At 43.5% G+C, this 71580-nt stretch overlaps 1 protein-coding gene and 1 long non-coding RNA gene across 2 annotated transcripts; both read right to left on the reverse strand.

Annotated features, from left to right (window-relative positions):
- Positions 1-2737: 2737 nt before the first annotated feature.
- On the reverse strand, positions 2738-38415 carry AKR1D1 (aldo-keto reductase family 1 member D1). The gene is made up of 9 exons (XM_061444943.1): positions 38125-38415; positions 21612-21779; positions 17112-17228; positions 12922-12999; positions 10674-10796; positions 8823-8932; positions 8188-8353; positions 7361-7443; positions 2738-2907 (listed from the first exon to the last, which is right to left on the reverse strand). The coding sequence occupies exons 1-9, from the start codon at positions 38215-38217 to the stop codon at positions 2865-2867; spliced, it is 981 nt and encodes a 326-aa protein (XP_061300927.1). The 5' UTR covers positions 38218-38415; the 3' UTR covers positions 2738-2864.
- On the reverse strand, positions 37103-38095 carry LOC133264874 (uncharacterized). The gene is made up of 2 exons (XR_009741791.1): positions 37910-38095; positions 37103-37675 (listed from the first exon to the last, which is right to left on the reverse strand). It is a non-coding gene; the product is annotated as an uncharacterized LOC133264874 (long non-coding RNA).
- Positions 38416-71580: the final 33165 nt, after the last annotated feature.

Raw genomic sequence — 71580 nt, forward strand, 5'->3', positions numbered from 1 at the left:
AGGGCTGTATGGGGTGCTTCCAAGCAACATGTTTTGCACCAGGCAGTGAATTCAATACGCCTCTGAAATTTGCGAGTTGTAAGCAGATTTTATGTGGGGCTGAGGTTTGGGGGTTTTGTGTCTGTTTGTGCAGTTGGTGGGGGAATGTTTTTCCCAAGTCCCCATCAGCAGGCCTGCTTATTTTCTCTCCTCTAAACCTTTTCTTTGTTGGGCAAGATGGAGAACAATGGAAAGCAACGGTCTGAAACTGAGCGAAGCAGAGGGAAAAACTAGGCTAGACGTCAGTAGCAGTTTCATAACCGATGGAAAGGAGCATGGGAGCATTTGCCCCTGGGAAGAGGCTGAATCTTTTTTTTTTTTTTTTCCATCAGATTTAAATGAGGCAATTCAAAGGAGGATTCTATTAGCATGGAGCAGGGAGGAATTTGCTGGCATGACTTGGGCTGGAGGAACTCGCAATCCATCCTGCCTGTTAACTCAGTATGGTTTGAAGACTGAGAGCCTCAGGTGCTGCCTAACCTCAGGGAGGAGGGGGGGAATGTCTGGAAAGAGCTCATAGCTGTGAAGGGGCTGGTGTGAGCATTTAAGCTGAGAGTTAGTTGACATTTGCAGTGTAGAAAACAAGAGCTTTGCCAACCCCAGCTTGAACGTTGGCCACGGCCAGACTTGCACCTGGTCAAGTTACAGTGCAGAAATTTATACAGTGCTACCGTTAAGCAGTTGAGCACTGATTGCTCTATTTAAGGCTTATACTTGTGAAGCAACTGGAATAACACACTGGGTATGCTGGTAAGTGTCCTTTTCTATGGCATTTGAGTTTAGACTTGGATTTTGTTCAGGCTTTTGGCCAGGACTTCAGCTGTTTGCAGAGGGGCAAAGCAGGGCTGTGATAGTGGTTCTGACCACCCCTGGGAGCAAAGCTCCACCTGACCTTGAGATGGTCCTTGGGGCTACACAGCAGATATATAATGTGTTGTCGTCCTCCTCAGTTATACCTCCCCGTTTTTATTTCCCCCTCTGGTCCAAGTGGGTAATAGAATAAAACGGGAACTGCCCTTGAGTAACCTTCAGCAAGCAGAAAGCTCCTTTGTTGGCATAGTTTTATAAATGCATTTATAAATGCATTTATAAATGCTGTGTGAAGGCCACCCCTGTTGGAAGGGGCCTGACTTGTCTAGTGGTGCCCACTGAGCTTGTCCATGGGTGTGTTTGTGCTAGACCATTTGGAGCATTGTCTATTCCTCCTGTGAAATGGTCACCCCTATACCTTTTGCCTCAGCTCTGAGGAGCACATCCTGACCTAACAAAAGTGCCTCCATGAACTGTATACTGTGGCATTTTCTCATTGCGGTCACTCCAGGGATAATAAATAGCAATAGTAATGAATAGAAGCAAATGCTATAGACGAAAGCTTGTGTATGACCCATTTTCCACCCGTGACAGTATGTATGTTTTAATGCATGAAGTAATCTGTGTATGGTTTAGTTTCTTCTCCAGTACTTCTAGCATCTCCCTGGCAGGAAACTGAAGTGTTTGGGCACAGGAGGGAGGGAAAGAAGCCTTCTGCAGATGTGGGTATAGGCTGACGCACCTATAGGCTGCAAAACTTGTTGAGCGAACAAGTGGTCTGAAGAAGAAATTAATTTTGAAGGAATTAGTCTTTCTTACCCTGGTGCTCATGCTTTTGTGCCCATGTTTCAGAGGGCTAAGCACAGATTGAGGGAAATGTCCAGGTTCTAACCTGGATGCTTCTGTCCAATTCTTATCCTTTCTTGGGCCTACTAGTGTTCTGCAGTCTCAAAGTACAGTAGGAAGTGGTATCTAACAAAATATGATTTCCTCCTCTTTTAGCACTTATTTTCCAAATTCATTATTGTCTTGGTCAGGAGTTCATACAAGAGACTTCAAGAATCTTAACTTGCAATTTAATTTAACACCTGTAAGATTTGGCCAGACAGGGTACTGGCTCACTCTAGGTCATGCCTTGTCTAGAAGGATTGGACCAGATGCTCCTTGAGGTGGTTTTCAACCTGATATTCTATGAATTTAGAAGTGAACTGAATAACTGAATATTTTTTTGGTGAATATCAGTTTGTGGAGCAGGAAAGAAGTTTAAGGGCTTTTTAACTTCATGAGATGAAGCTCTCTTACTGTTAACTCCAGGATGGCACCAGGTTGCTTAAGGAATGCTATGCAATATCATCCTCCTATAACAGCTCAAATATTAATGAAATAGTCATACACTCTCCTGTGTTTCACTGAGGTCATCAGCTGAGATGGAGGAGATATGAACATGCTTATAATGCATTACAGCTTGAACTAGTTGCATGTGAATCCATCTGGTGTGTAGCTGCAAAATGCAGCCCATGTATGCAGCTGAAGAATTCTCTGGTCAGAGTGAAACAGGCTTCACTGCATGAAGCAGTGGATATAATTTTATGTATATTGTTATATCATCCAATTAGTTCCCTGCTCCTAACTTTCACTTGAGCTGTGAAACAAAATGGTACTGCTTCACATCTACTGAAGCAGAACTTCTTGTTTCAAATTCAGCAAAGAATGCGCCATTGAGTGAAAATGACTTGGTTTGAGCTAGTAAGTCTGTTTTTCAAGAGAAATCTTCAATTTTATCAGCTGACAGTTTTTGAAGCTTCAATCTCCTAAGCCAAAACCAGAGATTCAATAGGTTAAATAGATACGCTCTTCAGTAGCAATAAGAGACTGACAAGACAGGAGAAAGTAAATGTCATGTTTTTAATGCTGATTTTAACAGTCTCCAATGAAGTCAAAGCACCAAACGCTGGGTCCCTTTCAGCAATGCCCAGTGGCACCAAGTTTGGAAACTGCCCAGATGCACCTTGTTTTCAGTATTCATCGCTGAAGGGGTACTCTGGATGGTCACGCCACCTGTGGATAAGTGAGATGAAACAAGTGAGCTGCTTGGCTGAAGAGGGATATCACATCGCTTATATCACCGTCATATTTGTGATATCACAGGATATCACTGTCCTGTGCCTGGCAAACCTCTTCCTTGCCATATATAGGTGGCCTTCATGGAAGGCTTTTCTGCTTATTCAGAAGCTGTCTGCTCTGAATGATCTTCCCTGCAGGGAAGCAAACCTGTGCATTTAAGGAGAAGACAGTGAAGGACCGTTCTTAAGGCTTACAGACCTTAAGGACAGATGGGAAAAACCAACAAATGTTTTTTATCAGCTGTTCTTGCTGGTTAACTCAGTGGATTTAACTTGGCTTAGTAGAAGTGTTTTAGCTTCACTGTGTGTGCATTGTTGAAGCAGAAGATATTTTGATCAGATATCTAGAAAGATCCTCAGAAATAAGGCCTATATTTGAAGGGAAGGTGGAGACACCAGACTGTGCTACTTCGGCTTATGCACTTAGAGCTGATATGAACAAGTCTGGGTCTGATATGATGCATTTCTCCAAGTGGCTGCCATATCTTGACTAGGTCTGGCAGTACTCTAGCTCAGGCTAGAAGCAGGGGCTCTGCAAGGTTAATAGCAGCAGTGGCAGAGAATCTATGAAACAACTTTGGGGTGACCCAGTTCAGGGGAGAATGGTACCATGCAGCCATGAACAACCCTAAGGTGGAGACACTTCAGGCTTCACTCTATGAACTGCATGCCCAGGGAAGATGCATGATCTAGGATCTCTATAAAAGGCAAAAATAAAATTCGCAGGGTCCCAGGTGGAAAAAAACCCAACAGGGTTTGCCCATCATTGGCAGGTTTGAGAGAGAGGTGGTTGTGTTTTGTTGTGCGTTTTCTTGTTTGTTTGAGAAGATGATGCTAAACCACAAACTCTGGCTTGACAAACACTTTCCATTAGCAAAAGTAAAAATTTCTGAAGAGCATTCTCAGGTGTACCATGGCAGCTGGCTGCTTTGCCTTACAGCAGAGCACAACAAATACTGGCATTTATCCCAGCTGTGGATCGTTGGAGTTTGGGAAGGATATATTTCACAATATTGAAGTTAACTAACTGGAAGGCATCAAACATTTTGAATTGGTTGTGTCAAAACATTTCATTCCAATATTCAGCCAAGCTGAAGTGTTTACACATTAACAGATTGAGCTGGTTCAAAAAACAAGCCACAACACTTTGGCTTGTTTGGTTTCAGTGTGAGTTGCCAATGTCGTATCTCTACTTTCCATCTATCAAGCACACTTGCTAATCAGATCGCACATGTTCAAAGGTCTGAGTCCTTTGAGTGAAAATGATGCACTCAGAGGAGTCAATGCAGCTTGGAATAACTGGTAAGGAAGAATATCCATAGCAGAGACCAGAAGCACAAGATAGGCTGATGGATTAATGTAAAAATTGCCCAGCACAATGCTTCTAGATTGCTCCAAGGGGAGAAGAAACCACTTCAGACTGGCACTTCCTGAAATACTCATATTTTTTTACAAAACCTTCATTTTCTATTCAATACTTAACTTGCTAACTTTTTCCTTATGACTGCAATATCCTGTTCATATGGGCTTACTCACACCATCAAACAACCGATTTGCACACAGTACCCATGGTAGTTGATAACTGGAAGAGCCAGAGGAAAAAGCTAGATTTTTCCATTCCTGCTGGCATTTGCATCACAGCAGCTGAAGGTTTTGCACAAAGTTGACTAACCAGAATTCCTTCTGTATGATGGTTTGACTTTTCAGATACATATTGCTGGATGAAACAAGAAATCTTCTTAGGTTGGTAACTCATCTGTTGCAGTGTCAATTCCAGACACTGTAGTGTGAGAAGACAGAGTGGGCAGATGTATGTTTAGCTGCTCCTTGCATGGCAACATCACTTTTCTAAGAAGCCATTTTTCACAGTTGAAGTCACACTGTATTAAAGCATTTTCCCCAAACATGGCACTCCTGTGGAAAAATAGAGCTGGCAGTAACCATCCTATGCCTTTTGTTTTCCTTGTCCTAAGTGGCCTCCCATGACCAAATTAAGTCTAATAAAGTAAAGCATTTATTAGTCATTTATTAGGCTTAGAAAGTTCTTCTCTTGTGGGCATTTACATCTTTAGTTTTGCTTCTGAAAAAAAGGCTCTTGGATTTGCACCAAGGTTACATTTTGTGTGTATACACACTAAAAGTTTAAATGGTGTTTATAGCTTAATTTAGCTATGAAAAAACAAACCATTTCAAATACCAAAACACACATAGCAATCTGCTAGCCCATTTGTAAGAAGCCTTCTGGAACCAAAGTGGTGCTAATTGATGGAAGGCTATTTTGAATTTTAAGAAACTAAAGCTTCAGAGCACCTGGCCCAGCTTAAATATGAAAGACAAACTCCATTATGATGCTTTTAAATTAGTTCATATTTCCTATCATACGTAACAGCACAGTAAGTGGTTTATTTGTCCCTTTGCAACATTTCCCTCCTCTTTTGAGCAATTGTGTGCTCTGTTGTTCCCTCCTCTTTTGAGCAAGAGTGCTATTGATGCTGCTATTCTGCTTTGCATTAATTTTAGTGCTTGAGCACACTACAGTTTGTCAAGACACTGATAATCCAGGAGAAATGCATGGAAATGAATCTCTAGCATTTGCTACACATTGAGTGCCCTGAAAAGGGGAAAGCATAAAATTTGGCCATAAACTGTAGATGTTGTTGAACTGAAGGAAAAACAAATGGCCTCATTCTCTGAAAGAGAAAGTTGGGTCAGACTGAGCCTTCTGGAGTGGTGAAGCAAAACCACATTGGGTAGTAAGCTTTAGATCATAAGCAGCAAGAGATCAAGCCGTGTTAGTTCTTGGATAACTGGGAAGTCATCTAGCAGTCAAACAAGCTGCATGGCTTTCTGCTTTCCATATAAGAACGTACAACTCAACATGACAGCAGGAGAGGGAGGTTGCTGAAGAAGATGGTGTCAGAGGAAAGGCTGAAACAAAGTTTTTGACCACTTGTGGTCACTAAAGGTGTATTGTCTTTAATGAGAAAGTTGTCCAGGCAAATTCTGATGCTCTAACCAAAGTATTAGGTAATAAGAAGGAACATAGAGTCATAGAATCGTCAGGGTTGGAAAGGACCTTAAGATCATCTAGTTCCAAACCCCCTGCCATAGGCAGGGACATCTTATGCTAAATCATATCACCCAAGGCCTCATCCAACCTGGCCTTGAACATTGCCAGGGATGGAGCATTCACAACCTCCCTGGGCAACCTATTCCAGTGCCTCACCACCCTAACAGGAAAGAATTTCCTTCTTATATCCAACCTAAACTTCCCCTGTTTAAGTTTTAACCCTTGTCCTGTCACTACAGTCCCTAATGAAGAGTCCCTCCCCAGCATCCCTATAGGCCCCCTTCAGATACTGGATGGCTGCTATGAGGTCTCCACGCAGCCTTCTCTTCTCCAGGCTGAACAGCCCCAACTTTCTCAGCCTGTCTTCATATGGGAGGTGCTCCAGTCCCCTGATCATCCTCGAGGCCCTTCTCTGGACTTATTCCAACAATTCCATGTCCTTTTTATGTTGAGGACACCAGAACTGCACACAATACTCCAGTTGAGGTCTCACAAGAGCAGAGTAGAGGGGCAGGATCACCTCCTTCGACCTGCTGGTCATGCTCCTTTTGATGCAGCCCAGGATATGGTTGGCTTTTCTGGGCTGCAAGCACACACTGCCTGCTCTTGTTCATTTTCTCATCAACCAGCACCCCCAAGTCCTTCTCCACAGGGCTGCTTTGAATCTCTTCTCTGCCCAACCTGTAGCCGTGCCTGGGATTGCTCCAACCCAGGTGTAGGACCTTGCACTTGGCATGGTTAAACTTCATGAGGTTGGCATCAGCCCACCTCACAAGCGTGTCAAGGTCCCTCTGGATGGCATAGCTCTCCCTAAATTAGCCCTGTGGCTATCTATAGCAGTGGTCTTCAATTTTAGATTTTCACATGGTAACACTAGGCTTAAAATCTATAAACAATTGTACTTGAGCAGCATTATGGCTTGCCGAGCACTGGAGTGAAGGAGTAGAAAGACAAGAAAATGCTCCTATTTGAATTTCAACTCTGATTCCCACACTGCTAGACAGGGGTAATGCTACACTTTGTCAGTGACTGAGACTGTCATTCCAACATAAAGCAGCAAGTGTTTAAGGAGGTGGATCAGGGATAGAATAGCCAGATACAGTCACTCTCTACTAGGTGGGCTTTTGACGTATGAGCTGTAAGCAAGTATTGCACGCTTATTTTTGCAATGGCCCCAGGAGCATATTAAGGCTGCATTAAGCCTTACCTTAAAATGAGGTTGTTTATGTAAAAAAAAAAAAAGGAAGTTATTTTTATTTTTAATCCTTTGAAAAAAAGGGAATGTTCTGTGAGGATCTAGGATTCCTTCTGGACTTACATTAGCAGTTCCACGTAACGAACGTTTTTGTTCAGGGCTTCAATTTCTTTCATCTCTTTTTCAGTGAGGGAGAAATCAAAGATCTAATGGAAAGAGATGTTAGGCATAGGTTTACACTTCTTGTTGTAATTAACATTCATATATTCCAGATTTCAGACGTACAATGCCCCATCCTCCCTCTCTCCCCCAGAATCTGTACTTGCATTTATAGGAAAGTCTTGAGGACATGATTAAGTCAGCCCCATTTGCTTGCACTCTTGCAAGCACTGGGCCACCAGCTTTGAAAGCAATACATTGGTAGGAAAACTAGGGAGCAGTGCGGGTGCTGAATGCTGCAAGGGTCATGGGAATTAATTCGTCATCTTTTTTGAGTGTAGTGGTAAAGCCAGATGCTTTCTGGTGGTGTGGTTATAAACCTTTCTGGCACACCTCTATGCAGCAACCCTTCCCTAACATAGCTGCCCAACACCTGAAGATTGAGCAGAACAAGTCAGTCATTACTGACTACCTGCAGCTAGAAACCTTGGTCTGCTGATCTACTGAATTACTGCATCTCACCCGTGCTGCTCATTGCAGTAACTGGTGCTCTGGGATATGGCACCAGCTGGAACTTTAGCTACTCCACAGGGTTAAAAGACATGAGAATATCCTTTATTTTGCTCAGTCACTGCTTTAGCATGGTACCATTAAGTGATGGGGACAAAAAGCATCAAATGTGGCAAAGCTTGACGTTGGTCAAGCCTACAGAAAAAAATGCGGAAATCACCTTCTGTAAGGGCTAAGTGAGTGTAAATGGATTCATCCATGCACCATCGAAATACATTTACCTGGAAATTCTCTTTGATGCGCTGTGGATTGAAGCTTTTGGGGATTACCACCACCCCTCTCTGGATGCTGAAACGCAAAGCAACCTGCGCCGCTGTCTTGTTGTACTTTTTACCAATGGCATTCAGCACAGGATCCTTCAGTAAAGGAGGGGAGGACACATTTACCCTAGAAGAAAGTTGGAAAAAAAAGAAAATAAAAAAACTGTAATGCCAAAATATAGAGGCATTTACTTGTTTATGGATAAAATGCTGCCCCTATTTTGACAAGTAATGTGAAAGACGGATGAAAAGCTCTGGCATTTAAATTGGAGGGCTGTCAAAGGTGACTTCTTGTGTGATATCCTAACATTGACTTAGTTTCCACTTCCTCACTTAAGCCTCAGCCCCAGTTAGACCCTTGTTTTCTGTCAGAGAACTAAGGTAACCTCCTGTACAGACACCTGGCATATTTTAGTGACAGCATGCAGCAGATGGTTTGCAAGTTTACATTCACAACAGTAATATTTAAACATTAAAATCTGAAACTACTTTGAAAAATGGGGACAAAGATATTATGCATGGAGTCCCAGCAGTGGAGAACCATTATTCTTTCCCTGGATATTGCCCTTCTATTAGAAAGTAACATGGGGACTCACCATGATTCATCCCTGGATGTTCCCAGTGGACTATACCCAACAATAACAATGTCATGCTGTCTGCAAAATTCTAAGAGTTTGGGTTGGGTGAAATAGGGATGGCATTCAACCTACAAGAATAATGTAGAAAGAATGATTAATCAACAGGACAAGATACAGAAGCAAATGGTGTCCCAGTATTTGTGAGAGATACAGACCAGGTGATCCTTTCAGGAAAGGATGTATGCTAAGGAATAGGGAAACTCAGTCTGTGGTTACTGTTTTAATTGAATGCTGCTGGGTGATTTTTTTTTTGGGTTTTGGTAGACAGCAGATCAACACCTGTGATTATGATTTGGCTGCAAGGAATTTTTATTGGCCCCTAGTTGAAAGGTTGCAATAGCTGTGGGGGATGGAGGCGAGGGAAGCTCACTAGAGAAGTAGGCTGAGAAAACAACGCATCTCATGTGGGTCAGTTCTTTGTTTCTCTGCCTCTTGCATTCAGGATGACTAATCTAATGTTGATTTTAGGGGAAGTGTTGGCATAAGCTGTTCCAGATATAAAGGTATTTCATAGAGATATTTCGTAGTGTTTATGACCTTGTTACAAGCTTTGCCCTACCACATTGCAAATACTGTTCCCTTACAGGCAGGGATTTTTCTGGCTGTGCTCTCACAGTCTCTGGGAAAGGGATGTCTACAAGGTGACAGAGCAACCACTGTTTGCAGGCTGTCTGAAGCTAGTTGGCACATCTATGCTTGCTTGCTGGCTAGCTGCCCTAAGCTGTGTTTAATCTTTTGCCTGGTTTTCCTTGACCCAGGAAGCACCAGCAATGCTCAGTGCAGTCTTAGGGGCACGCCAGAAACGGCAATTACATTTTGCACCCCCCGGGCATGTTAATACCAGTGAAGGGTTCTGGAATTTCCTCCTTTCACAGGCTGCCTTTCCCTGCAAGCTAAAGACAGAAATGAAGGCCACGGCCAATGCCCCTGCCCTGCTTCAAGTCAATCCTAGCTCTTCAGGCCACGTGCTGAGGATGGGAATTTGGTCCCAGTTGGTCTCTGGCCTCTTCTCTGATACTACTAATGTGGATATTCGTTTGTGCCAGATGAGTCAGAAGGGCTACCCTGTGATTCTAGGAAATGCAATGACCTGCCAAATGCCAGAGCCAAAGGTATTGGGCATTCAGATGGGTCACTGCCACTTACAGCCTCCTCTGAGCCCCACTGCTGTAATTTAACTTGGACATGCCCGTCATCTTCATGGGCTTGTTCAGCTCACATGTGGTTGCTTAATGAAGTCTCTTTTTTAACTTCATTTTTTCTCTAATTCTTAATGATGTCTTATAGAAAAGGCACAAGAGAGCAAGTACGGGGAATTTAGGAGTTACTTCTAATGGCTTTGAAGCTTGAGAATCTTAGAGTGACTCAGGATCCCTGATACTTAAGGTTGTTTTGGTTTGGTGTCAGCTGAGGTAGACATGGCTTCATCGAGGACTGGTTAGCTCTGAATGGTTTGTCTGGGGAATTTTTTGAACTTGAAACAAGATACATAGAAGTGATTTAAGGTCTGCATTGACTCAGAATTCAACCTTATTATGGAGCTTTGGCACAAAGGCAATAGTTTAATAGTCCTGGAGCAGGAACAGAGAAAGCGATTGTTTCGGCACCTTCCTATATTTATCTTTAACCTAGGTAGGATGAGTAATACTTTTCAAGCTAGCAATGGAAGTGTGACAGTATGGAGGGCAGCATCTGTGGCAAAGCATATGTCACCTTTCTGCCCATGGTGGTTTTAGGCTGTGCATACCGCTGCATTCCCTACAGGGCAGAGGCACCATGGTAGGCACTGCCCTTGGCTTGCAGTCATACCTGGTTGCTGACAGGTTTGTACTTAAGTCCTGGCTTGTTCAGGATCATCTCCAGCTGCCTGCGATTGAAATTAGATACTCCAATAGACTTTGCCAAGCCTGCATCTTTACATGCTTCCATAGCCTGCAAAGAAAGCAAAAGACCAGTGTAGTCCTATGTGTTGGCTTGACTCCTTGGAGCATGTGTTTGAGAGATAGGTGGAATATAGACCATCCTTGAGTTTGCAGACAAACCTTTGCTGCAGCAGAACTCGTAAGGGCTGTTACCTTCCTACTATTCTAAACTCCGTTCCCATGTAGGCTTGTTTCCAGGCCCCTAGTATTTCGTACCTCCTGTAAAGGTAAAATTTGTCTGGAGAGCAGAAAGATTAATCTGAGATACAGATAGGGAGTCTTTTTAGTTTATGCTGCTTTAGCATTGCCTCAAAGCTGAAGAAGTGAGAGTGAACAGAACAGATTGCTTTTGTGATAAGTCTATTCCTTTTGATTGTACAGCAGTTTTTCATATGAAATCTCTATTCCGTGAAATCCCCTAAATATCTGGCAAGGCACATCACAAAACCAGCACAGAAAATTTCAGTACAGTACAGAGAGGGGGGGGAAATACAGAGAGTGAATTCTAAATATTCTGCACTTCAGGCAAATTGTAATAACCTTGAGAATACTGGATATGAGCACATGCCCTGGTCTTCATTAGCCTCATCTGCTGGGATGTTGAGGGGAAAGAGGTTCCTTTCCTATGGTCTCCCACTTTGCTCCCAGAAAGTCTACATACAAATAATTCAGTGACTGCTTGAGACAGAGCAGACCCCACTGTGGAGCTGCATGCCCCTCCTGCTGGTTTTGTTATTTCTTTCTGTCTCACGGGAGCTGAAAGCAGGGAGGTAAGAAGCACTATGTATTTGATGACCTCTACTTGGCCTCATATGCTTTGTATCACTCAGTGACAAGTCAGCAAATACAGTCATCTGGAGCCATTTTTGCCTGCCAGCACCATATTGAGAGAGTGAAATTATTTGGATTGAGTTTAGCCAGTTTTATTTAGATTGACACTGTTACAGGCACTCACTGCCACCTATTTTTCTCTTAGCTTATTAGCTGAAGAGAGCAGCCTACTACATTCTTTATAGTAAGCACTAGCTTGAAGATAAAAACATAACAGTGACCAAACAACTGTTGCTTTCAACACTTGAGCAATTAGCCTGTGAATAAAAGGAATGAACTGCATCAGCCAAAGACAAGCGTAAATAAACAGCTAATGTGGAAGTCCCCATTCCCCCCGAGATGAAGCTTGGGTATCTCAGCTGCCAGGGGAAAGCCCAAGCCTGCTCCTGGCACTCTTCCACTTTGAACTTGCACTCAGAATTTCACCATTTTCCATCTTTATCTGCTCTACCTCAAGTACAGCTAAACTGCGACAAACTGTCCAGCTCTGGATGGTGCAAGCTGAAGTGAAATGTGCCCATGTTATCTCCCTTGGTGCGAACTGCGCTGAATTAGGGATGTTTCTGCAACAGGCCTATTGCAGATGGAGAACTGACCAGCTTTGGCCATGGATTAAAGTGAGTCAAAGGCTTGGAAAGGCAGGAATGTGAGGAAGTTGCTAATCTCACTTCCTGTCTCACCTGAGATTGTGAAGCCAAGTGGCAGTAAGCTTAAGGAAACATCTGGTTGAAGAACTAGAGTGCAGCAGAAATAAATTTAGGATGTAATCTTTCAGGCAAATGCTACTCCCCTCCAAGTTTTCTTAGCAGAAAAACCTTGTGTTCTCATTTGATAATTGAATTTAGAAGTTTAGGTTTTGTTGTTGGATTTTTTTGTGCATTTTGTGTTGGTTTGTTGTTTTTTTTTCATGGTGAGCTTTAGGGCAAATTCTGTTTTTTCTTGACGGTGAAAAGCTTCCTTTTTTGAGGAGGATGCAGTCACTTCTTAGTGACTTTCTCCTTCTGTAAAGATCTGATAGAGGAGACAGGGACCACAACTAGCGTATGTAGAGTGCACTCTGTTGAAGCACCTGACATTTACATTCCTTCTTTCAATGCTTTATTTTGTTATAAAAATGATTAAGTGATGGCAAGAAGCAGCACCCATACTTTTACAAGCATAAAAATTTATCCATGGAGCTAGTAGATTTTGATCCATTTGCCTTGTCAATATGCCTCAGCATTAGTGATGAAGGCCACAAGGAAAACTGAGAATGAAGATCTGTGATTTTAAAGCATGTCTGTATGGATGCTGTGTTTGCTTACCTCCCAAGTGGCACATAAGTCTGTCTCATGGTAGATAATTTTTCCATTTTCATCTTTTGGGTAGATTGCATCTCCAGGCTGAAAAGTAAAACCACATTTGTGTGCTTTAAAGAAAAAAATTCACTCCTCAAAACAAAGATTTTTCCAGAGGCTGTTTCTACTAGCAAACAACAACAACAAAAAAATCACAAATTTTCTGAAACACCAAAAGTTCAACAGGTCATTTGTGCTGGGCTTACCACATGCCCAACTGCTAGATCATCCTTGGATACACTTCACATGAGTGCACACTCAGAAGTTCCTGGATGGCCTTGTTTTCCAATAAACTTTATGTTGTGGCATCCAAAGGACCGGACTCCTTCCAAAGGACTGGGTTAGAGTACCAGCCTGTATTCTCTTACACTCTTTTTCTCCTTTCTTCCCAGTCCTTCCCCTGATCCTGCTTAGCCACCTGGGAAGAGTACCAGCTTAGTACACCTCCCAGTTGTTGGAGGGACCGTTTCCAACAGCCCTTTTCTACTAGTACATGTGTAGCTATAGTAAAGGCTGTGAACCTTTTAAGTTCACTCACCACCTTTCTTTGGGCACTAGGAACTCTTTCTTCCTATCTCTATACCCCTCAAACACGGCTTCAGAGCTCATAAGCATAGCTTTCTCTTGCTTGCTGGTCACTTCACTGTTGTTGCAGGAATGCATTAACATCTCCCCCCTCTTTTGTCTGATCACAGTTTCACCTTTTTCCCATGAAAACCTCTTCAGTGATGTTTGACATTTGATCTGACGGCAAACTGCTACACTTCAAAGGCCTGGGTACAAGATGTTGACGTGGTAACTCCTTGGGAATATGCATCTGTGACTAATATGATCCGTAACTGGCGCCTCCAAATTCAGTCAAGTTCAAACTCAATGCATTTCATGGGAAAAGTGAGCCTAAGAAAAACACAGCCTCAGATTTCAGAGGCCAATGTCTAAGTTACAGGCATAAGCCTGTCTTCTCCAAGTGTGCTGTTTTTTCTCAATGAATTTCACAAAGACAACTTGTTGCCTTTGTTTCTATGTCTTGCTGGAAAAAAAAAAGTCTTTATTAGAAGGAGGTAGATGGCTGTTGGGTCATTTTTTTTCCATTAGAAGACAAATTGACATCATAGCTTGAGGTGGAGAAGCCCTTTTTACAAAACTACCCCATGGTGTTATGGAAGCAACTGTTCATCCCCATGTTATCCCAGCAGACTCTCCAAGCTCAATGCATAGCAGCTGGATTTCTTTGAGTTCAGGGGATGAGTCTGAATTCAAGACCTTTTTACACTGATCCACTTCTAATTTATTAACTTCTGTTCAACACTATTTTGTAGTAGTCAATACAAAGCAATTACATTAGCTGCTTTATCATGCCGCCATTTCCCTCTATTTCTATCACTTGTGTTCTAAAAAGTGAACAAACTTAGGATGAACACTGGTTGAAGATTAAGTTATCTTGACTAAGTAGTGGCAGCTATTGTAGGTTTCTACAAGGATTAATCCTTCCTCCTGCCTCCAGTGGACTATACAAGATGCTGAAGTACAGTTGACTCTGCTCAATAGTCTCCAGGCAATATTTTCTCTGCCAAGCTACCTTTTATTACAAGGGAGTTCCTGAATGGGAGAACTGTCTGCAGATGGGTAAAGAGTAATAAAATGCTGAGAGAAAGGTAGTGTTTTGGTGGTTACAGGATGGTGGTTACCGGGTCTTTGTAAAGGTCACATTTCTCAGCTTTGATTTCTCATGGACTACATCACAGCAGTTCTTGTCTCACAGTTCCCCTGGAGATAGCCACACACTTTAGACTAAATGTAAGGTAGCTGCCCACCATGTAGCAATATGAGCGCTGAAGTAAGTGGGACAACACCACACATCACTCCCACTGTGCAGGGATCATGTTGTATCATGTCATGCTCAAAGTCTGAAGGCACTCCAAATGCTACCAGACAACTTGCATATTTAAAAGACAGCACTTGGTAACCTCTGAGAGGAAAAACCATACTCCCATTACAATAATTTCCTCACCCACACAGATGCTGGAAGGCAGGTCTGCACATCCCATCACTTTCACAAAATGGTCTTTGACAAGCAGGCTTTCTCAAAAGAGCAATTTTAACAACTTGCGAATGCCTGTTGCACAAACAGAAGGTGATAGGAAGTCAAACAGTGAGGCCATTGATCTGTTCTGATTTATCCTCTTAAAATGACAAGAAGATACTTGGATGAGACTTGTTCAATATAAGGATAAAATACATTCTTTCCCACTAGATCACAGAATAATTTAGTTGGGAGGGATTTGGAGATCATTTGAGAGATCCATTGAAAAATGGATCAGTCATCTGAGGAAAACCCCCTAGAAAACCTGCCATTGAGTATGATCTACCCAAGCAGAGGGAACATAGCAGCCCAGAGGAGACCTGTTCCACTGGTCATCAGCCTAAAAGTCCCTGTAACAGCTCACACTGCTTGGCTTTGCAGGGGCATGTTTCTTACCAGTTTCAAGGACTGTAAGTTTTGTCTTCACGCTGGCTTCAAGCAGTGACTGCTTTTGCTAGAAGGCTTTTGAGAGACAGTAAAGCACCAATGTTTGCAATGAGGGCAGAGCAGGATTTTGTTAGTGTTACACCTGCACACTCCTCACCAAAGGCAAGCATTGCATGCAGGATGGGTGTATTTGTGAGAGAGGGAACAAAGAAAGAAAACCTGTCACCACTGCAAAAGGATAGGTTCTTTTTCTTTCTCTATTTGGCACAGAAAAATATCTATTTTTCAGGCAGAAAGCAACTTCTTTTTTTCTCCATTTTCATGGGGAACATGAATGAATCTCTAGGACCGATACTCCTTTAACAACTCAGATTGTTGATACAGGCCTCAGGGAGTCAGATGTACATTACTTTAAAGCCAGCTGTCTATACTTTTATATTGTGAGACAATGACCTTCACTATGTGGGAGAATGAACTACTGGAGAATACAAACACAAGCAGAGGGAAACAGGAAATTGCAAGCGGTGGGAAATTTTAAAAAATGTACCCCAAAGGATTCCATACGTGGGACCATATAAATAAAGTTTTAATATCTGAGCCCAGTTACTCCTATACAGGTCTTAATGGGATAGGGCTTCCTTGGGGAAGAAAGAACTGCAGGTCTGAAGTGATTGCTTCATTGGTATATCACTTCCTACGTGATGCTTCTGGCATTTTGGAGTCTGTAGCAAAACACAATTTTAATAACAAGAGAACTACCTTTCTTGCAGAAAGAGGCCAGTTTACAGCTTAAATATCCCTCAGAAACAATTAGCCACCTAATTGCCTGACCCTATTCTCTTTAAGAAAAGGATTTAATTGGTTCAAACCTACTTAAATATGTTTTGAATCTCATTCTTCTAATTGCAGTATTATTTAATTTGCTTTTCTATCATTTAATTGCAGACAAAAACTGTAAAACAAGAAACAAAATCCCATGAAACAAGAAACTTTCAGGACCTTCAAGAGCTTGTTGCAAAACAAGCATACAACTCTGATGTGAGCTCCTGGCACTCAAAGGTTTTGGCTACAAGCTGCCCAGAATCAGCAGTAGGAGGGAGTATCAGGCTTTAACTTTAAAGTGTGAGAGATGGACAACCTGTGTTTGGGACCAGCTGTGGTCTACTGAAGCTGTGCAAGAGAGGCAGTGGACTTCAAGGAGATTATAACTACAATTTGCCCAGTGGCTTTATTACTACTTTGGTTTTGGGACAGAGTAAGGAAATTAACTTGTTGGCTTTTTCCACTTTCCCTTGCCCCCCCTCCAAACTTTGCCAATGCCCCTTTGCTGCTTTGTATAACTACTTTCCATCAGTGACTCCCTGCCCATGGCTCAGGATCAAGACACATGTGCTGCTTCAGTATTCAGCTACAGTAATTTGTCAGTGAGGAAGTGTTCAACCCCAGCTAGGAGAACTGTCCTTCCCGTGGAGAGACCCCACACAACAACTGTCAGTAATTGTTCTCATACCACGTACAAGCCTCCCTGTGTGGGCAGTGAGCAGAAATGTATTTATGCAGTATATATCAAGCATTATCTGGCCAAAAGGCTATTTTTAACATGGACTGGAAGTTGCAAGGAAGATGCTACATGGAGACCTTGGTTGAAGCCAATCATGCACTTTCTTTGGTTAATTTTGGTTTTTACCTTGAAAGCCATTGGAAGCTCAATGATGTAGAGGTCAACATAGTCCAGCTGCAGGATCTTCAGGGTTTTCTCCAGCGTGGGACGCACCAGCTCCGGGGGGTGACAGGTATTCCACAGCTGGGGAAACAAGCACAGGTTCTTTTCTGGGTGCCAGGAGTAACAGTGAGCATCCTCCAGCTGAACCACCCCGCACACACACAGTCTTATCTTTCTGTCAGAGCCTGTTATGCACAGTGCAAGACAGAGGTGAGGGGATTTATCCTGTCAGGTGTAGCAGATAAGGCAGAAATCCTTGCCCAGGACTGTCAAGTAAAGACGGCATATTTGTTTATTACAACACAGGATCTTCTGAGTTGAGTTTACTGCAAACCCTTGCTCAATGATCTTAGACAGATTCCTTTTGTTTTCTGAGCTTTCCAAGCATATGCTTTCACTGGAAAACTTTGTTCCCACAAGAAATCTGTGGTCAGTTTTATGCTTGAAGGCAGAAGCTCGCATCATGTGAGTTAGCTGTTGAACAGCCAAGCACCCAGCACAAAGAGACAAAGAGAATCTTTTGGTTTTCTCCTGTGGTTGTGGAGCCTGAGTGACTGCCTGATCTAGGAAAGTTTTAGTTTACTCCCTGGTCCTCACTGAAAGATGTATAATGTTTAGTTACCGCAATGCAGGTGTGACTAGTTAGAGCCTTTTCAACCTCCTTAATCACAACTGCTTCCTTGCAGGGTTATGCCCTGATGTTGCTATGGAGTGTGCTTAGTTGATGAGCTTTCAGTACTATCTCTAGCTGAACTCCACTGATGCAAATTATCTTGTAAGGATAATAACATAGCATGGTAATTAGTAACCAAGAGCTCTTTGTAAATGGATTGCTGTAGTTAAAATTGACAAAACCCGGAATTAACACACAATGGAAAGTTTAAAGTGCCATTTGTCTGCACACAATAAACTGGGCTATTTTACCTTTTTTTTTCAATTCACAGAACTGACATGAGGAGTCATATTGAGTTTTTTGGCACCTTTATTGGCTGGAAAAATCTACAGTTTGTTTGTATGGTCATTGTCTAGTCAGTTCTGCCACCAAAGCTGGCAGTCACTGCATGCCAAGGTGTAGAATGAATTTGTTCTTGAGACATGAAACACTTGAATTGCCATTTTCAGGGGAAGATTATGGTTATAGGTATCAAAGAACAGAGCCTAGGTGAGCTTTAAATTATTTTAGGTGTGTGTTCTTTTTTTACACTATATTATAGATGTTCCTCGGGGAAACAATCTGCTCAGTTCTGCCAGCAGAGACAAGGGTGTGTTATCTTTAAGTTCAGTTGTGTTGAGCACAGCACATTTGACCCTGCCCTAAGCTGATGAACCAAAACAGGGTTTGGCACCTGGAAATCCGTACCAGACCTTGACCATTTGTATTTTGCAAGATATGAAGACTTTGTGATCACTAGATGGTGATTATACAGGCTGAGGTGCACTACAGTAAAGGGACCAAGATCTTCCTCTCAGAGTTTTAAGCTGTTCCAGTGGATTTCCTGAAAGCCTTTGGTCTGGGTGTTTTTTAAGCAGTGCATATGTAAAATGAGATGGACTTGAATATAACTAAGGAAATGAGTCTGTATACTCTTGATGTTTATTTTGTTTCATTACTGTGTTTTGGAAATTTAGTAACCTGAAGTATGTTGATAGTTGAGAAGCAGTTTTTCCTAGCTCCCTTTCTACCGCAGTCTTATTGAGCTTAGTCCTTTCCAGTGAATATACTTCTTTTGAACAAACAGCAAAAGTTCTAAAGAAACAGCCTTTAGAAATAGCAAACATTTGTACTATGTTAATAACATAGATGCCATGGAAACTTAAGAGTTTCATAACTGTTTTCATGATTTTTACAAGTTATTGTGTTATCTACCTAAGTAGAACCCATGTAGATGTTTGAGCAGTCAAAGCTGCCAGCTGGCTTTGGCATTTCAGGACACCATGTTTCCTGGAAATGTTACTTCTAGTTTAATGAAAGAAATATCTTGGGATGAAAGAGGAGACGCAAAAGGTCTTGCAATATAAGCCAAGTGAGATGTTGGCAGTTGATATAAAACCTCTAAAATTTCTGGATGCTGAGCTGCTCTGCCTGATCAGCCAGCCAGCAGCAAGAGCCAAGTGCAAGTGCTGATGATTTCAACTGGCAGATGCAGCGTGAATGCACCAAGTCACTATTCCAGTAACACTGCCACTCGGTAGGGCTGTTCTTGTTAGTTCCTGCTGATAAACCAGCTTCCAGTTGAAGCCAAAACATCATCTCTGCTTAAGAAGTTATCTGCATGAGGGGCTTAAATCTGAAAGGTTTTGGGAATTTCCAGCGCTTTTGGGGTCAGCAAGGCTGAAAAGAAAACTAACTTCTGATGTGCAAACAGCTTCTGAGAGTGGTCTACTGTAACTACCATGTTTCCTAGAAGATGCAACAGTTTGTATCGGTCAGTTACCAACCTGTGGCTGAGGTACCTACCAGTGGCTTGGTACTTGTTTGTAACTCTCAAGTTTGTGAGGTACATAAGGCTAAAGATACAAAAGCTCATTAGGCAAGGGATATCCAGTCCCATTCCTCCTGGGAAGTTCAGAGCTGCTGTGAAAATGTTCACTGAAACCTGTGAAAATTCTGGATTGCGATGGATTGAATTGGTTGCAAAATATTTTCTACTTCTTCCTTTGAAGTCTTTACAGATATGCTCTAATGAGCACCCTGAGCACCTGAAGTTTTGGCAAGCACAAGTAGGACACAACAGAAAGATAAATCCACATGTCCCATCTCAGAGTCACAAGGCAGGCTGCAACCACAAGTGCTGACTTTTGTGATACTGCATGTTGCAGCCCTGTGGCTTGCAGGATCTGCAGTTTAGGGGAAAACTGAACTTACAATCAACAAATTGAATGCAGTTTTATAGGTGGCTCAATGTTTAAGTGGTGATTATCAACTAGGAAAATACTCCAGTGATTAGATCAGACAACTGAACATAGAAAGATGTAATAAAATAAGTTTGGAAACTTTACAAAGAGATGTGCTTTCACAGAACCTAGAGGCTTATGTGGGAAAATAAACTGCAGGGGAAGCAGTTGGGAAAGTTAAAAGGTTCAAAATTGTTAGGACATCTGGTTCTAACCTTTTGGCACAACTCTGTGTTTTTGATTTGGAATATTGCTGGTAATTTGCAGTAATGAAACTATAAAACAGTTGAAACAAAGTATTTCAACTGATTCAAATCAACATATCTGGCATATGAGAGACTGGGAGACTACCCTGATAAAGGTGGAAAATGTGAGAACACCAAGTTTTTCTTAGGATGGCAAGGTTCTTACTACTAGACCCAAGCAGGGAACTTGGAAAAGAGTTGCATACTTTACAGATTGGAAATTGCTGTACTTGGAAATTGGTCTACAGCTGCTGAAAATCCACTTGGTCTGTAAGCTACCCCATCTGAAGCTTAGTTTCCCAGATCATAGAGCTTAACTAAATTGCTCACAGTAAAATGGGCCTTTTATCCCATGGTATCTTTCACCCTAGGAGCCATGGTATTTATTTCCAAGGTTGTTGAATAACTTTTGTGGATTATGTCTTATTTGGGAAAGGAAAAGGAAAATATTATGTTGATAAGTTCAAAGAAGCACTGCAGGAAGGGGGACTTGAAGCCATAGACTTCACTAAAACCTGGACAAAATTTTCTGGGGCCATCTGACCTTTATTATGCAATGTACAATGAACTTTATTGCTTATACCTGGGATAGTCATTGTAATTGTAGTATCCCTTGTCTGATGGAAGTGTCTGACAAAAGCTCTCATTCTTCTAAGAGAGAATCAACTCTTAGAGCCAAGGCTTTAAAGTACTAACTAGCTCACGCATTACTTTAGCCATGTTGCTCTAGAGCAGAAGTGTGATGACATCTTCTCTCCAAGTAAGTTGATTCATCATCCTAGAACTTTTTAATGACAGGTGATACAGTAACTAAGGGTGTAGCTTGATGAGTAGTTTTCTGGCAATAGTACCAATGTACTTGCTGTTTTCCTGGTACACAGATGGTTGCTCCCACCCCTTTCATTGTGCAGTATCGCAGCAAACCTGTATGGGGAATTACTCTAACAGAAAATAACTCATTTGCCAGATCATTATCCACATCAGGCTCAGTATGTGACTATATAAATGTGCATGCCAGCAAAATACATGGGACAGTAACAGATTAGGAAGCACCGCTGAATGTAACAATTGTCTAAACTTGCAGGTACCTATACTACTAAGCAGAATGCTAACAGGGCTTTAAACTGAAAACAACAGTGATTCCTGTGCTTAACGGCAAATCCAGTTCTTGTAAAGCTCTGCAGCATTATGGTAATGCTAGGAAAGAAAAATAAAGGATGTTGGATCTGGAAGTATGCCAGATGTTGACCACTGGCATTCTTAAGAAAGCACATTCACAAGAAATTATGGACTTAGTGTAAATAATCCAAATATAGCTTCTCACCTTGCCGCAGTAAAAAATGTCTTCCCGCTTGATTCTTCCTTCAGCAATCTTCTCCCGGATGGCTTGTCCCACTTCATGCTCATTGTAGTAGACAAAGGCACCATCAATATGGCGGTAACCAGTATCAATGGCAATCTTCACTGACTCCAAGCAGGTACCTTTAGGAGTCTAATGGGAGAAGAAAAAGAACAAACGGTTTTGGCCTCCTGCCTGCCTCTCCTTTAATGCTATAGAGTCCCTGAGATATGAATGAGGTTCGTGCTGGAGTTTGTCCAGTCTCCATCACCTCCATCCATTTGTCCCTCCATCACCTTCCCAGACACGTGTGTTTCAACTTGTGAATAAAAATGGGCTGTGCGTTTTAAGTGACTGGGAAAAGCAGCAAGCAAATATTTCTGTGTGTCTGGGAAAGAGAGAGTACTGGAGTCCTCAGAAAGTAGAATTGAATGTATTTGATATGAAAATTATTTCAGAATTTTGTATCTAGAGAGCAAGGGCTTTCCTACATCAACAGTTTGATAAAATCCCTTACTCAAGTGGAAGAGAGCTTTTTGCTTGAGCGCACACCTGGTCAACTACCTGCCTGATCAGAGGCACAGTAGAGCTTTCATCAGAGCAGGAATGTGGATTTGTTCTCTTTCTCCTTAAATCAACTTACCATTGGTGGTATCACAATCTGAAGGTTTATGGCTCAGGACTGTCTACTGCTGCTCCCAGTTCTGGACAGTTGCTTTACTGTGTGGCTAAGCACCAGTAAATGCTTTAGTGTAATGTTACTGCTTCAGTGTAAGATGAGCCCAAGAAATCTCTTAATAAGTCCAAGTGGCATTTTTGTACTGTGTGCTGCACTTCAAATTCAGAGTGAGCCCGTTTTTTCAGAACAGTCATATTTTCCATTAGCCCATGTGGCAAGCAAAATGCACATGGGCCAAACCAAGCAAAGAAAGCATAAGTCTGGTAACTGAAATCTTTTGACTGATCACTGAAATTTTTGTACTGAAAACATCTTATTGCTCCCCCACTTTGCATAATGAGAGGGCAGCTCTAAGTGGTGGTGGTGAAGAGCTCTCAGAGACATGTTGCAATGCTGTACTCCCACACTTTTCATAGGCATTGCTCTGCTGAGATGAGGACATCTGATTCACTTTAAAAGTGGAATAGGGTGAGTCAACCTACTCTGCTGTGCTGCTGTCAGCAGCAAATACCAAGAGGTGGATTTTGCTACCTCCAGTTGAAGGGCCAAGACTGTTCTGCTTCTCCTACTAAAAAAAAAACCAACCAGGTGCCAGAGGCATGTGAAGAGGCAGGATATGAAGAGAGCATGTCAAATTTGTTGGTTTTGCTGATGCCTAGGAAAGACAAGAATCAGGACTGCTGTGGGGAGGATCACTTTTCACCACAGCAGTCAGAGTCCCTCCTCTCCCTCCAAGCTTCACTTTTATGGCAGCCACTGGCTTAGATATCCGGAAGTTTGCCATAAAATAAGAGCAAAATAAGAGATGGTGGAAGAGCAGCTGCTCTTCCACCACCTGCTGAACTAGAAGGTATGAAAGCCGTAGCCACCGCAGGATGCTGCAGCAACTAAAAAACATTGGTCTGCCCTTCCATGCACATGGAAGAAAGATCTATGAAGAACTGCTGAAGACACGTGGGGGTCAATCTCTCTGTCTTTCAGTCCCAGAGCTGAATCCCTGAGCTATGCACAGGGTTCATGCTGGAGTTCACCTAGTCTAACTGTCCCTTACCTCCCCAGATATGTGTTTCAACTTTTGGTTAAAAATATGTAGAATCTGGTGGCAGATAATTCTGGGGCATTAGGACTATATCCCAGCCTGCTTGCTCTGCTCTTCAGTGTCTTATCTGGGCTGGCTGCTATCAGGCATGACTGGACCAACTTCTATTTGGGCTCAGGGGAGACTTTTCTGCTCCAGCATACAATGCCTAGAGGTTACTTAAAATGCAAAGCTGCTCACACTTGCCCTGATTTATTACAGCTGTGGGTGAGAGCTGAGAGGCAAACCGGCACAATTTGGCATACTAAAGTATTTACAGCAGTGACAATGTAATATTGTCTGCTTAATTGAGAGAGACAGCGAGACACTTGTTTGAATGCTTTGCTCCTTTCATTGTGGGAGCCTCCTAAAGGCATGCCTAGCCCCTGCCAGGGCCCTTTCCTAGTTGTTAGTAGGATGTAATGAAGACTATGGCAGCTGAAAGCCTTTGAGGTGCAGTCAATGGCTAGTTTTCACTTGGGGCATGTTGGGCAGCTTTACAGAAGTGCAAGGCATGGAGCAGTGACAACCTCCACTCACTGCTTTGTCCTTGCCTGAACCCGCAGGCAAGGAATTGAGGAAGACAGCAGGCAAAAAGCTCTGACAGGAGTTCTACAAGCCTGCCTACTACTGATGACAACAACATCAAACCTCTGCCTCAGCAGTGAGCTGCATGAGTTTGCAAAGCTCAAGCTGACTAGTGCAGAGCAACAGGGCTCAGCTTAAAGGTCCTGTGAGCTCAAGTCTAAGTGATGACTAGTTATCCAAATGGGAAGTATATTTTTGAAACATGAAAAGAAGTGTTTTCTCCTGATGAAACCTGATTTTTCAAGTAGTGTGACTAGATAGCTTCAGCCTGTCTGGCTTCCACCAGTCAAGTGTATGAAAGCAGAACATTCAGAGTACAGTGACACATTATCTTAATACAGATTGAAAAAGAAAAAAGTTGTGGGGTTGTTTTGTTTTGTTTTCCTACTTTTTCCCTTTTGTTGAAGAGCCTGAAAATGGGGTGTGGACCTGATCCTAGAATTTCCTCTCTCTTCTCTTTGCACTCCTGGGAGATTGCATGAACATGACCCCCAGTTGTTTCCTGAAGCTGTAAACTAAACTCCACCAAGCAAGGAAAGGCTGATAACTGAGTTGCATCTTTTCTCAAACACCAGGGCCAAACTGGTCAGTAACAAAAGCAGAAGGAATAGGTGAAGAAAGGTGGAATCTCACATACAGGGAAACAGCATAGTTGCTGACTTAGAAGGAGAGTGGAATAGAGGAAAATGAGAAAGTTTGCAGTTACTGCAATTGCCTTTGACTGAATCAGTTAATTTATGTTAGAGCTGAACTTATTTCTTAATCTTTTGCATGGGACTAACACACATTTGTTCAAATAATCTTGTGAAAGACTCCTCCATCTCAAGGAATAATCTTATTCTTTAGGGGCTTGAGAAGACTTTTTTTTTTTTTTTTTTTTGACCAGGCCTTAATTACCAATGGACAGAGATGGGTTTATATTAAATATATACATTTTCATTGCGCTAGTTCATTTCATCTGGTGTGGTATATTAGTTCTGACAGATTCTGGTCTAAGGTGCTTCATATAAAAATGCAAGGCAACCTAGGGAACAGTTTTTTGAAAATCCTGCCTCTATTGAACCATCCCAGATGAAGGACTGGGACATCTGCAAGTCTGGAAACTTTGTACCATATGTTTATTTTCATTCTGATGGAGAAACTATCATTTCTAGCATTTCACATATCTAATTCTTCCAAATCCTGCAGGAATGGGCTGTGGTAAACTGTGCTGATGAGTTGCACAGGCTAGTCATGTTGTGGTTCTGCCACTTTTTAGAAGTGTTGCCTTAAATGTCGTATCTTATTCCATTGTTTCCTGACAGACCATATTAAAGCTGGCTGACTCAGATCACCACTGCTCATCTATCTTTCCATCGGGGAAGGTAAAAATATGCATCTCCCCTCAACCGCACTGCTTAGCCTGAGAAGTTTTAATCTCTTCTGTCTTTTGTGGAAATAAAAGTCTATAGTAGTGATCAGATCAGAGACTACCAACTGAAAAACAACTTTTACTTAAGTGTAGGCATAATTCTGTGGTATGACAACTCTTACTTCTCATAGTGTTGTATAAGGGTTGATACTTCAGTCACAGCAGCTGATGGAGCAATGCCTCCCAAGCTGCCTGGCCATGGGACAGCCACTTTTACTCTATCAGGAAAGCCAGACCTCCTCCTTTTCCTTATTGTGGGTTATATTCACAGGTGTATGTTATCTAAAGTATGGATGCTTATGCTTTCTGCTCCTTTTGGGTAAGCCTTTATTTTTGTACCGTTCCCAAATAAGCAGGGCTCATTTTTAAAGCAGCACTAATGCCAAATGAGGTAATGAAATATCTCTGTGCTATAAACCTTTCTGCTTTGTCAGTAGTAATTCTGGACTCTTTGGCCTGAAGACAAATTTTTGCTTCTTTAATACTTCTTATTTAAGTGTAGGTAAGAGGCATGTTTGATCATTAGCTGTAATTAGTGTTTCAGTTTCTAATCAGTGCGCCCTGCAACTATGCTACTTTGGTCAAGGACGGTTGTTTCAGAACTGTAATTTTATAACCACTTGAACACTCTAAGTCAGATTTTTATCTTCAGTGCTCTTACAGTCAATCAGAAAAGATATTAAACTTATTACATGATTTATGATAAAAGAAAACCCTCTTAATCACTAGTAATTCCTTCAATGCCATCTAGGTTATTTTTAAGATCATGGAGTTTAAGGAAGCAATACATGAAATTATTCCCCCAATCAATAGGTTGTAAACCTGCTGATTTACCACCACACATGACTTATTAAACCAGTATTTGTTTCCTTCAGGCTCCATTGTAAATAAATCTGGAAGAAAGACAGGGGGGGAAGACTCAGATTTGCACCTTCACTGGAAGAAAGGAAGCAGCAATTTGGCCCCTTCTTGGTAGATGAAGTAGCCAACTGGCCAGTTCCTGCATTTTATGAGTCTGAAAAAGCAATGTTCTTCATCAGTTCTGCCTGTCTGAATGGATCTGCTCTCTTTTTACTCTGAGACAACGAACTTTTTATTTTTCAATGTTTATTCCAGACACCTTCCACCACATCCCATCTTGTTAAAAACTTTTCTCCCTAACATAGAAAATGTACAGCTTCAGTTTTGCTCATGGTTTCATGTGACCAAGCACAGGAGAATATTTTTTGTGCAGGCATGCCTGTGAATTTTACTGTTCTGTCTTAAGTAGAACGTTATTTGCTTAACACTTAGTTGATGTTCTACTCATTATTGTTATTTAGTGTCACGTATCAGCTGCCCTCCAAATCTTTTGCTTTTTCTATAGCATCCTTTTCTGGTTAGCAATTTCCATCAGCTTTCCAGCTGATAAAGGGGGATTCTGGTTGTCTCCACGGGCAAAGCTAACAGGACACCCTACTAGTAGACTGCAGTCTTGCAAAACCACATGAGCAGCTACCACAGGCACTGCTTTTATAAATGTCTTAACATCACTACTGTCATTTACTCTTTATTATTTCATACAGTAAAGGAAAACAGTCTGACTTGGGCTTCCAGATTCTGCTCTGCCTCATTTCACATATATATTCAGCTTTACAGGGTTGCACCAGTCTCAGCAGCATGTGAGAACCGAGGAAACAGCATTGCACTAGTTAGTGCAATGGTAGCCAGTCCCTCATCTGGGGATAATGATCCTGGAAGGAAGAGTTTCTTGTGTTGGGAGAGACAAGGCCATCTCCTGGAAAAAATCTGACTTTAGCTGCAGCTGAATTACACAAGAGATCCAAACTGTGGGCTAAGCACTCCAGTCCTAACCTATAATTTAAGATGTGGAGCTGTTGTTTAGGAATCTTAGTCAGCTAAACACAGGAAGGAGAAAGTAGGTACATTCATGGACTCAGAGCCTCCTTTGCCAGAGCTCGGCTCTCACACACAGATTCTTATGCAAGTTTCTAGAAGCCCAGATGCTTATTTCCATTTGCCTGTTTTCCGGACAAACTGGCAAAGAGGACTGGCTTAAGATGTTAGGAACAGAGCATAGAAAACATGTGTACTGAAGGCACTACAGGAAAGCACAGGTTGAGTTTACAAAGCCAGAGGATATGAGCCACACAAGGGTACATTCTTAGAATTGTTTAATCTTGTAAAGGAGAAGCTGTACTGTACACCTCTTTCTTGGAAAATGTAACTGCCAGCACACCCCCTTCTCTCATACACCGGAAAATCTGGCTTTCGTCCTCCGGAAGCATCGACAGCCACCATCCAGGAAGCAAAACCCAGCAAAGGGATCTCTGCAAAAGCAGGTAGAGCTGAGAACAGAGGCAGAGAGCACAGCTCAGAGCCATGAGCTGGATGCCAGCCCAGAGCTTTGCTTTATGTCATGCAGTGAATTGCCTTAGAAAGTGGATGGTAGCAAATGCACTCAGAGAAGTCGGAGGGAATGGTGATGCTTGCTGCCTTGTGTCACACTGTGAACAAGCATGGTGTCTTTCTCCTCTAGGCTGATATCCTGTCAGTGGCCTGACACATGAGGTTTGATTGGCCATAAATCAGAAATTAGATTGCATAACTTCAGATTTGGCATTTCTAGAATTCCTGTGACATTATTATTCTAGGATTTAGCCAAAGCTGTCTTCAGGAAAGCCTTATTATTGTAGCTGGCAGAGGCTGCCGGTGTTATTTTTACCACTTAATTGCAGAATCCTCCGGTTTAGGATGGCCACTTTTCACTTGATGCAAATTCACTTAACGCAAGCCTAAACTGAAGGGCTGCCATGCCTCTCTGTCAGCAGCTGAAGGATTAAAGCAAACCAAGCACACCCAGGTCCTATGCTTGCAGTGCCAGCATGGTGGACTGGGGCAGTTTCCTGAAGAGCTGGAGGACACAATAGCCATCTGGCCAGCCTTGGAAAGCACGGCTCTAACTGGAAGGGTGAATGCTATTGAAATACCATTCAGACAAGAAATGTAGTCCCAGGGATGCGTGTGGTACAAGGGGAAGACAAAGCACCATCTTATGAGATAACAAGAGAAATAAAAGATTGCCAACAGTCCTTCTACTTTGTTCCCTAGAGTTAAAGGGGAGAGGTTTCTGGCGCCAGTTCGAAGAAGCGTTTGCAAAGGCAGATGTAAAACCTGGGGAATTCCACCACCTAGTTAGCTGAACCAACAAAAGTTGCCTTTAATGAAGCCTAGAGAGGAATTTTCTGCACAGCATTTTCAAGTTTTGACAAATGTGGCCTCCTAGGTCAACCAGAGACACAACACAGATGTTAGCTTCCCACACGAGCTGCAAGAACATGCTTACGCTGTTCTTTGGAGAACTGCAGGGAATCAGGGACACATGGGAGTGCACAGCCATATTTAATGTACGGACTCAGTCAAGGGCTTTCTAGAAAATGGAGGTTTGTCTGCAATATTGGACTCTAAATATTCTTGCCAAAAAGTGTATCTCTCAGTTGTGTTAATTTATATTCCTCACTCATATGGGTTCCTTTTTTCCACTTTTCAACAATGCCAGTGATTCCCTGTCTCATCTTCTATAAAACATTTTCACAACTTTTATTTACATAGGAGGGCTTTCTCTGTGGCTTTTGAGCAGGGTTAAAAATTCATTATGTTTAGAAAGCCGGAGGAAAAGAGAAATTCCTTTTTTTTGTCAATATTTGGCCTTGATATTATTGCATTGGTACAGCTAGCTTTATAGTTTTTGGAAGAGGGATATATTGAAACAGCTAGTGCTTGTCACTGCACTACGCAGCTGTGGAATGGAAAAGGTCTGCTTTCTGTTTGGTTACTTTTCAGACAAGAATCCCTACAACTAATTTTTGGGTAGTTCTACTGTGCTAAAAGAGTACCTGGATTAACTTTCTATTATTTTTGGATTGGTGTTGATTAAACACAATTCTACCCTATGCCATAGCCAGACATATATCCTGGTGGGTGATGTTAGCATCTGATATCCACCACCCAAAAGACATACTGACTCCTAGGCAAAGCTGTCTCTTAAACGTCACTTGCTCTGGGAACGTTTTCTTCTGGAGTGCTCTTGTGGTGTCCAAATCTGTGTGTGTCGGTGCCACATTCAGGAGCCAAGTGATGTGGTGCCAGGTTGGCTTTAAGAGCCAGCCCCTCTGCTTGGATTAGGCAGGCATCCTTGCACCGGGCCAGGCAGTTAATCTGGCTGTCAATGTTTACATTAGTAGAAGTTGTCCAGTCCAGGGAGGGGAAAGATACATCTCTTGGTTCTGGAGCAGTCTGAAAGAGTTTCAGGTAGCAGCTGAAACGTCAGCATAGGTTGGAGGTACTACATTTTTTTAAAGAGTTTATTTGAAGGAGTAAAGAGTCTTTCTGAGTACAATCTACTCAGCAGACTAAAAAATCCCCCATTTTCTAAAACTAGCCATTTTGTGGCCATTTTGCTTAGAAATCCTCCTTAGGTTAATGAATTCTATAGCCAGAGAGTTAGCGTTTCATTCACCCTCATCTACAAGGCTGGATGAAGCCTCATCAGGAATTTTACATGTTGGCCATTTCAGCAAATACAGCTTTTAATCTGCTGCACATGATTAGACACTAATTGTATTTGCAGCTGGAAACACCACAGAAGCCATTGGCACGAAGTGCAGATTAGTCATACTATCAATTTGTTTTCTATTAAGCTTCAGGATTCATAGAAATGAAGAACCACAGAGATTTCAGCAGAGAAGATACACAGAGGTAAAAGAGCATTTCTGCAAATTCAACAATGTCTTAGAGTCATGTGTTTTGTGCAAATCAAAGTCATGAGAACAAAGCTTGTGTCCTCAAAAAGGTTAAATGTAAGAATCTTTTCTGCAGCTTGACAGAGTGATAAGTCATTTTGTCAAATCCAACTTTAAAAAATTATATTAATGGTTAAAAGGTTAAAATACAGTTCTTACATAAAAGCTAGCATTTGAACATGCCACATTTCAGAAAAAAAAAAAGGCAGCTACCTTTTCTGATGATATTGTTTTTTTTTTCCTAATTAGACTTAGTTTTTTCTTTCTTAATGAGATAAAGATGCAATCTTCCATTTATGCAAACCAAAAATCTTCCATTGTATAACATGAAATTACAGGGAGTTAGAAGGAATTAAGGCATCGAGAGGTGATTGCAGGTAAGGGAGGAGAGGTCAGGGCTGAACCACCAGGAAGGCGGTGTTGAAAGCACACAAATGTAGAAAGACTTTTCCAGCAGCAGAAATGTTGTATGGCAGAAAAGAGAAGGTGAATGTAAGATAAACAAACTCGACTTTTCAAAGGTGATAAATATGCCATTAAAACGTATATGAGAGAACTTTAAAATACATCATACAATGTTGAGGTTTTGGCAAAAGTTATTGATGAAAGCAGAATTTGTCCAAAAGCCTTTTGATTTAGTGCATTCCTCTACTCTCTAACCTATTTTCTATAAGAAGTCTGACCTGTGAAAGCAGTATCTGAGATGTTCACCTGTTCATCCCTCATCCTCTGGCATATTTGCCATCGCTGTAGCAAACAGCAGGGATGGATTAAGAAAATAAAACAGCCCAGAGTTGCTGCAGTTTCTTTCACACATACTCCTTCTCTTGTATGTATTTATGTGGTTTTGATCATGTTTCCAATAAGCAGATATGCTCTTGCCTAAGAGCCATATTGTTCTCCCGCTGCTAAAACCTGGTGCCTGCTACTGCACCTCCTCAAGGCATCTGGGAACCAGATACCAAGACATCCTGCCTTTATCTGCTCTTGGCAACTGGGTCTTGCCAGTATCTGTGACTTAGTCAAGGAATAAGGAGTAAAATCTGAGGGATTAAGCAACAAGGGCATCATTCAATACCAGGATACTGGCCGCTGAAAGAGAAGTACGCCATCTGCAATCTCTTCAAGCAGAATGGTCTGAGTATGGTTTAGTCCTCCAAGCATGAAACTAACCGAATCATGACTTTGTCAGGGGGTGATCTGGCTACAGATATATAGTTTCAGGATAAACAGTGTTCAGCCTGAAGGCTAGGCTAAGAGTTTACTGACAGGCAGGCAAGGAGCCCTCCATGGCATGTGCAAGATCAGGCACGGTTCTTTTCACGGGCTGCACTAATCTCCTTCCCTCCTGCCCTTGCCTCAAGTGTACAGGTCTCTGTTTGGGAGTGTGGCTTTAGGATATCCTCAGAGACCAAGGGAATATAAGGCCACCCTCTGAAACCTCTCAGAAATAGCAGCCCTGGAAGACCGCGTTGGCCTGCCGTGGCTCTGCTGCTCCAAAGCGCTCCCTGAAGACAAGAATTAGTACCGCATGAGGTAATACTGCTGCTTAAAAAGCAGATGGCTTGAGAGAGCTGGTGGTGATTACTGAAAGGGGCTGTAAAGAGGCTAACAACGTCCTTTGGAAATGCTGGTCAGGGGATAAAGCCCAACAACTTTAAAAACACAATTTCTGTTTGGGAACATTCTTCACTGCTTAAATTCAGGGCACACATATGAGGCTCCATAGCCAAATATCCCAGATGACTCTTCCAGCTTTGTTCAAATCAGGTTCCCAATAGCCTTTTTAGAGGAGAAAAAGGCAAAACATCTCCCTGGACTACACCCGTGGTGACTTCATGTGGGTCCATAAAGATCACTTCATTAGAGAGCTAACTTCAGACTCAGTACTTGCTGATTTCAAAGACATATTCATGTAATCGTTCACATTAAAAGTACTGTGGTATTTATATATTTAATAGTGTGTTGTGGGAAGTAAGCTAAGGCTGCAAGGACAATTGCATGCTCCTGTTCTTGCCACTGCCTCTCTTATCTCATTCAAGAAAACAATCTAGGAGGCAAGTGGAGGGTTAGCTCAAGAGGAATACAGTTGTCTGAGTCAGAGAAAGAGAAATTTGTAGGAAAGAGGTTAAAAAGTGGAAGCCTAAGCTTCAACCCTGTCTCCAGTGATCTCAGGAGTCACTCCTTCCTGGGGCTTTCAATACACCATCTATTTTGTAGCTTTGTGTGAGGCAGAGAGGGGGACTGAAATCATCACTGAGTCCACCCGGTCATGTTTCAGAAGCTGGTGATGGACAGGAGAGGAAGAGGGAATTAAACTGGGTGCAATCCCCCCTTTACTGCAGCTCAGAAATCCAGATGATATTATGGGGCAAGTTACCTCATTTGACTTAAAGTTAACCCATGGCAGCTCAAAAGACAGGCACCTTGCAACAGAGATGCAGCCTGCACAGTTAGGAACAATTGAAATAGTCTGTGTGCTCACATTCTTGTGCGAGGAACTTTCTGGCATAAGAGGTCCTATGAGAGCACTAGGGGCTGTTAGGCCTGTACAATGAAAAGTTACTTTGTTCAGCTTCTAGCTTGGGTGTAAAAAGTAATTCAGGGTGCCAAAACAGTGTTTATACTTATCCAAAACAGATTTCTTTGTTTGTTGGTTGTTTTTTCTCTTCTTTAAACTTGGTCACTCAGATTGGATATGGAAGCCCTGGATGAACTTTTCCTCTCCCTGATTCAAACCAGCAGTTTCTTCTTAAACACAACCCAGACTTTCTGGGCGCTCACAAGGGTTACTTTGTGGTAATTAAGGATTTGGGGAAATGGGTCTCTCTCACGCTGGGCTGGCTGCCATACTGAGTTCTTCAGCATCCAAAGCTGTGGGGCTGGTGGGCAGCATGCTTTCCCATGGGGAAGGTGCTCCTTCTGCTCCAGCCTGCACATGTTTCTTGTCTGCCTCTAGCTATCGCATACCCCCATGATCGCATTATTTCCCTGGGCTTTGTGATACTCATTTAATCCCCAGAGGCAGGATTGAATCTGGTTTCCTATCGCCCATGTGGATTCCCTCATCAGTGGGCTATTGAGGGAAAGGCAACTGCTACCTCCAACTGCTTTAATAATCCTTTGATTCCTCAGCTTGTACTGCCAGTGCCCAAAATGAAATGCTTTGCCGTTTGTTTTGCCTGAAACTATTCCACAAAACTGCTTCCAATTTATGGATGGATTTGGCTACCTCAGAACCTCATTTTTAGCAAAGACACAACTTGCCAAAAACCCTCACCCAGTGCTATTCTTGAGCACTTTGCCCAATCCTATATTTCAGAAGCAGTGCCTGTGTACAGTGTGGTTGCTACAACCTTCCCTCCAAGACCTTTCCTCCCTCAGTCAAAACAGGAAGACAGGAGAGGAGTTGTGGCCAAGACCCCTTGACCTTCCAGGGAGACAGCAAGTATTTATGTGGAGGTACTGGGCTGACGATCTTAGCTGTGTTGACAGGGATGAGTTATAAAGTGAAGCAGGCATAAGTGCTGTTTTAACAAGGCATAGGATTTCCAGGATTTAGGAGTGTTCTTAGCACCTTTCCCCTCTAAGCCTTCTCATCCCAGCACCCCATCTGCTTCCAGATGGGTACCAGTACCACTTTCTGGGCTGTGCTGGGAGCTGAACATCAATGCTGGGAGATGATGATCTGGCACTGCTATGGCACAGGGTGATGCCACAGACTCATCAAAGGGACTGTCGTCCTCCACCCTTCCCTGTGGGGCTGCCCTCTCCCTCCCCCCCATCTATTTAATATCCTGAAGAATTGGGTCAACAGCTCAGGGGCCCTCAGTCAGCGAAGCTGGACATGGTGCATCTGCTGGAGCCTTGGCAGAGCCACCCCTGCACACACAGGGCTTTGCCGGCAGGATCCCCAGAGCCAGATGGGCAGAATTGGCCTCAAATTTTGAAGCCATCCGGAGGACCTTGGTAGTCCACTGCTCCCACTGTGGTTCCCTCCAAGACACATGAGGAGAGTGGGAAGGAGTCAGTGACTGAGATTTTTGGTGTGTCACTGGAGTCCATTCCTGCTAGGATGAATAGCTTGATTTATGTAGGCAAGAATCTAATATGGCTTACACCTTTCTTTCCCTATGTGAAGTGGAACACAAAACTAACTTCAATGCACTGAAATCTGCACCAAAAAAAAAACAAACAAAACAACGAAAACCAGGCTAAGCTTTCTAGTTATACAATTATCTTTCCCCTAAAAAAAAAAACAACAAAACCTTCCATTAAAGCAGCAGAAAATATTTTTAAGTGCTTTTCTTCATAAAAAAACCTCTGATTTTGTCACTATTTCTATGGCCCAGTGAAGATTCCTGTGTTTCTGCTATGAGATGAATTGATAGCAAATGGTTTCATTGTGCTTTCTTACTGTGCTAAGAGAGTAAAGCAAAAAGAAACTCCCAGCATTGCACTACCGGTGTTTTCAGTCTCAAAGAATAAGCTGAATTCTTGTCATCCTGACCTATATCCAGTCAGGAGAAAAGCTCTCTTACATCTATGGGTAAAGAGTGTTCAATTAAAATTAATCTGATTATCAAACAGGCCTATTCTACAGTGGTCCAGCTCTGCTTCAGTTAAGTGATGTACTTTGTTGAGTCAGTTAACTTTTACGAGGGACCAGATTTCGATGAACTGATTTATTTTGTGTGTGGTGTTTCACAACTGGAGAAGTATGATTTATCTCCCGAAGTTGTCTTTGGGAGAACAATTCAATTATTTAATATGAGCAAGGCAGGCTGCTGACACATTTCAGTTCTGAAGGCACTGCTGTGCAGTTTATCCAGACAAAGCCCGAAACATGAATGCTGGCCTCCTGCCTCTGTTTTCATGTAACTGACTGTCGGAGAAGCAGATTTCCCTGCTCCATGGCTAACTAGATCTGCCTGGTTTGCTTAACCAGTGAGCACATTCCTGCACTTCAGGAAGAACACTCTGGGCTCATTTTGAGCTACTGGGCTATAGCACGAGATTGAGAAAACAGATTTGTTTTGGACAAGCTGCTCAAGGACATGGAGGTGCCAGGGTGAATAACCTTTGAGAGAAAGCAAAATGAATCTGCCTCCAAGAGCAAGATGAATAATCTGACAAACGAACGGCTCTGTGTTTTGTATCAAAGCACAAAATGACTAGAAGTCGCGGAGATCTGACTCATGAGCAGAAATAGCGTGCTGGGGACAGCTGGCACTGTTGCTACCACCAGCTGCCTGCCCCCACCACTGGAGAACGGGAGCCTCAGATGCTGCTTCTTAAGCAACTCAGCCTCAAAAAGCTACAGCTAAGCATTTTAAGGGAAACGTGTCAGTGCTAGTTTTTAGCCTCACTCATTAAGATAAAACTTGAAACAGTCCCGAGTTGCCATAAAGGCTTTCAGCTCACTAGGCAGGAGGAACAGGAGGGAAACCTTGCCAGGCATCCCACTGGAGGTTGCGCCAGGCACAAGTCAGCACTCGGCAGAGCAGCTTGTCCCAGCTAAGCTGCACTTCATTGCCACTGCAACAGGTTGACAGAAGACCCCTGTCCTTTTATCAGCAAAGCAGCCTTTTTGAGATGGGCAAATTTAAGTGGTGACCTACTTAGACATCCGGACCCATCAACGACCAGTAGCTGCAAACAATTCTGCAACATAATCCCATGGCACCCTGCTACTGCGTTTCCCCAGCTGCCCTCCCTGACTCAAATACACAATCCTAAATACTAGCGTAAAGCTTCATCCCAGCTCCTCCAGATAGACAGTGTTTCAGATGGTCTTCTGCAAAAAATTAGACTTTTGCAAGTGCCTTATCAGCGCTGCTTTCTCTACCTCTTCTCAGTTCCTCCTCCCACCCATAACTTTCAAACATGTTTATCATGTTGAAAAAGAAAGACAGCTCAGAAAATCAAACTCCTACAAACGTGGGGGGAGAATGGGTGGTTGGGCATGTGCACCCATTCCCACTGAGGGTGCAGTTACACAGTAGCTTCAATTGCTCTAAATTGGAGTTTCCATAGCAATGCCCTGTCTGCATCATCCTGTTGTCTTGTCCCCCTCTCCTGCCACCAGAAACAAGGAGGTACGTGCGAAAAGCGAAAAGCCACCACCGAGGCTGATTCTGCTGAAAACCAGTTCTCCCTAAAAATGATACATTTTGGCTAGTTGAGCAAGGCTCACCACCCCCTTGATCCACGGGAGGGCAAAGTGGGAAGCAGGATTTTGCAGGAGTGGGGAAGAAGGAACAGGTTGATTTTGAGACATTTTAATTCCGGCAGAACGAACTCTTAGCAGGGTTACAGCATTGAAGAAAAGCTGCCTGTGAAAGGGGAATCCCATCTGCCCCCTTTCTCAACTCCGGCAGATTACTTGCCACTCTGAGCTCCCTGACTGAACCTGGCTAATGCCACAGCATCAGTCCAAGGTGCATCTGGGCTGCAGGTGGGAAGGGCAGCGAGGCAGGAGCACCTCTTGCTGACAGCCTTATTTTAACTCAACTTTTAAACTAGTGTAAAACTGCAACTCAGGAGTTGGAGACGTGATATTCAAGTCTGGAAAGAGACACTTCAAGCTTGCTCAGAGTTATTTTGTCACTGAATTATGCAACGTTCTGCTTTGCTGGGTTAAAACTCCTGTTAGGGAGCTTCATTTTGTTTCACTAACTGTTACTCAAAGAACACACTAGCTGAAAATATCTCTGTAAACCCAAGTTATGTGGGGGACGGTGCCCAGCCTCTGAAGTTGCAGATTCCCACCCATTCTCCTCATGTAAACCGGCAGTGTTAATCAGGGAGATCTGCAGCCCTTTCTACATCGCTCATCAATCAACATTGCCCTACTTGCAGCAATGGTTATTGATTATCTTATTTGACACTGTTATTAATACACCGTAGTACAATTAGTGGGTGTTAAACGGCTTTAATCAAGAGTTTTCTTTAAAAAGGTATTTTAACGACCTCGTGGTGTGTGGAGTCACACACACAGTATTGCATCTCAACTCTGATACTATTACACAAGAAGGGTTCTAACCACGCTCTCTCTTTGTCCACTCTTCAAACAAACAAGAAAGAATTACTGAAAGAACAGGCGATTTAGGAGAGCAAAAGGCAGCAGCTAGTGAGTTGCCTTAGCGCTTCCAGGTGCGCAGAGGGAAGAAGCATCAGTCGTGCTTCCAGAGCCTCGGTGCAGCCGAATCAGCGATCCCAGTCAGATGGGATGGATGCCTGCCCGGGACACGCAACACCGAAGGATGTAGAATATTTGAGAGTGGTTTGGCCGCTGGCACGCAGCTATGGGAGCAGCAGGAATCAGGATGCAGGAATTTGGTCTTTGTTTCAGGAACATTCCTTGGAAAGTGTAGGGCCAACTGCAAGACCGTCCGAAACCCCTCATCTTATCAGCGCTCGGCCCAGGGAGGCAGTGGGACCGGTTTCCTCAGACACCGGGCTTCTCGGGACCGAGTGCTGTAAGCCTCCCTGCCAAGCAGCCGGCTTTCGCTGGGTACCCCATCCCTTCCCGGTGACTCCGGCGGCCCCGGGCTTGCACCGCCCCGACACCCAGCCCCCGGGGCCACGGCAGAGGGAATCCCGGACCCCCGCACCTCCTCCGCTGTGCTCACCGGCACGGAGCCGTGCGGCAGTGCGGGATGGTGAGCGCCACACCGCAACCTGGGCAGGAGTATTAGGGTTTTGGGTGTTTTTTCCCCCCACCTTTTCCTCCTCTGCGCGCCGCGCACCTCCCGTCCTGCTCACGGGAGCGCTCGGGCTCTAATTCTCCAAGCAGCAAAAGGAGAAATAGCCTGTCGGGGAGGAAAGCGAGGGTGGAACTGGCGGATAGCCCCCGTCTGGGGTCTGCAGCCAGGGCGACCGCCACCTGCCCCTGCCGGAGGAGCGGAGCGGGGGAGTCCCGGCGCCACCGGACTTACTTTCTGGGGGTCAGCATAGGTGCCCAGCCCCAACAGCGGGATGCTGTTCCCGTCGCTCAGGGGGACGCGGTGATTCTCGGCTGTAAGGTTCATGGTGCCGACAGGTAGGGCCGCCCCTAGCCCGCGGCTGCCTCCGCAGGGGAGGGAGCCAACCGCGGCCCCTGCGCACTGACACCCGCCGACCGGACCGACGGCGCCTCTGAAGGGGCTGAGATACGAACTGCCCGCTCCCTCCGGCGAGGAATGCCTTTTTGGGGGGCTGAGCCACGTGTGTCCGTGGCGGCCCTGCACCGCTCCCCGCCGCGCCCCGCCCCGCGCCCCGCCCCGCCGCGGCCACCGGTGGCCCCGCGCACCGCCCAGCGCACCGCCCCGGGGACCCCCGCTGCGACCCCCGCTGGGTTACCGCGGCCGAAGCGGGCCGATGGGCGTCCTGCGCTCCGAGGGCCCCAAGGGGTCTTGGCCGCTGCCGGGAGCCCTCTCGAGGCCTCCCTGCCCGGAGCTGCCCGTGGGGTGATGGCTGTGCCCTCCTCCCCTGGCTCCCGCAGCAGGGCACGGGCTTCCCAGGCTTTGGCTTCGCAGGTCTTGGAACTTTTCCCACGGAGGTGCAAACCCCTCTTTTAAATCCCCAGAGTCAGGGTTAGCAAGGACACTTTGTGTCCTCCGAGGAGAGTTTCCAGGTCTCCTTTCCAAAGGCTACAGGCCACAGGCTGAAAACCCCTGCTGTAGGGGCAAGGAAGGAATGAAGAAAATCCTAGGCAGGAGACTGGTGAATAGCTCCTCTGCTCACCTTGAATCCCAAATTACAGTGAACGGGCTCAAGTTCCTCACAGTCTGGTTCTGCTCTGCTGTGGAAAAAATGTATGTATTTCCTACCACTGATATCCCAGAAGGGGATAATGCCCTGTATGAAATTCAACCTAGGGATCTTACTGTCCTTTCTGACCCTTGTAAAACCCTCAGGGCTGTGCCTTTACAACACTCTGCAAAGATGGACCCTGTCCTGCGCCAGCTACTTTGTGCCCTGCAATGTTGTCTATGCTGAGTTCTCCCCATCTGATTTTGAAGTGTATGGTCTTACATGTCTTTCCAGATCAACCTGAAAGGGAGCCCTCTGATAACATTATTCCTCAGCAATGTCCTTTGCCTGATGGATTATTTTATCTCCTCTAACACCCTGCTGAGCTTTCTGTGCATGGTAAGAGTTCAGCAGCTTATGCAATTCCAAGAGGGGTTAATGGATCCGTTGTGATAAGTTATCTTTGCCAGGTTCTTGAAATCAATAGGTGTGTGCTAGTTTGCATCTGGGGAAAGGGTGAGTAGCTGCTAGGGCTGGGGACCTGCCTGGAGAACACCCTAACAATAGACCCTTTTAGTGTCACAGGGTAGATACCTCCAAGGGTCTCCAGTGAAGATGGAAACATTGCCAGTTTTCCTGGTAGGAATGTCCCAAGCAGCTCACGGCAAAGTGCAAGCCCACTTGATCCCTGCCCCAAAATTACTTGGACATCCTGTAGGACAAGGGTAGCATGCCGTGGTGTAAAATGCTCCCTGGTAGGTGGGCTGAGTGTGACTGAGGCTTTCCTGACAGCCTGAGCTTTACCTGGACAACACAATGCAAAGAACTAGATGTAAGGTGACTAGGTTCTCATCCCACGGGGTGAAGCTACAAGCTACAGCCTGGATGTAGCTACCGTGGGCAGCCTGGTCCTGCTAGACCCTGTCTGTGTGGTATTTTAAGTTGTGAGTACCTGTGGGTGCAGGTCTTTACATGTGACATGGAGGAATGTAGGGAACTTGATGACCCCCTTCATGCCTTCCTGTTGTTGTCCTGTAACTGGCTACCATTTTCTTGCTGCAGGAGAAGCTCTTACCTCCTCTCTCCATGCCAACCATGCCTAAGCACACTGTGTTTGTAGGAGGACAAGTCGATGCCTGCATGTGGAATAGACACAGAATAGAACGGAAAAGAACAGAGGAGCAAAAATATGGAGAAAGATGGAAATGAAGTGGGTAGAGAAGAGCCTGATGTGGCAGAGGGCATTCACAGACCTCCGCTTTTCCAGCCCCGTACTAACAGAGGTTCTGCTGATTCTCTACCCCTGAGCTCCCAAGTCAAGTCCTCCCAAGAACCCACTTTTCCATAATCCCTTTCAATCAGCAGCTTGCAGGGGGGTTATGGCACAGCTCACTCATTTGCTTCAGGCTCGGAGCACATCCAGCTTCCTCATGTGTTCTGGCATCAGAGCAATGCGTGCCCTGAGCTGTGTGTGATCCCAAGCTAAGCAAAGCCCAACTGTATCTGCAGTGCCTGTCCTGTGCAAGTGAGCAAGTGTAAGGAGCCTCTCTGGCAGGAATACAGCAGTCTGACACATAATAGCCCTCAATAACAACTGGGAAAGAAGGATTGACGGACTTGCCATAATTCATATGAAAGGGAACTTGGGCAGGAGAGCAGCTCCTGCTTCTAGGAACACTTGGGCCAACAGGCCTGTCACCCAGTGAAGCAAGCCACCATCCACAGGAACCCCTGCACTGCCCAGGCACAAGCCCCCAGCACTTGGTGAGGTTGAGGTGGCAGACAGCTGTGAAGTAAGAGGCAAAAGCTATGTCTCTTCTAGGTTCATTGCTAGACTGGTCCTTATGAAATTCAGTCAATGTGCTTGTCAGAGAAATTTGAGAGAGGCAGACCATTTTACAAGTCCTTCCCCCACACCTGTGCCTTAACTGACAGCAAATAGCGTGAACACTTTTTACACATGCAATTTTTTAATTCCCACAGCAGCTCTAGCTCCCTACCCTACTGTTTTAATGCCTTTGCAGATTTCATATTAAACCCCAAAAGACACATAGGAAAAATGAATATTCTCCCATTTACATCTGAGTTACTATCTCAAAATAGACTTATTTCATAGAAGCTAGAAATACTAGTGGGTTTTGAGCTGATGATGAGTACGCGTTAAAGAACAAAGGAAGATGAATAAAGCAGCCTGGAGCCTTTTGCATAAAATTCTTGTTAGTAACAATTTCTGCTAGCTGTTCAGGGGAGTACAGTTCTCAGTTTCAGAGCTTAAATGACTTAACCACACTTTTTACGAGGACACAGTATCTAGCAACTCCAACTGCAAAACAATGTGAGCTTCTAGAGGCTAAGCTTTGGCTGCTGGTTGTTGTTGATCAGCAACTATTCAGGAGCTTTTATAAAATGCAGATGTGATCCCAGTCCTCTCTCTAGGAAACAAAAACAATGAGGTTTCAGCCTGGCCTTACTAGGAAGTGATGAGAATTGCCATCCTATTGACACAAGTTCGCCGGCTCTAGCAAAGCCTGTAAAGCAAAGAACACCTTCAAAAGCAACTAAGGTAGGTTTGCAACCCCTGGATCAGTGGCGCTGAGTTTTATTGCTACATTAGTCATGCCAGACAAATAAAGAGTAGTGATTTGAAAAGCAGCCTCTAATACTTAAATGTTGTCGTGTCTCCACACACAAACAAAATAGACTAAAAAATACAAATAAAAGTTAGACATCAGTTTTTACAGGAAAAATAGACCAAACATCTGAGGTTTCTTGCTGTTAAAAGCTGCAGAAATCTCAGGTAAAGAAAGTACTTAATGGCCTCCTTACCTGAACAAAACTAGTCAGCAATCTTTTAAAGTCAAGAGGTCACCCTTTTACTCATTTTATCTCAAATTGCTGAGTATCCTGCAAACAGGAGAAAATGTGTGAGCCCTTTAAATTTAGCCTTCCCAGTTCTGGGAGGATAAAAAAATGGGAATGAGAAGGAATTGTTGATTGAGAAGGGCTGGCCTTGTCATCTTCTAGGTTTCATCTTTTCTCTGAGATTTGTGAGTTGCTCCCCCCTTTTTTTTTATTATATTTGGAGCAATCTGTTGTTTCAGACAAGGGAAGATGTTAAAACCAGTATTCTTCTGGATCTTCTAAGTCCGGGGGTCTTTATACATACATTGCAGACTCGATCAGTGAGATTCTAGAGGTGGGTGACCTGTAGTGCCTAAAAATCAACTTTTTAGAGAAAGAAAATAGGAAGTACTTTTGTAATACATGTAGTTATTAGATAAAAAATTCCTATACTCTTTCAACTTTTTCTATGAGCCGTGCTCCACTCTAAGCGTAATTATCTGCTAGAATGCATGCTCTGCATGTGTTTTCAGTTAAAATTTCTTAAAACATGGTCTTAAAGTCTGCATATTTTCATCCTAGTTCTTTAATGACTCACATAAACTTGCACGTGTCCATTGTGCATGTGGAATATTATTTATAATATATATTTTCAACTATTTAGCTTAGAGATTTTGGTAACATGCATCATGACTAGTATTTCTTTTCCTTTTTCACCATGAAATATGATAAACTAATACATATCTAGAGAAACTGCTACTTTCACTTTTTAACTCTAAGAAATAAGGTCTATGTAGTGTCTTGTAGGGATACTATGCACGAAGGGGGGGGGGGTGTGTGTTTAATTTCCTGCTACTTTGTTCAGTGTGGTAACAAATTATATAAACTGAACTGGAGAACACTTCCCTAGGGAAAAAAAATGTAGCATCTTTTACTCTTCATTTGCAAATGTGAACGTCATCACGTATGATATGATACAGTTCTCAGGACACCCAGTTAGATGAGCGGTACCCTATACCACCCGCATGATTCCCTTCCTTAGTGGCCCAGGGGTTTCTCATATGGAAGCATTTGTAATGGTTTCTCTTTGATCATGCTTGTTGCTCAATGAGGCTGATCACAGCCAGGATAACACCTGGGCTTCGTTGGAAAGTGTGATATAACAGGCCTTCTTAGCAGTTTGTATGCAAACTTCTTTCCCTAGCTCTCACTGGTTCATGTAAACTACTTGGCAAACCATGAAACACTTCAGTGATGTGCTCGTGTTTATTTAGATAATTTATATCTCTGGCAAGGACTTGTTCTTGGTAAGTCCTTCTTTGAAGGCCCAAAGTTTGCTTCCTAATTGTATCTGAGTTGGGTGGTAATGGGAGTATAATATGTGTGCACTTTTGGTGAAACCCTTCACTGCAAGACCCACAAAGTAGTACTTGACCTCCAAAGATCTCATCTCTCCCCACTTTCCCAGCACTAGTACAGCATTTCTGCTGGATCCTTAAGGAGAACATGAGGACATGGAGAAAATGTGCCTACCAGTTGTGCCTGTGGACAGAATTAGGAAAATACTTGATAGCTAGTTCATTTATCCCTTCTGCTCTGTGGCTACAGCTGTGATAAAAGGGAAATTCCTAGGTATCCTTGATGCTGTTCCATTGCTCCTAGTAACACTGGAAAAGTCAGGCCACTGCTGGGCTGTGATTGCTCCTGGGGTACAGGAGGAATGCCAGCAGCTGCTCCGGATTATCTTCCCACCGCTTCCAGCAGCCGCAGAGCTGCGCTTGCACAGCGGTGAGGCACAGGGGCTTTCCCATGGCTTGGGCGGGCCTGGCAATGGCCATCCTGGTCCATCCTTGTCCTTGTGCCACATGGGAGCAGGCACAGAGCCTGGGGCTGCAGCATCACGTTGAACACATGTTGCCACAGCCCTTGTGCCAGGTTCTGTGGGGTGCCATAGGGTGCTCTTCCAGGACGGGTGATTGTTCAAACAGTAAGCATCCGCTCAGTGGTTTAACACCTTCTTCAGTAGCCAAATGTGTCTGTGGTGATGTTGTGTCAGAGGGGGCAGCCATGCAGGAGAGCTCCACAGCTGAGCAAGAAGAGAGGAAGCAAAATCTCACACAGAGCCAAAATTAGCAAGGCTGTTTTTACACCACCGCTGTGTTTCCTACGGCACAACAGGAGTGTGGCTGGCACTAGCAGCACAGCCTCTAAAATGTGCCCTCTTTCTCTATGGGGTCCCCTTCAGGTGCTGAGTTATTCTGTTAGCTCCAGGGAGTGCTACTGATGGGCTGAAAAGCCATGTAGCTTGTAGCCAGTAGCTGTTGGGAGAGCAAAGAGAGATGCTGTGTTTGAAAAAGCAATGCTCCTAATCCTTTGGAAAGGTAATCCTCCAGTCTTCTACCAGCATTATTTACATAGGCACTGTCTAAAGAGCCCGCTGCCTTGTAGGCACTGTCCTCACACTTGAGTTTGGTGTTAGCAGGGCTTGCAGTGAATCAAGCCAGAAGCCAGCTTATTTTTTCCCCTCAGTTATCATTTTCTTCTAGCAACAGTGTCTCAGTTTCTGCTTCAGACTGTCTCTGCTGTGGCACATGCAAGACCCTGGAGCTGATGAGCACAGTCTCTCAGATCACTGGGCAAAGACCGGTAGCTGCATGGTGGCCTCTGGATTCCCCAGATACTAACCCTTGTCATGTGGGGAGGCATTAACCTTTGGCCCTGTGTAAGTGTCCTCATATTTCACCCCAGTTAGTCTAGCCTGCTGTTTGATCCTGTCCAGTATAAAGCCCTTTCCTTTGGCATCCTGCAAGTTTAAGCCCCGTCTTGATTGGTGCTGGTGGAAAATACCCTGTGCATTGCACCTAGCTCTGAGCAGGCAGTGGTAGAAGGGGCATACCGAGAAGTGTTCGCAGCCCTTCTCACTTAGAGGGGCTGAACGAGCGGTGGTGGCTCCCTCCGTGCCCCCTCTCTTCCTCTCTCAGGAAGGATAGCCACCATGGGGAGTTGCTGATACTGCCTGGGTCACATGACTAGGGTGTTTTGGGAGTTTGGGAGTTGTGTTTTTTAACTCCTGATTCAGTGGGAGGGACTGAGGAAGCCATGCCCTAGTGTGAGTCCTTTACTTCAAACCAGGCTCTTGGACAGAGGAAGACACATCACCACATCTCAGCATGTTCCAAAATGGTGAGATTTATCTTGTCTCCTTTTAATACAGAGCTTGGTCAGAGGCTTACCTCAGTACACCACTGCTCTTCTGGCCGTATCCCATGTGTACCCTCACACAGCTCCCTTGGGTCCACCACAGGGCTCTGCAGGAAATCTTAGTTCAGCTCTGATAAGCAATCATGTTACCTCCTTTTGCTGGATAAACAGCTGTTTTCTGTGTTACCCGCCTTAAGAGCCTCATTGACACCTTGTTTCTTTCCTTGCCTCCAGCAACAAGCAGACACATGTAATTGCAACAAGGCCTCCTGCTTCTTTCCCTTCTCTTTTACTATGTACATGGTTTCTTTCCTTTCTCTTTTACTTTACAAAAAGCAAAACAGGCTTGGAAATGAGGGTCCCAAAGCCTCCAGTTCCTGTTGATTGCAGCACTTCCAGCTTCAAGTCCATACCAGGGAGGCTCTTCCTTTGAAGTACATCTCACCGGGGCCAGAGCCAAGGCCAAGAGGAGGAAACTATTAGCTTATAAAGAGAGCCCTGCAGGTAAAGTCCAGCAGCCGGCTGGTTTCTTTGTTGAAGGTATTTCCCGTGCATGCTTTGAAACCAGAAGGTATTGTGGGTTTTGCTGGTGCCTCCTGCTACTGATCAATGCTCTCTGCATGCCAGAATAGGGATTTTAGAACAGTAGGCATTAAAGCATCCCACTGATGCATTTTAGCCTAGTTCCATGATTTTTCAAGTGTGCCAGAGTGCTTTGAAAGGCCTGATAGGCTCGGTTTTGCATGGGTTAGTCCTTTTCCTGGAACTGGCATGCCAGAAGGGGACCATCTCGGCATTTGGGGAGGTGCAGAGTAGCACTGCCAAAGAGTGCAAAGTCCCACTTGAGTGTCCCATTTGTGTTTTGTGAACAGAGGCTGGCAGGACTAGCAGCTGCGTACTCTTCATTCCATGTTTAGTAGCCAGGTGCTGCACACTGACCACAATGCGTTTTTTCCCCTCAGTACCCTTGCCATTCCTCTTGTCTGCTTCACAGCAGAGGTAAAAAAAAACCTGTTTTTCCCTCATCTGCTTTTCTTTTACCACATTGCCACTGAATTTCTGAAGTTCACATGTACATTGGTAGATTGGGAAATCTCCTGATGTATTGTGAAACATGCTTATCATATTCTGCCAAGCTCTACCAGCCTGTCTTCCATACCACCTTGCCCATTTGAAGTTCATTGTCAGGTTTATTCAAGCTTATGGCCAAATAGCTGCCCTTTCGGAAAGGCCCATCCTTCTGCCCTACCAGTTTCCCATGCTCTTGTCATCTTGTACAATGGGGCAGCATGATGTTAAACATCCTCTCTTTGGGGTGTTGCAAAGCATCTCTGCATATCAAATGGTAGCGATCCAATTTGGGATTAGGAAATGGAAGCAGATGAACAATTCCTCGTTTGCATAAGACTGGAAAAACAGTTGGGCAGAGCAGGGACTAGAACTCAGAATAAGTCACGGGGCTGCCTGTCATAACAAGAAAGGGGAGCTTGCAGTAACTTCTTTTTTTCTGGGATGATTTCTTAAATCTTCTGTAATTAGTTTAGTAAACAGTAATAGGTGGGAGAGAAGGACAAAGTGTTCTCTTCCAGCTTTCCGTAAGTAACTTGGTATCTAACATAGCCACAAGGGATTAATGGTGGCTGTAGGGTAGGATTGTACCATGAAACTTTAATGAAATGTTTTAAAACCAATTAAAGAGACATTGCCAATTTGAGCTCTCTAAAATTTTGCAGGTTTTCTTGTTGTCAAAGCATCTTTGAAGCGCTATATCCTGAAATTTCAAATAGTTAAAGAAAAGGAAAGCTATGTATGCTCAGCTGATGCTGACCCTATACTGTGATAGGTAACAATTCAACTAGTTATGAATAGTATTGTTGTGGGAGACAACAAAGAAAAAGCTCCAAAGTGGAAAATGATTTTTCTTAGCTTCCTTGATTTACAGCAGTATTTTGAATTTTATTTGTAGCCTCAGTTACTGACATTTTAGACAGAAGGGCTTGGGTTCTCCCTCACCAGCCAAGTTGATGATGTCTCTTTCATATAGCCCTTCCTGAAAACTATCAAGTCTTCAAACTGAGAAATGAGAAAATCCTTTAATGAGCATAATAATAATTATCAGATAACCCATATGTCTGGATTTCATGAAAATTTGCTTTTATAAAAAGCCAGGCTGCCATTTCATGTATATTGTTCTGTTATTGAAGACAAGGGTGAAAATGTCCTTTCTTTTTTTTCCATGAAGAGTATTCAGCCTGGATTTTCAATGGCCAAGCAGCCCTGTGAGATGAAAAGTCTCTGCAGGGCTCAGCGTTTAGGATAAAAAAGAGACAAGTGGATGTAGATGCAGTCACAGTTGGCTTTTGTAGCACCGTTAGCTACATCACTGTAGCACTATGAGAACTATGCAGAGGAACTACATGGAATTATTGATGCTGGACATAGGATTTGCCTTGAGTTTCTTGCAGCACAGGGCAAGAGACAGAGAGTGAATAAAAGGCTGGGGGTTGCCAGAGCCCTGTGCTCTGCTTATCTTCCTAAGGTGCAAACGTGTCCTTTGGGATATAAACTTGGAAATAAAATAAATACCCCTGAGGCTACAGTGTCCGCTTAGAGTAGAATAAGATAAGGTAAGACACAGCTTTTTAGACTAGATTAACATTGTGGTGACATTTTCCTTCATGTTTTGATTTTGCACCAGAAATTAATTTTGTTGGGATCAATCAAAATGAAGAGTGCTCATGCTCTTTTAACTGACTCTTTTTCTCTCCAGGAAGCAGTTGATTTAATCCACACTTTATCCCTTGCTTATGCTTGTTCCTTGAGAGATCCACCCATATCTCTTTACTTTTCAATTCCTTTTCAGTTGTTAATGTGATTAAAACTCCAGGATTCTTGCTTTGTAGAAAAGAGCCTGTCAGGGCACCTCTCAGGCTTCTGTAGCATCTTTTGAAGGTTAAAAGCATCTCCTTGGTACTTAGAGTCCCTTGGAGATGGTCTACCCCTGTCTGTGAAAGGATCACATTCCTGGTGATCTCTTGCATACTTGCAGGGCTGGTGTGTGCTGCAGGGAGCCCAGCAAGGCTGAGGGTGAGGGAGCCTTGGCACGCTGTCACTGCTTGGTCTCACAGCTCATTGTTCACCTGCAGCTGGGACCCAACAGACCTATTTTTTGTCTCTGTTTTGTATAACTCCTTGTCGACATAGCACTTCATCAGATGTGACTAACACTCATGGTTTTTCTGTGCTCTTTCCCCTGAGGAAGGTGGGGGGACTGGTGTGGGCAGCTCAGTATTTCTGCTTTGGTCTGGTTATTTTAGAAACAAACTTAAAAACATATGTTCATTTCAGTTCATTTATGTGACAGAGACAAGGTCGAGGAGGTAGGCCTGGGAAGTGGGGCTGAAACCTCCCTCAAGAGCTGGGCTGTGTTTGGGGATCCTGTTACATGGACTTGATTGCAGGCTGGTATTTAAATTCACTGTAGTCTGACCCATCATTGTCATTAAAGGTCCCTTTCTTTTCAAAATCTCTTAATATTTTTTTTCCTCTCCTTTGTTCCCTTTCTTAATCTGTTGTTCCTCTTAGGATGATTTCTTTTTTGTAAATACCCTCTGTTCAGCAGATATCATCATATATACTGTAGAAACACATTTGTACAAATACCGGTTGTCCTAATTTTCTCCTTGTACAGATCTTTGTAGTGATGTATGTTGTGCTCTTGCTCTACAGTTCTATCTAAATTTTCACCTCTTTCAAGGCAATATGTACCTCTGAAATACAGACATGTTAATAACGCAACAGATGGGGTTGGCAGGAAATGGTGATTGAAGCATTCCTCATGAAGAAGTTGGGATTGGCATGTCTGGTTTTCATTCTTCATCAAAGCAAAAGGAGGGGTTTACAAATGATGGTGGGAAGAAACCTGAGGAGGGGAGATTTTGGGAGATAAAGCCCTGCCTGGTGGGGAGGGAGCGAAAGAGGCAACCTGCTTCAAGTCACAGCTTGGTAGACCTGGATGTAAACCCAAAGAAACCCCTGCCTCAGTGAGCTCACTGTCTGGGGCTGCTCCCCTCTTGACCTATATTTGAAGATTTAGGAAGTAAAAAGGAAAATAAGAAAACAAATGGAGATAAACTTAATCATGAGAGGAGAGCACCTGTGTGCGATGCTGGAGACAGAAGTTCAGGCCTTTGATGAAATGTGTTGCAAAAAGGAATTAAGCTTCCTGCTTCATGTTCTCCTTCAGCGCTGTGATTCCTGTGGCTGCCAGGGCTCATCCTGCTTCTCACCAGCCAGGCCTTCCCTGCGGCTGGGAACTTGCAGCAACTAGAGTGTTTCTTATGGGAAAACATTGCCATAAATTGCTTCCCATCATATCTAGGAATGCAAACAGGGTTTGATGAAGACAGCTGTCATTTGGTTATAACTCTATGCAGCATCTTATGGTCTTTTGTGAAAATATAATTGAAAATATGAATTAAATAAATAAATAAAAAAGGCAAACTGAGATTTTCTGAAGGGTTTTTGTAAAATCTGGCACTTTGTTACTGTGGTGATGTTATGGAAATGTGAGGGCCAGGGAGAGTCTAAGTTTTCCATATAGAAGAGAAGACTCCATGGAGACCTCCATGGCAGCTTTCCAGTATCTGAAAGGGACCTACAGGGATGCCAGAGAGGGACTCTTCACCAGGCACTGTAGTGGTAGGACAAGGGGTAATGGGTTCTAACTTACACAGGGGAAGTTCAGGTTAGATATAAGGAAGAAGTTCTTTATTGTGAGGGTGGTGAGGCACTGGAATGGGTTGCCCAGGGAAATTGTGAATGCTCCATCCCTAGTGGTATTCAAGGCCAGGCTGGACGGAACCTTGGGTGACATAGTCTAGAGTGAGGCATCCCTACCCATTGCAGGAGGGCCGGAATTAGATGATCTTAAGGTCCTTTCCAACCTTAACTATTCTATGATTCTATGTTTGTAAAAAAACCTGAGATTTTTGATAGGAGCATGTAGTTTTGAGCATTCTCTTTTGCTCTTCCTCCTAGTGATATTGGTGGGGATTTAGTTGTTAATTTTAATGGGAACAGGATCCCATGTATAAGCCATGATCAGCCCTCGACTAACCAAAAACTGGAAAACATCTACTCAATCATTTCTGAAATGTCTGGATCTAAGTAAAAGGGGTCAGAAGCCTGTTTGTTGCTCAGAGAGTGTATTTGCCACAGTGGACTAATAAATTTTCTCAGAATCCATTTCTTTAAAAAAGTTACTTCAATAAGAGGTCAGTCTCATTTGTAAACAAAGCTGTCTGAGTTTAACATTAATGGAAAGCATCAGGGGCTTTTTCTTTTTTTCCCCTGTGGCTGTGTGCCGGTACAGTTGCTTTTCAAAAAACTTAATGAATGTGATTCTATTTTATTAGAAAAATAAACAGAAAACATATGCCAGGCAGCAGCTTCAAAAGGCCCTTGCTGCCATATCAGTGTTAGAGCTGTGGAAGAGCCTTCTAATGAAATGAAAAAGCAGGCAAGTTGTTTTCAGGCTGAAGCTCTGGCCAGCTTAGTGAAAGATTTATGAGCCTTTTGGGGAGTCTCCGCTTCATTTAATAAACATACACTGATTTTTTTAATTTTTTTTTGCTGCTTCTTTGAAACCAGGTGAAAATCAGTAGCTTGAGGATTTAAACCAAACAAAAAAGAGGGGAAAGGGGCACTCCTGAGATGAGAAATATTGTACAGACACCTACAGACACCAGAGAAGCTGCTGGCAGAAATATTGTGCAGAAGGCAAGGGGAGCAGTGACCTCCCAGACTTTTGGTTAGTGATATCCCCTCACTTTCCCCTTACCCTGTGGCTGATGTGGGCAGCACCGTATAGTGATGTTCACATTATGTGCCCAAACCAGAAGTCTATCAGTTGTGCAAGCCCCCGAAACACCATGGGAGGAACTGGCCCTGTGTAGGGACCCAGGCTACGTGAGCTTGGCAGCCACAGGAATGGGGTTACCTCTCAGCTATCCCTAACTGTTTTGCCATGGCAATGCCATGTTTAGCATGGGCTAATATCTTGCTTTTTGGGCAGGACCTGTAGCTGGGGTGTCATCATTTAAGGCTAGCATGTATAACTGTGTCTGAAGTGCTTCACATCCAGCACTCTATGCCTCCTCCTAGGAAGTGTTGCTTGTACACGGTACTGTTTTACCAGAACAATGCTTCTTAGATGCTGCTGTAACCAGAGATACCCTGACCTTACTGTCACATGGTGGCCATTTCTTATGCCAAAACAAAGAGGTAAGAAAATAGAAACAAAAACGATAGAACAATCACTACTTATGTATTTGCATTTCTTTCTCCCGAGCCTGTAAATAATCTAGGTCATGGCAATGTTTCTGTTTGGGATTTCAGCTTTGTTTCTGCTTGGTTACTGGCTTTGAAGAGGCTTAGAGGTTATATTTGCTTTTTCAAAGGAGAGGGAATAAAGATAAGAGGAGATTGATTGAGGCTGTAGTGAGGCCAGCGAAGCTGCAGCACACAGAAGACCAGTTGGGAGCACTGGCTCACTCTTCACGTGTGCTTAGGGAAGCAGCCAGGTTCCCAGGCAGGATGGACAGCTAGCAGGGAAGAAAAGGAAAACACAGAAATGTACTCTGCAGTCACATGGCCAGGTTTTCCTTGGGCTGACCTTCCACCCCCTGTTCCCATCACCTTCCCTTACACAAGGCTGTCTCTCCAGGCTTGTGTAAAAAAAGAGCTACACCCTTTTAATTAAAGCGGTATGTTTAAGTAGGTTTCCAGTAAACTGGTGCGGGTGCCTCGACTCTTAGTTCACTGTGAAGGCTTTTCCTTCTTTCTTTTTTAAATAATTGACTTTTAAAATATTTCCCCTTAGGTAAGCCAATTAAGAGCAGACTGCAGTTAATACATTTTCACACCTCCTCAAAGAAGTGTGTGTTGTGGTGTTTAAACTTGTACAAAATCATGCCGAACAAAGCTTGAAAAGCTTTAGTTCCTTCCGAGAAAGGTGAAGAGGAACAGATTTCTCTTGTACCAGGTCTTCTGAACCTGGTTTTGCAGAGTGATCTCCAGGCAATCTCTGCTGTGTTTCACTGTATGCAGGCTGTATTCAGCTGTATGCAGGCTTCTTCCTGTTACATCAGTGTGTGCTCCCTTATAGGAGCTCCCAAGGCTTTAGCTTGTGACCTCTTGTGACAAATGCACGTTTCTCTGCAGTGAAACACAAGGATGGGAGCATGGAAATTTTTGACATTAGAAATTCCATTTCAGTTTTTGAACTTTAGAAATGTATTTCTATCAAGTAGGTAAGAGACTGACTGCCAAGGGCAAATGAAAATCACTGGAATGTTACCTTGTATGGGAGGGTGGCTTCTTGTGTGTCCCACCAGACGAAGTAGCTCAAAAGCTCTTCTGGAATCCCCTGCCAAAGGGACACAACTTTCATAACAGCTGCCTTTTAGCTATAAGAGACCTTATTTCTCTAAGAAGCAAAGCCCTTTTCTTCCCTGCTCTGTCTTTGAACCAAAAAGCATGAAAGCTAAATGAAGCCATATGACTTCTTGAGTTTTGTGATACGCATGGATGGTTTTGTCAGTATTGTTCGCACAAAGTGGCCAGATCAGTGGAGGGACTTGTGCATGCAGCGCATCCCCTCTGAATTGTCCCACAGTGGCCCACTCCACTGGACCACCTCGATGGGTGAATGAACAACAGCCGTTCATTAACATGGAACAGAGATCCGGTGCTGGCCATAGGAAGTAAAAGCCCTAGAGCACACTGCAGTAGCCTTGTTCTCCCGTTACAAAGCTGCTCTCTGTTTAACTACAGTATCGACCCTTATGGGTTTACAAATGCCCTGCGTTAGGGTTTACACACTGTGTTATTTGAGGCTGCTGTTAAAAAGCAACTGAACAAAATCTGCTTGTGGTAAGTTACTGTTTTATTGGAAGTGAGTTTAATCAGGAAAAAAATGATTGGTGTGATTATGCCTACCTGTAGCTCTGGAAGGAGCAGAATGCTCAGGCACTGAGGTGGTAGCTTCACCAGTGACTCTGGAGGAGATGGATTATTTGCAAAATCTCAGTCTGATGTGGCTGTCCCAGGACATGGCCTGCTCTGAAGATACAATCCTTTATGTTTAATAAGGTGTTAAAGCAGAACTTGAACTGTTCATTCACATTCCCCTGTTCTGGATCATTTCATTGACCATCTGGTGCCTTTTTTTTCTTTTTTTTTTTAAGATGCTTTTGCATCCTGAGCATTACTTTCTGCTTACCCTTTGGGCCCCAGTTTGGCAGAGTGCCTGGGAATGTGATTGGTGTCCTGTCTATTCCTAACTTAGCAAAACACTGAAGACGGTGCATAATGATAGGCTGTCGTGTTTCCGCTCCCACCTCACCGGGAGAGCCTCATCCTACCAGCTGCTAGAACAGCCTTTGGGTAGAAGGTGGGAGAAGGATGTAAGAGTTTGTACTAACAGAGCTTTTATTCCCAGGATGATTATTAACACTTGTTTTGGTGGCTTGCTCAGATTTGCACACTTGAGCAGTGATAGCAGCCTGGCATCAAAGGAGAGAGAACCGCTCACAGAAAAAAAATATTCCGTTCATGGGTCCAAGCAGAGTCACTCTCTGACACCGAAAGCTGAAAGATTTTCCAGCTGAGCTTCTGTTCCTGCTGAGTCTTAGTGCTACAATTACAAATATAGCTCAGTTTTGTGGTGTGAAAATTCAGTTTATTTGCTTAACTGGAGGAAAAGCAACAACTGTACCCAATCTAACTGACCGGAGTGAAAGGCCATATTTGAACCTGAAGAAGAGCTAGTGGCCACAAAGAATGTCTGCTGTAAAGTGAAACCCAATAAATGACACTGAACAAACACTGAATTGCATGTATTTTTAGTATGTCTGTGTGTGAATGGATGGGATTGAGAGAAGGAGAGGAAGGACAGATGTGATGCCAACTGTATTCAGTTTAGGAGAGAATGCAGTGGAGGCTGTAGTTGCAGACTGATTTAGGTGGTGGTTTAAGTCCGTTGAAGGAACCTACTGTAAATGGCTGTGGATGCATGTTTCTCACATGGGGCAGCATCCCTGCCATCACTGCCATGCTGAGGGCCTATTCAGCCAGCAAAGCTGTGCCACATCCAAGCGGCACCGACTGAGGCAGCAGAGTCCAATCCCACCAGCACAGCTGCATCTTCCATCCAAAATATGCCAGGAGACATATTTTGGTGAAGCGGTGTAGTTGGGTTGATTCCCATGCTCTCAGCAGGCCTTGTTGTGTCAGCGCAACACTGCTGTGTAAATTAACTAATAAGCTAAACCAGCTACCTGTTTTAAGTTTATTTTGTTTAAGTGGAGTTTTACAATGGTGTAAGTACATTGCTTTTAACCTGAATCTTTAAATCGTACTTCTCTGGATATCTTTTGATTTGTAATGTTGATGAAGTTCTTACTCAATTTATTTAGGCAACGTATTTTGGCTAACACTGTGTTGTCCTCTGCTCCAGGCAGCCTCTGTTTCAGGTGCTACCACAGCTTTACTAGGAAGCAAGCCAGAATTTTTCTGGTCATCAAAGTGAATTTGCATTTGTTCACTGGTGTTCTTCTTCCCTTATCTCTGTTTGTATTACGTTAGCATCCAGGGTGTTCCTGCACTTGTTCCATGTTAGTATGGTGCCCAAAAGATGACACCTCCGTGAGTGTGTGGCCTATGTGTAGGACAAAAGCCCCGGACAGGGTGGCTAGAGATTGCCATAAAGATCTCAAGGTTGAGTTTTGTTGTCCTAAGCAAAATTCCTGCTGTAAGTCTTCTTATATGCTGAAATAAGGAATCCATGTGAAAATGTCTTCACTCCGTGTATGTTTATTATCAAAGTCCTTCAGCTTTTGTTTGACTATTTTGATGTGTCCAGTTTCTTATCTGATGCTTTCTGGTTATCTTTCTAATTCAGGGACAAAGTCTAAAGAAAGATTGGCATCTACTTGTGGAGGTGGAGTTAGCAGAGAAATGGGTTAGCTCTGCCCCCTTTTTGATCAGAAAGTTGTTCTTGTGAAATAACACCAGCTGAGGTCTGAAAGAGAAAGGATTCCTGCATCTTCTGCAACTGCTATTGTCACAGTCCCCAGAAGGAATATATCTCATTTCAAATTAGAAGGGCAAGACTGCTCCTGCTGCAGAGCTGTGGTACAGCAGGTAATGGGGCTAGGGGGCATGTTCAGAAGGAGAATCAACTGGAGGTAAAAAGCAGAGGGATGCTTTCATGACCTGACCCCAAGAATGCCCAGGATTCAAGGTCCCACATTCCAGGCACTCCACTCCATTGTTTCATCATCCACACTGCTGGAAAACTGGCCCTCAAGCTTCACTTGGATCTCCCTTCTTGTGATTTAAAGGCTATTACTTTTTGCCCTCACCCCCAAAACTCCAATGTGTATACTTTACGCATGTTCTGCCTGTTTTAGAATAGAGCATTTGTATATCCAAGAGAATACAGAAGACAAGAAAATCAGCTCATGCCTTGGAAGATACTTAGAGGCCTCTTTGGCTGAACAGGGGCTTGACTGGAAGGCAGAAAACTCTGCTGTCATCATACCAGTATAGTTTTAAGCACCTAAGGGTGTTCTGCCTGATAATATTTGGTGGCGATGCTTGGATACCATGAAAGGAATATGAGAAAGTTTATTACAAAGAACTTGTGTTTTCTTTGTATGCACTTGTGATCTGCCATCTGGCAGGAGCAGGAACAGTAGTAATTCTCCAACCTTATTCAGGTTAGGGTGAGCAACCATTGGTGCATACCAGAGTCAATGGTGTAATACCTGAGCACAGCAAGACAGCAGGTGATCTTGTGGCGGTTATTAATGGGATATTTGTAATTGTGCCCAGGTAATTAGCATGATGAGTTATTCACTATACTCCTTGTCGGTAGAGAGAACGTTGCATTTATATTAATGAGGGGGGAAAACGAATAGGGCAGGGGTTAATGGTGGTTGCTTTAACTGGAGACCAGAAAGAAAATCCTCCCTGGGGTCATTTACTCTGTTCTGCTGACACCCTGCTAGGGCAGAACTTACCTTGACTTTCAACTGCTCCTCCTACTCTTGCTTGAAATGCCTGAAATGATGGTGTCATTCTCATGGAGCTGGCATAAGGCGAGTGTCAGTCTCAGAAGATGAACACAGTTCTCAAACAAGCAAATCTCCTTGGGAGCCAGGTTAACATCTTTCTAAGTACCTAAACAACCCACATAAAGTGGCCGTGCAACAGCTGATTTTAGCATGTTCCACCAAGGCTGCAGGAAAAGCAGTGCTTTCGAACAGTCATCCACAGCCATCACTTTGATTTTTGAAAATTCAGTAGAAACAAATCATTCTAGTGAGCTGAATAAAGCTGAATTGGCAAATCACAGGTACCCAGAAGGAACAGTGTCCTGTTTATAAGGAAAGAGTGTGGTTACTGTGGTCAGACAGCCGGGCCAGAGGCCAGGTCATGCCTCTTAAACATATTTTATCTAACCTCATGTCACAGGCAGGATGTGGCAAATGTAAGATTTTCTCTTCTGAAAGGTAAGGGCCATTCACAGAGAGCACAGACTGGCAACATTCCCTTGACAGCTGCTTTGCCTTACACCACCTGAACCTCGGCTTCTTAATTAGGGTATCAGAGGAAATTTCCAGACCTGCAAGGATCAGGATTGGTGCAGATCCACCTTGGTGGCTTTCCTCAGGCAGCCAAGAAGGCAAAGGCATGCTGTAACCAGGCCTGAATGGGCCCATTCTTCCCAGCCAGCTGCTAAGACTTAAGGTATGTCTCTGCTTGGCAAACACGGGGTGTGACTGCGGCACATAAATCATGCATGCAACAAACATGATCTAGAAACCGTGAGGCTGTAGGTGGAACCCCCCTTGCTCTCGCTGCTTGCACTCAAGCAAGAGTCCGTGCTGCTTCTTCTCTGGCTGCTGGTGCGTTAGGGTGGCTGGAAGAAGCCATCAGGGCTAACAGAAGCACCTCTCCTTGATTAGCTGGAGCTGAGGGGACATCTAGTGGTGGTATTTTAAGATTCAATTTTCCGTGTAACTGGAAGTATCTAGTTTTTCCACTGTTGCCGCAGCTTCCTCAAAAGTGATGGGCAGAGGCAGCAGTGATATTAAAGGTATCTTGTGTCAAGTTTCCCTTGTGAAAGAAACTCCCAACTTTAATTGCTAGTTATGGGCAAACTTCAGCTCTTAGTCTCCATGTGGCAATCTCTGTGATGGTAGTGGGGTTTCCAAATGCAAAATGGGCATAACTGGTGCAAAAACTGATGTTATTTTCCTGATTTGACCTTATATGGCCTCCATCTCTACATATGGACACTCTAGACCATAATCAAAAGTCATTTAAATTTTGTCATTCAGATTTTTGTGTGTGAATACACAGAACATGTAAGACTTTCATGACTTAAGCAGCACAGTGAGACCCTGCTATATGACACAGACATGCAGAAACAGGCTGCTGATTTCTCAGTATTGTGCACTGATTTTCTCAGTCGTATATCACATCCTCTTGAACAACAGATGGGGCTTTAGCACAGGGTAAATCTAAAGGGGACAACTCTGTGTTCCCCCTTATGCACATGCTTGCATTCTGCTGTGACTGAAGCAAAAAGTAGCAATGCAAAACAACACAGTGAATAACTACTGAAGGGAGATTAAAAGAAGATCACTACTATCCTATTTTCTTTTAGGATTTACAAATATTTTCCTTGGTATACATTATGCAGTTGGTGATAAGTTTGCTCTGAAGGAATGTGCTCACTCTTTGGCAAAATGATCTTTGAGGCTGTGCCAATAACCAGTAGAGAAACTTAGGTGCAGCTGTCAGAGTGATGGTCCTCCCTAATGAGGATCATTGCAACAGGTAGATGTGGTAATGTATTACTAAACTGCCTCTTCTTTCTCCCTAGTAGAAGAAATGCGTTGTTTCCTCAATGTAAAGGAACTAATTACTTATTTTTCAGGCTATTAAACCATATGCAATGTATACATGCTCCCCTGATGTGTTCTGGCATTGCTGCTACTGCTGCAATCACAGCAGGGAAGGATTTTGCTGCTCCTGTTGCCATGTTTTCTTGCAGCATGTTATTATACAAAGCTGTCTCTTGTTCCTGGGTGTTTTAATGCGTGAAGAAACTTCTGCTCTAGCTCCTTGGCCAGTTTTCTGTTCTGAACCTCAGAATACATTTATTTGAATTTATCTTTGCTATTTTTCAATCATACGTTTTCCTTCCTTTTTTTTCTTTCTCCTACCATGAGGGTTTTGTGTTTTTTTTTTTTTTTGCCCTCTTCAAACCAGTTACCAGCAAAAAGACTTCGAGTAAGAATCTCTCACCTTTAACCATCTAAATTGTTTAGCCCAGACTTTTCTCTGCCTTTCTGGCAGAGTTATTATCTCGATTACAGAATGCCCCTCCATGATAAAATAGCTCTGGTGCTGAGCAGGAAGCACAGGCAGAACTCAGACACATACCTTTCCATCAGAAAAGCTTTCATGCTCCTATGCTTGGAGATGGATAAAATTCTCCATGTGATGTACTGAAATGGTTCCTTTTCCTATGGATTCACAATGAAATGTGGAGGAGGGGAGGTTTGTTGATTCGTTATTAATTCCTTCCTTCGCACCTCCCAGATGTTTCCCCCTTTTTTTTTTCTTTTTGAATATTTCGCTTATTCTTTTTTAATTCTTCCCCATTCTTTCTTAACATTTTTGCCAAGACACGTACTAAAATCAATGAAGAGCAGATTAGTGGGGGAGGGCAGTATTTTTTCCTCAGTGAAACTCTCCCTGCCACTGCTGCACAAGTGCAAGTTGGTTTAACTTCTTTAATTTCAGGGGGAAGGTAGTAGTTGTAAAGTCACAGTCTTTAACTTTACCTTTTGCTGTGCGACTTTGCCAAGGCCTGTGAGGTACAGAATGGCTCTGTGAAGTAACAAATTAGCAAATGCCTTGTAATTTGTATCAGCAAGCTCTGCAGAGCTGCCTTTCAATTGTAATATCCCATCCTCAGTCACTGCCCAGCACATCTACGCAAACTATTACTGTAATGAGTAAACTCCTGTTTGTTAATCAAATCTTGCTTGCTTAGAGTTACTTGCTTAGAGTTACTTCTTGCTTAATAGTTACTGGAAAATTATGGTGCTTTGACATGTTGCTTATAGACCGCGGGTATCTGTTAAAGTAAATGATGTATGGGGAAGGCAATAAGGAGCCTTCCCCCCACACCCACCGGGAGACAGAATGAGACCCCTTATCTAACACCCAACGGGAGACAGAATGAGACCCCTTATCTAACACCCACCGGGAGACAGAATGAGACCCTTTATCTACAGGTCACACAGACGCAGAGGACGCCAGGAGGTGACACGTATATCGGATGAAGAAGAGTATAAAACCAGTGACTTTGGGGAAGTGGGGTGCGTGCCGTTGGTGGAGTGGAGACTCCCCGGCCGCCCAGCGCTGTTTTGCTTGCTGTTGCTTGCTCAATAAACCAATTCAATTCATTGGTCTGGCTCTCGTCAACTTATTTGAGCCACATTTATAACATTACTACTCTGGGCTGTGCTGCAAAGAGCAAAAACCCCTGATGGAGAAAAGCATTGCTCTCATTGGGAACAAAGCTTCTGTTTTCTAAAAACTTCAAAACTCATTCCCAGAGTACCTCGTTGCTTTTGGAAGGATTTTGTTGTGTGTTGCACTGTGATACACTGCAAATCAATTTGAATTTCCAGACTCTTTTGCTGCACAACGCTCTAATTCCCACTGGTCTCAGCGGACAGATTGGACTTGTCGGCTCTAAGAGAGGTTGGTATCTATGCTCACAATAGGAAATCTTTTCCCCTTTCCCATTGCACGTCTGCACGGAGTGTGTATCTAGCTTGGATGTGCTCACATACGGGCAAAGTGTGTCACGGCGGCGTTTGCAAGTAATGCTCAGGAGACCTGTCTGTGGGCTTGCATCCCTGGCTGCTGCTGCCGCCCATCTCTTCTCCCGTGGAGCAAGAGTGCCAGCTGCTGGCTGCTGAGCCGGGCCTGCCGGGGGGCACCGGCTGTACCTGGGGGCTGCCTCCGGGGAGTTTAATGCCGAGGGCATTGGTGCCTAAAGCACAGCATCCGTTTGCTGATGGTTTGGGTGCTTAGCAGTAATAGGTCAGTTTGTTAGTCCTTGTTTCCATACCAAAATGGAATGTTACTCTATTGTACGCAGGTAAGCCCATGCCGGCTACCTTTCTTAGCGGCGTTTCTCGTATTCCTTTCAAACCTAATTGTTAATGTTGTTTCAAAGCCCTCTGTCGCTCCTGATCTTCCAGGGCTGGCTGCTTTGAGGGAGGAGAAGCTTTCTGCTCTGAACAGTGGAAGGGCCATGAAAGGTGTCTTGTGCTCCCTGAGATTTTTTAAATCATTCAGTTGTGACAGCAGTTTGCCAACTACAAATCGGAGATGCTCATATATGTTACAGTTACAATGAGCTCTGGGGAAAAAAAGAGAAGGTGGTTGATGTATTTCTGCACAGAGTAACACACAGTGGTTTTGGTCAGAAAAAAAGGGAAAGAAAATGGGGAGGGTAGGAAAAAGAAGAGAATGTGCAGGTGCACAGATAAGTTTCCTTTCATTAACATTTCAGTGAAAGCTTAAATAAATGAAATGGATTTTTTTTTTCTTTTTCTTTCTTTTTTTTTTTTTCTTTCCCCCAGCGAAACATCAAACGGAAAAGTCAGGTCTCTTTCTTTAAAAGTTTCCCATGACAACGTGGTCTTATTTTTGTTTTGCTCCCTAAGGCTTTGCCATTGCCCTGTCTCCTTTCCTTTTTGGCCTGTGGGCTCTTCCTAGGGGTGTTTGCAGGAAAGGAGACATGGATGGAGAAAAAAGAAGATTAAAATAAGAGCTTGAGAGCCTTGCAGAAAAAGAGGATAGAAGGTGAGTGGGTAAAGCAAGAAACCTGGAAGAGATGACTGGAGGGAGTTTGGGGGGGGGGGGGGGGGGGGGAAAGGGAGAGACTGGAGGAGACAGGCAGCCAAGCAAACTGAAAGTGAGTTTGAGTCAGGGTTTCTGTGGGTTTCTTGCATCTCCCAAAGGTCCATTTTCTACTTCCTCCCAGCCACAAATATCCTTCATAATTTTCTCTGGAACAGAACATGGGAGGAAAACAAATAAATCTGCTATTCTTAACTATATATGGCAAGATCCGGCTGAAGCACAGGTGGAGTGAAGCCACAAGAGGCTTCGAAGTCAAGGGCAGAGAACTTTGGCCACCCAGCAGGTTTAGCACTGCTTCCAGCCCTTTGTTACTCTGGTTTGGTTTGGGTTCCCCCCCCCACCATTGCCTTCATAGGAAAATCCAAAAGAGACAGAAAATGAAATAAAAAAAAAAAAAACAACCCACAAAATACCCAACTTTTTGATGCTACATTGAAAGAAAGGAAAAGAGAAACTCTTCCCCTGAAACTGAAACCTCAGGTGAAGCTTATAAATCCTATGGCAAATGTAGCTCTTGGGCAGTCTGTCTCTGTAGCCCCACCTGGGAGCTCTGAGGTGGCCCTGGGCACCAGTGGGGATGGCCACCATACTCTGCTCAGCGGAGGAGAACTTGTGTGCAAGTGCAGTGCTGCTTAGATGTGGTGGCTGCGTGCTTTGCTAAATGTCAAGAGTAGGAAACTGGAGCAATTATGGAACAATCTCAGTCAGTTTTTCAAGTCTGTGATATCCTGATCTCTGGCACCACTAGAAATGGTTTGAAAGTGAAATTCAGGTCTGCCTAACTTCTGAGAAAGCAGAAGGCAAATCAACTGTAATGGAGTGTTTAAGAAACTTTGCGTTTTTTCTAAACAAAACCCAATGTTTTCTGAGGTCCTGATGCATGCTTTTGGGACTCTTCCCTGACTTTGAGCATGGTGCAAATATGACAACATCTCAGGCCTCTGCTGCTACTATAGCTTTCACTTATTCACCTGAATACTAGCCATATCATTCCCAGATAGACTCAAAGTCCTATTTTCTAACAATCTGGAAAAGAAAGAAGAGTGAGAGCAACAAAAACCATGCTAATGTCTAATTTGGTTCCCGTGTATAAGTACTTAATTTACTGCATAGAAGCTATATCCGGTAGAAATCAGACATATGTGGTCCCAGGCCTCACTAACTAAGCACAAGGCTGCTACTGCCCTGAATTCAAAAAGCTTAGGGAGTTTGGAATTCTTATTTCTTAACAGATGCTTTTGAATATTCCAGAAAATTATTGTAATTACTTTAATGGCTGTAGGTGGAAAAAGAAGCACTTGAAGCAGTTCAAATCACTACATTAAAATAGATGTGTGCTACAAACACCTGCAAGTGCCACTCCATCAACTTCTCTCACAACACGTTTTATTTTGTGGGAGCAAGAGAATGAGGACATTAGTTTTGCTGATTAAGTTGGTTTTCTATCAAGAGAAGTGAATGCCAGACCTGGCACAAGGAAATGTGCAAGGGAGAGTGAAGTATAACCATTCCTGTCCCATTTCAGGGATATAACCATTCCTGTCCCATTTCAGGGACAGGAAGCTGTTAGGCTGGCCTAAACCACAACGTGTAACATCACCTCAGTGTCTGGGAGAAAGATAATCCAGCCTTCCAAATCCCAGATGATCTTCGTGCCCTTTCTTTCTCCGGCACCTTCTCCTGCACTGGACCTGTTCTGATTTTCCATGTGCTGCCAATAACAGCATATTCATATATAGAATCACAGAGTAGTTAGGTTGGAAAGGACCTTAAGATCATCAAGTTCCAACCCCCCTGCCATGGGCAGGAACACCTCACAGTAAACCAGAAAGATAGATTTAATGACAAATACAAGAACGCAGTTCTATAGTAAGAACTGTTATTGTAATACTTGTGTTTACAATTTGATATTACCTGGCATTTGTCTACATTCCTTTTTTGCTTGTTTCTTAAATCACCTAATTAACATGTTTTACCTTAAACTGCTGAGTACAGAGGAGTTTTTATTTAGTGTTACAACCTCATTTTACAAAGGGTTTGGGGTTTTTATAAGAGTTTTGTCATTCACATTGCTCATTATGAGTCTTTCAGGGTCTGCCTTTCTAAGACTTTATTTGTACCAATAATGGCTGAACCTATAAAATAACAGACAAAATCTTTTCATTAAAAACAGAAAAATACCCCATAGATTGGGTCAACTGAAGGACCTTATTCAAGTTACTAAAGGCATGTCTGGAAGCTTGGGGATGAGAAGCCAGAAGTGACTGGAGAACCACCAAAAAAAGCACAGCGACAATAGAAGAGCACAGAAATGATGGGAGATATACAGGAACTGGACATCTCTTCTGGGGGAGCAGCTCCACTTGAAGAACCCCCACAGCAAAGTTTTTAAGGTTATCGAACATAAAACAATGCATATGCTCTGAAGGAAAGAGAGATTAGGCCTGGTTCTTTCCTACTAGCTTGCCAGAAGGACTCAATCCTGTTGGCTCACCTCCCAGATGGAGACTTGAAGAAATTGCTCTGCCTAGTGAGTAGTTAAAAAAACACTCCCTGAGCTTTGTGTTCGACTACCTGTAGCATTTTCTTTCCCAATGAAACAACCACCTGACAGGTCTGATTTGATGCCCTTTGCACCTCTCCTCCTTGTCCCTAGCCACCCTTGCTTTTTTCCCAAAGTCTCCAGGGCTTGGTCTTTTCCTACCGGGGGCTTGGGCCTGACTCCCTCAGCAGGAGCACAGACTGATGTGAGAGAAACCATGCAACAAGGCATTGCTTGTGAAGGAAATTGAAATTCTGTGAACTTTCTTCGCTATATACTGATGTGTTTCTAATGACAGTCTTGACTCTTTATTGCCAATGTGTATAATTGAGCTGGATGTCATGACATTATTTATCATTTTTTTAATTCAACAAAATGAAAATCTTTCGAGGACATGTGGCTGCAATTTCAAGGGTTGTGTTCTAACCATGTTCTGATTATTTTACTTTCACACAGACATATGTTCCTCCTAAGCTGTATGTTTCTCTGAATAAAGGGAGCAGGCTACATGCTTTCTTACCCATTCCAGGCCTTTGCCACTGAGATAACCAGCCTTTTATTACAAATATATTATTATGCATATAATATATGATTAAAACCAATGAAACTAAACAGTGGAACAGGACCAAAGGAGCTGAGCAGACTGAGAGAGGAGAAGGCGGCAAAGGACCAGTAGGTCGGTGCTTAGAGGTGAGATGTGAGGCTGGGGGAGGCAGAGCGTTGTTGTTGCCATGGGGTTTCACTGTGGTGGGATATGCTGGGGACAGGTAGGGTGGCTGTCCTGCAGCCTGAGCTGGACGGAGCCTGGAGCTGTGATGCCACTAGATGTCCCTTGTCACCCGAGTGATGCAGGTGGCTCGTCCCTATCCCTGTGCTGCGGGTATAAGTGATGTAGTTTTATAGACTTAAAGCGTTAAATGTGGAGTGAAGTTGTGTCTGCCTTAAGAAGGAAGTCTTGTGTTAGCCTGTGAGTTAATGTTGAGGGTAAGAAGGAGGAAGTTGCTTCTTCAACCTCTTTTCATTTAATTTCCCAGTGAAATGACACTATGTTTTAGGGAGGTGTTTGTTCTGAAGGGCTGTTTATGTCAGTATTTCCTGATGAAAAGAAGGGTGCACTGCAACATGCTTGTGTGGCAAGCCTCACACCATATCTTTGGCCAACTTTTGCCAACTCCAACACAGGCTTTTTCTGTGGGAGGTGGGGTCCTGGCAGCCTGCATCTGCAGAGCTGGTGGGGAAGGAAGGCAAGTGTCTGTGGGCTTTCCTTGCACCTTCTTGAGAGCTTTGTCATCTTAGGCATGTTTATACTGAAAAAGGCCAAGAAAAGAGGTCACTCCTTGTGAAGAGCTGCTGGAAACAAAGCACTTTACAAAGACAGTAAGCTGTGCAGGGAAGAATATATACTGGGGGAAAGAAATCGGTCTCAATGTGGCTCAGACAGAAGCCAGATAAATAGTAAATAAAACCTGTCCCCTTTGCAGGCTGCTGGGAGGCAGCAGATCACCAGCTTCATGAGAGCTGCAGTTGGTTGTTGGACACCCAGCGGGAAGCACAATGTAACGCTCTTTGCGGTGGTCCCCAGGGCCACCTCTCTGTTTCCCTGTGGATCACCCCAGGCTCAGCCCCTCCGCTTCACTGGTGCAGCCAGAGGCTAGCTCAGTGGGCCCCTACAGAGATGAGAAAAGGCTGAAGGGAGAGGGAGCAGACCCTGAAGGACATCAGCTGGTGTAGATACGTGGCATGGAGCAAGCAGAGCTAAGGGCAAGGGTCTGCAAGCTCTTGGAGGCAGTGCCTAGGTGGGACAGAGGGAAATCTCCCAAACATGCTTCCACGTGGCTTCCTAAAACCTCTCCTTATGCTTCCCAGCCCCTGTGTCACTCAGCATATGCAGCCCCACATGAAACCCACACTGCTTGGCCACAGAGTCTGCGTTTGCCACGTGGCTTGGCCATCCCTCCAGCCAGTTGTTTTGGTCCTACTGATACGCCGATTGACTCCACAACTCATTAAAGTTGTAAAGTAGGCATGCTTTTTATTCAGCGCTGAGGTGCATGGGGATAGTTTCCTCCAAAGTATGCACACCCAGGGTCATTTTTCCCTCCACATTTATTCTCTTAAGGATACATATGCATTGGATTACTCGATATGCCTATACATAGTTAGCAGCTATCCCCGCTTCATATTATAATGAGCTAGAAGGTCCTTTGCGCCTGCGCAGTGCCCACTTCTGGTCATGGGCAGGGGTCTCAAGATGAAGTAAATGAGTCTTCCTCCTGTGAGTAGGGGTCTTCAAGATGAAGTACATGAGTTTTCCTCTTAAACTTTTCACCTTTTAATCTTCATGTATATGGCCTTAGGGTTTGGTCCGTGTCCCAGCCATAAACCATCTGCTTCTCCCCCCTTATCAGTCATCTGCTTTTCCTTATCAATAGAACCAGGTGTCTGCTTTTCCTTATCAATAGTTAGTGCCTTTGTTTTGTTTAGAGGGCATGATAGGTACAGTCAATACTTTTGTTTAAGCAAACAAATTCCTCTAACCCCCTTGTACGTTGGTTAGTCCTGTATCACTACCATGCCAGGAGTGCTCTTGCCCCTTCAGACCAGTTTGGCAGCTAGGATAGGAGGGCAGCCTCCTCTGCAGTCCTTGAAGAGTTAATTCCTTCTCGTGCTTCAGACCCATGGCCATGTTTACACTGCAGTGAAAGCTGTGTTTCCATATGTCCTTATCTCCCATGGCTGGTACCTTGGCATGGACATCTGTGCCTCTCGGCATGCCTGTGCCCTTGCAAAGACTCACCTGAACTCGTGCTGGACAATTTCTCCTAGTCCCCTGCAGGGCCCCATGAGCCTTATGCACATACCACCATTGCACGCTTGGTGGGGTGTGCATGCCCCTTAACTACCCAGAAAGCAACTACGCAAGTTTATCTGCCCAGACAACATCTAGCATATTATTAACACTTCTCAAATATAACTAATAACTGACTGTAATCTGTTTCTTAGGTTGTGCTGCTGTGGTGTGTTTGCACGAACCAAGCTGTTGTGTATTCAGGGTCATAGCTGCCTGCCTGAATGACAGAAATGAAGCATTTGCTGCTTTCTACTTCATTTAAACCTGTGGGAGCCTGTAGTGCTCACCCTCCTCATGCACCAAGGTATCCACTTGCCAATCAGAGAGTTCTCCACCAAGTAACATCTGAGCAAATCTCTCAATAACAGAGGAACCACACACAGATTATTGTGATCATGATTTGGCTGATACAGTCATTATTACTAACAGTGATGTTGGAGATGGAAAACCCCAGCTTGATGCTCAGATCCCTGCTGTAAAACAATAAAATAAAGAGGAACAAAATCTTCGAGTGTATTTGCTACCAAACCTTTGCAAAAGACAAAAGTGGAACCATGCCAATGTTATTGCTGGCAATTTTTCAGAGCCTCACTCTGAGGTAGGATTAGAAGTGGAAGTGCATTTTGTGTCTTTGACATTAGTATCATGTTGTTGTGGACAAATGGAGGCTTTACAGTCAGTTGACATTTGTTGATCTCTATTGTAATTATTGTGCTGCTCTAACACCTTCAGAGTATTTTTGAGTATTTTCTGCTAGTAGAATAATTAGAAAATAACCTCAGCTGTTGCAAAAAGTAGTGTCTATTTTGCTAATGCAAAGAAGTGACAAAAGAACTGCTTCAGTGGAAGTACTCTTATGAAAATGGAGAAGTGCAGTCATTTTTCTTTGTTGAGAACATTGGCGAAGGGAGGCTGGTTTTTACATATTTTCTTTTGTCCATCCCTGGGCAATGGTTAAATTCTGGTGCCAGAAACTTCCCTTCTGGTGGCAGCTGAGAATAATATCATGTATAATCATAATAAGAAAAAATATTTGAAATCCCTAACCTATAGCTTGGATTTTGAATGCCAGAATGAGCCTTCAGTACTAAGAAATGTGCCTGCAGTACTAAGAATGCAGAAAAAGCTATCGAATTCTTTTTAACATAAAAAGAGCCACTTGATAAAATCAGTAGCAAATAAGAGGAATATAAATGCATTTTTAAATCATCTATTTCACTCCCTCTCTTTTTTCATGTTAATATATCCTTGGCTCTTAGTTCACAACTACATGCTAATTACAAATGTAAGAAAACCTAACTTACAGTGCTAATTAAACTATGTCACACAGACATCTGCGGAGAATTTCCCATGCTTTCCAGTGTGAAAGGAAGGAAAGAGCAGCGGTGCTCACTTTAAACTGGATTCTTTTCTAGCACCTTGCAAAAAGGCTTCATTGTATTTTGATTAATCCATGCTTGGTCCACCTCGGATGTTTCCATGGAAACGGAATTTTTTTCCTTGATGGCAACTGTTAGGCTCGGGCTTCTTGCTGCACAAAACCACTCCAGCTCCTAAAGAAGTACTTGTTGGAAATTCAATGTGCATAAACAAAACTCCCAAATTCCTCCTTAGTATTATTGTTGTCAGTGCTAATAGAGAACTGTTTTCTTAATGATACACAGTGGTGCCTTTTCACTCCACAAGAAATTGGAAGAACAGTAGTATTCTTTCCACTGCAAGGGAGCACTTCTCCTGATCCAGAAAAAATTAGCCTGCAAACCTTCCAAAATTAAATTTTAAGAGTTCTGATGTGTGAATATTATTTAGTTCTTGATCCCAATACTTTGGCTGAATGGCTGTTAAAATTCAATTAGTCTTGCTTGGCAAATTGGCAATAATTTGAATGAATTATTGTTGTGTGCCACAATTTGGGTTACGGAGCTTGGTGGAATTTTGGGTTTTGTTTTTGTGGTGATTTGTTATTTGGGTTTCTCCCCCCCCCCCCCCCAAGGAAAAAAAAATAAAAATTACTCTCTTAGTCATGCTACTATGATATTTGGAATAAGTTTTGAAAATCAACCAACAGAGGGAGCATTTGTGTGCTATTATTAATTAAACCAAGTGATTGGAATCATGGCCATTATTTCTCGCAGTATTTTTGGACAGCGTTTTTGTTGTGTGAAATTATGAAGATTTCTTGGCCATTAAGTTAAAATAGAAAATGTTTTGGAGTGGATTAGTTCTAAAAAAAAATCCAATCTTAACTTTTGCTGACAGTGCAAGCAGGTATTTTATACTGATTGTCAGATTTATTCTTTGAAAAACTAGAAAATTTTGACCACAGAGTATTTATGATTTTGGTTAAAAAGTAATCACTGGTTAAAAATGCATTCAGGAAAACAGTTCAAAGACCTGTAATTTATATTTACCTTCTCTTACAGTGACATCTAGGAGTGTCACCCAGACTTCAACATCCCATCATACAGGAGTCCATAAAAACATGGAATGTAAATATCCTTTTTACAATAATGCCCTGACTCTAGTGGTTGTACGAGTCAGGGCAGAGAGGAAAAAAAATCTGTTTATTTGTTCATCTTTTTTTGTTTCATGTTTGATCATCATGGCAGGGAGTCTCCCAAACGGAAAATGGAAAATCACTTTGAGAGCAAACCACAGTTTTCAAATTTCTTCCAATAAAAGCAGACATTAGTTATCAAACTAGAGAAAAAAAGAAGTCTCAGTGTTTCTTGGTACATCTTGTATATGTTGGGTATTTGAACCTGTTCAACAACAACAGTAATCATCATCATCATTTTTTGCACCCTGCGCTCTACTTTCATCTTTCCTCTTAATCTTTTGAGACACTGTTACCTTTAGCTACTATCTGTACTCTATAATGCCTCTCTATTGTCAGCACGAGGTGCGAAGGGACTGCTGCTCTTCACAATGTCTCAGTAGACTGGAGTCATATACCCGACTGAATGATACGGGAAGCTGTGCAGCACTTTAGAGCAGGACAGCAAAGTGAAATAAAAGGGACACCAGGCCTGGCTGCAAGTGAAACCTGCTGCTTGAGTGAAACCTGATGAAGGTTCTGAGACAAGGAAGCACAAAAGTACAAAATGTAATCAGTTCTAAGTAATGTTAAGTTTGATGGCATTGTAATGGAAAATAACTGCAGTGCTTGAAGGTACTTGACATAGTTTTAGGTCCTTAGGACCTTAGTACAAAAAGTGCAAGAAAAGCAGAACAGAAAAACAGGACCTGGGGATGGGGAGTATCTGGGACTAGCAGATGTCCAGGGTGGGCACAGTTAAACTAACTGGTAAGTAGAAGGACAGGATAATTGCTATGTTTGTGGTGTTAATGAACCCGTTAAGCTGGTGTAAACATCTGCTGGGGGTGTATCTGGGACTAGCAGATGTCCAGGATGGGATCAGTTAAACTGATAAGTAGAAGGACAGGATGATTGCTATGTCTGTAATGTTAATTAAGCTGGTGCTTCAAAGACTGCCAGAAGTTATGAAGATCGTTGGGAGAACTAAATGACCCTCAAAGACCACCATCACATTTTTGAATGCACGCAGGAAACTTTCTGGAAAGTGATGCAATCCATATGTAGCCTCATGAATATGTATGTATGCCCAGTGACTATATAAGTATGGCCTGTGTAGCAAGATGGTGATACACTTTAAGAGGAGCTATCCCTCGTGTCTCACAGCGCTGCAATAAAGAATACCTGCTTGTCAACTTGAAACTCTGTTGGTGAGTTTGTTCCTAGAGTTTTTTTCCAAATCAGTTCCCTCTGAACATCGCTCTTGGCTAGGAAATATGACAATGGCCAAAATGGTCTTGTAGTCAGGATCTGGTGGTGATGATACCCGGATCGACTCCACAGCTCGTTAAAGTTGTAAAGTAGGTATGCTTTTATTCAGTGCTGAGGCACATGGGGGATCACTCCTCCAAAGGCATGCATGCCTCAGTGTTGTTTCCCTCTACATTTATTTTCTAAAGTTATACATATTCATAAGGTTGCACAATACGCCTATACATATGTCAGGTGGTTATTGAGTCAGAGTCCCAGACCCGCAAGCAGTGTCATCTTTCATCGGCGGAGGAAGAATGCAATCAGACTCAATATGAGTGATAAGCAGACTTCGTTTATTGATTCAACTTGCCATCTTTTATACTCTTACAATGATTTATGCCTACTAGTCAGTTGCTGATAGGCTGCAAGCCTAAAGGTTACATTAATATACTCTTCCTACTTGCGGTTTAACGGCAGGCTAACATCCTCATTCCTGAGAGGGCACTTCCTCAAAGTTGTTTATCATACTTGTCCTCAACCGAACTTGACCTAGGGTTATTAGCGGTCGGTACTTTTCCACTGCCACGTCAGTCTCGTAGCAGTAGAGATGTCAAGGCCGCTGAACCAGACTAGGCCGCAATCATCAAAACTGACTTTCTCGATACAGAGGGTCACCAGACCCACTGTGCCCTTTCTTTCTAAGCCATTCTCCAACATACATATTCATGTCCTATCCCCGCTTTGTATTATAATGAGCTAGAAGGTCCTATGCACCTGCGCAGTGCCCCCTTCCCCCCCCCCCCGTGGGCAAGGGTCTTCAAGATGAAGTAAATGAGTCTTCCTCGAGCCTGAACTTTTCATCTCTAGTCATCACGCATGCTCTTTAGGAGTCTGGTCAAAGTCCAAACCACAAAGCTGGTCTTCACTGCAAATAATTGTTTCTCCCCCTTATCAGTCTGTTTCTTCCTCTTATCAGTCTGTTTCTTCCCCTTATCAATAGCCTATTGTCCTGGTACTGCATGGCAAGGTATTTGCAAACAATGCTTTCTGTTAAAAGGTGAAATTCCTTTATCCCCTCTTGCACAACCCCCTTGTACAACCCCCTTGTACATTGGTCAACCCTCTGCATCAGTGATGTATCACAAGCTTGACTTTGGAAGACTGGAAGGCCCAGTCTCTGAAGACAACATTTCTCCTTTATAGGTGGGACTGCTCTGATGACTGCTTATATTGAACCTCACAAGAATCATGTGGTGGATGCTTGGTATTAGTAAGATCTTCCAGTTAGTAAGATTATTTATACTTCTTATATATATATATTGCTTCACCTGCTGATTAGATTGGGATGTTACTATTTGTTTTGTCATTTGTCCTACCTGCTAGAATGAGGGACCCCCAAAAACCTCTGG

Source organism: Pezoporus flaviventris, unplaced genomic scaffold, assembly GCF_033815535.1.
Source record: "Pezoporus flaviventris isolate CSIRO_AGI_PZ_B2104156 unplaced genomic scaffold, CSIRO_AGI_Pfla_v1 ptg000002l, whole genome shotgun sequence".
NCBI classification, from domain to species: Eukaryota; Metazoa; Chordata; class Aves; order Psittaciformes; family Psittacidae; genus Pezoporus; species Pezoporus flaviventris.

What these genes read in the sequence shown, in the direction of transcription:
- AKR1D1 (XM_061444943.1), bottom strand. Translation starts at nt 38,217, where the DNA reads ATGAACCTTACAGCCGAGAATCACCGCGTCCCCCTGAGCGACGGGAAC. An exon ending in ACAAACCTGTCAGCAACCAG is followed by an intron (nt 8,933 to 10,673) that starts GTATGACTGCAA and finishes TTATTCTTGTAG; the next exon opens with GTTGAATGCCATCCCTATTT. An exon ending in CGTTACGTGGAACTGCTAAT is followed by an intron (nt 2,908 to 7,360) that starts GTAAGTCCAGAA and finishes ACTTATCCACAG; the next exon opens with GTGGCGTGACCATCCAGAGT.